The 68,858-nt window shown below is 47.1% G+C and overlaps 8 protein-coding genes, 1 long non-coding RNA gene and 1 pseudogene across 10 annotated transcripts in view; 3 read left to right on the forward strand and 7 right to left on the reverse strand.

The window, feature by feature from the left end:
- Positions 1 to 7,789: 7,789 nt before the first annotated feature.
- LOC123081618 (uncharacterized) lies at positions 7,790 to 10,691 on the forward strand. Of its 2 annotated transcripts, XM_044504166.1 has the most exons (10): positions 7,790 to 8,263; positions 8,403 to 8,714; positions 9,161 to 9,268; positions 9,364 to 9,405; positions 9,492 to 9,590; positions 9,672 to 9,764; positions 9,875 to 9,988; positions 10,087 to 10,119; positions 10,202 to 10,252; positions 10,335 to 10,691. In XM_044504166.1, the coding sequence occupies exons 2-10, from the start codon at positions 8,556 to 8,558 to the stop codon at positions 10,434 to 10,436; spliced, it is 801 nt and encodes a 266-aa protein (XP_044360101.1). In that variant the 5' UTR covers positions 7,790 to 8,263; positions 8,403 to 8,555; the 3' UTR covers positions 10,437 to 10,691. The 2 variants fall into 2 exon arrangements, with proteins under 2 accessions (XP_044360101.1, XP_044360102.1); XM_044504167.1 differs by lacking the exons at positions 9,492 to 9,590; positions 9,672 to 9,764.
- Positions 10,692 to 21,503: 10,812 nt separating this feature from the next.
- LOC123081619 (uncharacterized) lies at positions 21,504 to 24,828 on the forward strand. Its single transcript, XM_044504168.1, has 10 exons — positions 21,504 to 22,066; positions 22,236 to 22,430; positions 23,143 to 23,250; positions 23,348 to 23,389; positions 23,473 to 23,571; positions 23,742 to 23,834; positions 23,933 to 24,049; positions 24,147 to 24,179; positions 24,262 to 24,312; positions 24,416 to 24,828. The coding sequence occupies exons 1-10, from the start codon at positions 21,617 to 21,619 to the stop codon at positions 24,536 to 24,538; spliced, it is 1,311 nt and encodes a 436-aa protein (XP_044360103.1). The 5' UTR covers positions 21,504 to 21,616; the 3' UTR covers positions 24,539 to 24,828.
- Positions 24,829 to 25,767: 939 nt separating this feature from the next.
- On the reverse strand, positions 25,768 to 27,327 carry LOC123084884 (phosphoserine aminotransferase 1, chloroplastic). The gene has a single exon (XM_044506417.1). It carries the CDS (start codon positions 27,288 to 27,290, stop codon positions 26,040 to 26,042), a length of 1,251 nt encoding a protein of 416 aa, XP_044362352.1. The 5' UTR covers positions 27,291 to 27,327; the 3' UTR covers positions 25,768 to 26,039.
- Positions 27,328 to 29,084: 1,757 nt separating this feature from the next.
- On the reverse strand, positions 29,085 to 34,906 carry LOC123084885 (protein RRP6-like 2). The gene is made up of 14 exons (XM_044506418.1): positions 34,292 to 34,906; positions 33,426 to 33,581; positions 32,536 to 32,694; positions 32,375 to 32,458; positions 32,160 to 32,239; positions 32,008 to 32,058; positions 31,804 to 31,903; positions 31,462 to 31,544; positions 31,303 to 31,348; positions 30,935 to 31,022; positions 30,686 to 30,855; positions 30,271 to 30,570; positions 30,087 to 30,200; positions 29,085 to 29,653 (listed from the first exon to the last, which is right to left on the reverse strand). The coding sequence occupies exons 1-14, from the start codon at positions 34,589 to 34,591 to the stop codon at positions 29,399 to 29,401; spliced, it is 1,986 nt and encodes a 661-aa protein (XP_044362353.1). The 5' UTR covers positions 34,592 to 34,906; the 3' UTR covers positions 29,085 to 29,398.
- A 2,418-nt stretch (positions 34,907 to 37,324) lies between these two features.
- On the forward strand, positions 37,325 to 37,948 carry LOC123081620 (uncharacterized). The gene is made up of 3 exons (XR_006438757.1): positions 37,325 to 37,417; positions 37,515 to 37,628; positions 37,732 to 37,948. It is a non-coding gene; the product is annotated as an uncharacterized lncRNA (long non-coding RNA).
- Positions 37,949 to 52,472: 14,524 nt separating this feature from the next.
- Positions 52,473 to 53,921, reverse strand: LOC123081621 (malonyl-CoA:anthocyanidin 5-O-glucoside-6''-O-malonyltransferase-like; annotated as a pseudogene).
- Positions 53,922 to 56,670: 2,749 nt separating this feature from the next.
- On the reverse strand, positions 56,671 to 57,382 carry LOC123081622 (uncharacterized). Its single transcript, XM_044504169.1, has 2 exons — positions 57,179 to 57,382; positions 56,671 to 57,069 (listed from the first exon to the last, which is right to left on the reverse strand). Exons 1-2 carry the CDS (start codon positions 57,368 to 57,370, stop codon positions 56,842 to 56,844), a joined length of 420 nt encoding a protein of 139 aa, XP_044360104.1. The 5' UTR covers positions 57,371 to 57,382; the 3' UTR covers positions 56,671 to 56,841.
- Positions 57,383 to 60,643: 3,261 nt separating this feature from the next.
- LOC123081623 (uncharacterized) lies at positions 60,644 to 61,362 on the reverse strand. Its single transcript, XM_044504170.1, has 2 exons — positions 61,159 to 61,362; positions 60,644 to 61,049 (listed from the first exon to the last, which is right to left on the reverse strand). The coding sequence occupies exons 1-2, from the start codon at positions 61,348 to 61,350 to the stop codon at positions 60,822 to 60,824; spliced, it is 420 nt and encodes a 139-aa protein (XP_044360105.1). The 5' UTR covers positions 61,351 to 61,362; the 3' UTR covers positions 60,644 to 60,821.
- A 3,261-nt stretch (positions 61,363 to 64,623) lies between these two features.
- On the reverse strand, positions 64,624 to 65,342 carry LOC123081625 (uncharacterized). Its single transcript, XM_044504171.1, has 2 exons — positions 65,139 to 65,342; positions 64,624 to 65,029 (listed from the first exon to the last, which is right to left on the reverse strand). The coding sequence occupies exons 1-2, from the start codon at positions 65,328 to 65,330 to the stop codon at positions 64,802 to 64,804; spliced, it is 420 nt and encodes a 139-aa protein (XP_044360106.1). The 5' UTR covers positions 65,331 to 65,342; the 3' UTR covers positions 64,624 to 64,801.
- A 3,162-nt stretch (positions 65,343 to 68,504) lies between these two features.
- The window catches only part of LOC123081626 (uncharacterized), a 719-nt gene continuing 365 nt past the window's right edge, over positions 68,505 to 68,858 (reverse strand). The window contains exon 2 of the mRNA XM_044504172.1: positions 68,505 to 68,858. This exon is cut by the window's right edge and continues 52 nt beyond it. Within this exon, the coding sequence (XP_044360107.1) occupies positions 68,683 to 68,858 (176 nt within the window). The 3' untranslated portion in view covers positions 68,505 to 68,682.

Consider the following 68,858-nt stretch of genomic DNA (forward strand, 5'->3'; position numbering starts at 1 on the left):
AAGTGAAGTTTGAGAAGCTTATTACTCTTGGGTGTTTGGGCACCCTAGAGCTTGTTCCTCTTGGGTGCCTTGGCGCCTAGACGGTTGGTGTTGTTCGGAGCTCAATCATTGTGGTGTAAAGCTCCGGGCAAGCGTCGGGGTCTCCAATTAGATTGTGGAGATCGCCCCGAGCAATTTGACGGGTACCGGTGACCGCCCCCAAGGGTTGCCAAAGTGTACGGGTTCGGTGACCGCCCCAAGGGTTGCCATTTGTACGGGTTCGGTGACCGCCCTCAAGGGCCCCTTAGTGGAATCACGGCATCTTGCATTGTGCGAGGGCGTGAGGAGATTACGGTGGCCCTAGTGGCTTCTTGGGGAGCATTGTGCCTCCACACCGCTCCAAACGGAGATTAGCATCCGCAAGGGTGTGAACTTCGGGATACATCGTCGTCTCCGCGTGCCTCGGTTATCTCTTACCCGAGCTCTTTACTTATGCACTTTACTTTGTGATAGCCGTATTGTTTCTTGTCATATATCTTGCCATCGCATAGTTGCTTATCTTGCTTAGCATAAGTTGTTGGTGCACATAGGTGAGCCTAGTTGTTTTAGGTTTTGTGCTTGACAAATTAACCGCTAGGTTTATTCCGCATTTGTTCAAGCCTAAATCGTAATTATTTTAAAACGCCTATTCACCCCCCTCTAGGCGACATCCACGATCTTTCAAAGATCAAAGGCCCTATTAACTAACCTAGCTCGAATATTTGGTTCGACCATCTATGTTGAAACTGAACTCCATGGGTGAAAATTCTCAAAGAATTTTGTGATGATTCATTTTAGGAAGCCAGGAGAGATGTATGATCTCAAGACTAAGCCAACAGTAAATCTACAAAATCCAATAGAAATCCACGCTTCTACAAAGGCATGTGGTATCATGGTTCACAAATTTGAGGAATGTGGTACCGGGGAGTTTGAGGAAAAAGATCTCATGTGGGGTGTCTACCCTAAGGCTATGCGAGTCACATGGCATGGTCATATCATCTTCAGTGGAAGAGGAAGAGGAGCCGACCATCCATGTGGACAAAGAGGCAGTCGCACTGATGGTGGTCGTCGGAAAGGGACGTGGTGAGTATTTTGACAAAAGAACCCACCCTCAACATAATGAGAAGCCTCGGGAGAAGGAAGTCAGTGAGTTGGTAGATAACACACTGAGCCTAGTTAAATATCAACGAACATCATCGTGACAGATGGTAAGAGCAATGCTAGGTTGGCACTTGAGAAAAGCACACCATTGAGGCAAAAACACACACTAAAGAAGCCCACCTATACCCCACCAGTTGGGGATGTAGGTAACATGGTGATCAAGGATATTGTTGTAGAGAAGAAAATTGCCCCTGGAAATGAGAGTGACGAAGAGTTTAATAAAAGATCTAGAAAGTAAGGGGGGCTCACATTCAACAAAAATACCATCATTAGTAGCAATTTTCAAGGACTACTTGCTATGAAAATTTTGACTTGGAATTGTCGAGGACTTAGTAAAACCCCAACAATTCGTGCATGCTTCTAGATATCCGGCGGCGCAATGAAAATTTTCTTATGCTTTTGATGAATTAGATATTGTTTTATAGTTTGTTATTCGTAGGACGAAATGCAGCGATAAGAGCGGTACATGCACAATAAAAAGGTACATGCACAATAAAAAGGCACAAAGACAATAGATCTTACGCATCACTCTCTCTATGTGATTTTATTAGGCAACCTTGTATTTTTGGTCAAACTTTGACCGTATATTTGATTTAGACAATATAGGTGATATGTCATAAAAATATATTGTTGGGTTCATTCGAAAGAAGATATCAATGGTCATTTTTGCTACATATAAGGGCATCTTCAACGCTGACCCTCAAACCTCCCGCAACCGCCCGAACTGCGGAAGCCATCCAACGCGGTTCTGTATCGGTCCGCGGTATGGTATGAACATGATTTCTACCGCAAACCGGAGATCGACAAACGTGGGGGGCGTTGCGGGAGTTCGGACATGCTAAATGTCGCTCTCCGCCCTCCTGACCCACCCAAAACAAAGGCGGAGCCCGCACTTTTGTAGCATCCCGTACTGTTTCCGCGCGAAAATCTTCCACTCCCCGCCGCTCTCCATCTAATTCTCACTCTTTTCTCTCACCCCCTCTTCCTTCCGCCGCCGACGCATGAAACCATTGAAGATGGAACCTTATACCTCGTTTGTGCACTGTCCTAGAGAGGCTAATTCTGTTGTTCATGAATTAGCAAATTTGGCTAAGGGCCCGTTGTAACACCCCGGATGTAACTTTCCCAATTTATACTCCAACTCTTGCCGTTTCCGGCGTTAAGTTATATTTATTTCCTCAGGTCCGGGTCTTTGTCTTCATGTGTGTTGTCGTTGTCATGCGTCTCATATCATGTCATCATGTGCATTGCATTTGCATACGTGTTCGTCTCATGCATTCGAGCATTTTCCCCGTTGTCCGTTTTGCATTCCGGCGCTTCGTTCTCCTCCGGTGGTCATTTCTAGCTTTCTTTCGTGTGTGGGGATTAAACATTTTCGGATTGGACCGAGACTTGCCAAGCGGCCTTGGTTTACTACCGTAAACCGCCTGTCAAGTTTCGTATCATTTGGACTTTGTTTGATACTCCAACGGTTAACCGAGGGACCGAAAAGGCCTCGTGTGTTGCAGCCCAACACCCCTCCAATTTGGCCCAAAATCCATCTAACTCTGCTCCATCATCTAGAGCGTTCGATCATGATCGCGTGGTCGAAAACCGCACCTCATTTGGACTCCCCTAGCTTCCTCTATGCCTATATATACACCCCCTCCCGAAAATCCGGATCTCTCCCTCGTCCCTAACCCTAGATCTCAGCACCGCGTGCCGCCGGACAAAGAGCCCACCGACGGACACGTCCGGTCCTCCCCGCCGCCGCCACATGTCGCCGCCCTGTTGGCTGCGCCCGCCGTCCCCGCCGTCAGGCCCGGGAGCCCACGGCCGGCCCCCGCGGCCCGCTTCCAGCGCCGCCTCGCGCCGCCTCTCGCCGCCCTGCCGCGCCGTCCCGCTCCGCCTCTCGCCGCCCTGCCACGCCGCCCCACTCCGATGGCTGCCTCCGCCGCCTCCGCCGCTGCCGCGCCAAGCCTCCAGCCGCCCGAGCCGCCGCCGCCGCCTCCGGCCGCCTCCGCAGCGCCGCCCACCGCAGCCGCCGCCGCCGACTCCGCCCCGGCCGGATCCGCTGCCGCCGACCTCGGCCGCCGCCGTCCTCACCATCTCCGGCGAACCGCGCCACCGCCTCGGTTCGCGTGCGTGAACAGTAAATCCTAGATCTCGGGGTGATTTTTTTCCAAGTCCCAGATATTTTCAGTCCATGTGCACATGTTCACGGCTCCGTAACTTTGCATCCGTAGCTCCAGTTCATGCATATAGCATACCAAAATGTTCGTCTCAGAGAGTACATCATTTCATTCCATTGCATCATTTTCATTTGAGTTTATATTGATTCCCAAAATACTGTTAGAAGAGGGATACTTGAGTAAATTGTCAGATCTGCTACTCCATTTAGCTTTTTGTCATTTTTGCCATGATCAATGTGTGGATGCTATGCCCTGATGCTCTACATGTGTTTTGTTAAGGGTTTAATCATCTTTCCAGAGATGCAACCCATGTATTTTTGTGATGTGTGTGGTGACTTGTGCAAGCTTGCAAAGTGGTGCACTTGCTAAGTCTGTTTTCAGGGACTTGGCATTTCCACTAAGTCTTTGAGCTGTTTATCTCATGATGCCATATGTTCTTGTTGCTTCCTAGTGATCCGTGCCTCTTATGAGGATGATCAGTAAGGATGTTTTGTTGTTATTGTAGTGCTCTATCCATCCATGTATTTGTTTGCAATTATGGAGCACCCTAGCTTGAGTCAATCGAGCTCTATTTTTGCTACGTTATGAATCTGGGCAGATTGTCAACTTGTTTGCAATTTTGCCGATGATGTTGTAGTTGATCCGTGCATGCTATGCTATTGTTCTTGCCATGTCTAGATTGCATTTTGTGCCTTCTTGATGGATGTATGCTTTTCTTTCCATGACTTGCACAGTAGTGAGTGCATTGAGTTCGTGAACATGCCTACTTGAGTTATATCTCAGCTTGCTCCAGTTTTCACTAAGTCTGAAAACTGATTATGTTTTTGCTATGTTCACATGCTTGAAATTGTATTTTCTGATCCCTTTTGGCTCAAGGTCACTAAGGGACTTTTGTTAAGCTCTTTGAGTAGCTCCATGCCATGTTTTACTTTGCCATGTTCAGATCATGTAGCATGTAGTTTTGTTGTTTCGAAGAGTGCTATCTGATCTGAAATTCCAGACAAGTGTTAATTTCACTAAGTCTGAGATCTGTTTGCCATATGCATTTTTGCCATGCTTGTTTGAACCTGTTTCTGGATGATTTGGCCGTAGCTCAGTGCTAGACTTTTGTTAAGCATCTTGAATGCATCCCTGCCATATATTTTTTTGTCATGTTTGGGTGCTGTAGCATGTTCATCTCATCGCATTTAGATGCCTACTTGCTGTAAATCGCAGACCGGTGTCATTTTTGAATCGCTTGCCATTTCCAAACCGTAACTCCGATTCCGGCGTTCTTTATATCGTTTTCAAGCGATTTCGTCTCATCTTTCCAGTGGCACACTTGGATTTCCAAGTTGAGGCCAGGTTCATGCATTTCCTGTCATATCTTGCATTTTGCATCCCGCATCGCATCCCGCATAGCATATCATCATTGCATCATATTGCTTGATCCTTGCACGTGGTTGATTGTATCCTTGTTGCTTGTTTGTATTGTTTGGGTAGAGTCGGGAGACGAGTTCGCTAACGAGGAGCCTGTTGAGTTTGCTTTCAAGGATCCAGTCAACTTTGACAACTATGCAGGCAAGATGATCATACCCTCGAAATCACTATTATCTTTGCTATGCTAGTTTGCTCGCTCTTTTGCTATGCCAATGCTACGATGCCTACCACTTGCTTTCAAGACTCCCAAATTGCCATGTCAAACCTCTAACCCACCATTGTCCTGGCAAACCGTTGATTGGCTATGTTACCGCTTTGCTCAGCCCCTCTTATAGCGTTGCTAGTTGCAGGTGAAGATTGAAGGACGTTCCTTGTTGGAACCTTTATTTACTTGTTGGGATATCATTATATTATCTTGTTATCTTAATGCATCTATACACTTGGTAAAGGGTGGAAGGCTCGGCCTCTCGCCTAGTGTTTTGTTCCACTCTTGCCGCCCTAGTTTTCCGTCATATCGGTGTTATGTTCCCGGATTTTGCATTGCTTACGCGGTTGGGTTATAATAGGAACCCCTTAATATTTCGCCTTGATTAAAGCTTTTCCAGCAATGCCCAACATTGGTCTTACCATTTGCCACCTAGCCCTTTTTTCCCTTGGGTTTCCGGAGCCCGAGGGCCATCGTATTTAAACCCCCCCGGGCCAGTGCTCCTCGGAGTGTTGGTCCAAACTAGAGTCATGTGTAGCGCCCCCTCGGGGAAACTCGAGGTTTGGTTTTAGTTGTATGGAGCGCTCATCTGAGTGTGCCCTGAGAAAGAGATAGGTGCAGCTCCTATCGGGATTTGTCGGCACATTCGGGCGGTGTTGCTGGTCTTGTTTTAACCTGTCGAAGTGTCTTGAATTACCGAGATACCGAGTCTGATCGGAACATTTTGGGAGGAGGTTTATTCCTTCGTTGACCGTGAGAGCTTGTCATGGGCTAAGTTGGGACTCCCCTGCAGGGATTGAACTTTTGAAAGTTGTGCCCGCGGTTATGGGCAAATGGGAATTTGTTAATGTCCGGTTGTAGATAACTTGAACCTTGACTTATTTTAAAATGAATCAACCGAGTGTGTTACCGTGATGACCTCTTCTCGGCGGAGTCCGGGAAGTGGACACGGTGTTGGAGTAATGTTTGTGCAGGTTGCTCTCTAGTTTCTCGCTCGCGCTTTGCCTCCTCTTCTCGCTCTCTTTTACGAATAAGTTAGCCACCAAACTTGCTAGTCGCTTGCTGCAGCTCCTCTCATATTTTACCTTGCCTTACCTATAAGTTTAAATAGTTTTGATCGCGAGGATGCGAGATTGCTGAGTCCCTGTGGCTCACAGATTACTATTACACCAGATGCAGGGCCTGATGATTCCGCTTCAGGAGACGCGTATGAGCTCAAGTGGGAGTTCGACGAAGACTCTCAACGTTACTATGTTTCCTTTTCCGATGATCAGTAGTGGTGCCCGGTTGGGGGTGATTGGGACCGTGTCGCTTGTTGGGTTATCTTTTGTTTTGGCGCCGTAGTCGGGCCATGAGTGTTTGGATGATGTAATATTATTTATGTACTTGATTGACGTGGCGAGTGTAAGCCAACTATGTTATCTCCCCTTTCATTATTATATTACATGGGATGTTGTGAAGATTGCCTAACTTGCGACATATGCCTTCAATGCGATTATGTCTTTAAGTCGTGCCTCGACACGTGGTAGTTATAGTCGCATCAAGGGTGTTACACCCGTCCTGTAATAGTTTTTGTTGTTGAGCCTCCTAGCAAGCTCGTCCCTCTTTTATTAAGTGATGTAACAGTGGTTGAATCATAAATAAAGAGTGGGATATGATTTAAAAAAAAATACACGCTGTACCTACCCATATACTACTTATTTTTGGATTCTTTTACAAAAATATTAACGCCCACACATGTGGGCGTTAGCCACGTCCACACGCCTTCATCACCGTCCAGTAACTTCTGCACAAATCTTGACATGAATTAGCTGATTTTGTATGCCATGTAGGACAATTCGCATGTGTGGTATGTGAGAGAGGTCGCTCACACATTCATTTTACCACACGGAAGGGCCGGTGTGTGGGCATTTAGCAGTTCGCCCACACACCAGTTTTTCAGTCACGCACAAGGGCTAGTGTGTGGGCGTTTGCCATCTCGCCCACACACCCGCCTCCTCTCCCACACCCAAACTGTCAGTTACCATGCGGTTTGCAGTGTACATGACAACTGACCTAGTATGATTGCAAGCAGACAACAACTTTCTCTTTTTTTACCGAACATGTCAGTTGCCATATGTTTTGCATGGTACATGGCAAACTGCCCTAGCATGCACGTAAGCAGATGACAACTCTTTCTTTTTAAACGGCAATTGCCCTAGCGTGCTTGTGAGCACATGGCAACTCTCTCTTTTTACCCGAACATGTTATTTGCCATGCCTTTTTTTGTAGCGCTACATGGCAACTGCCTAGTGTTAGTAGGTGACAACTCCTAAAGTTTTGAAATCATGACAACTGCAGTAGACCGGACCACACATGGCAACAGCTGTAGTTGTCCAAAAAATGACAATCTGGAACTTTGACCTGAAATGGCAACTGCAGTTGAGCAAACATGACAACTGTAGTTGTCCGACATGGCAACTGCACTTAAACGAACATGAACGAGGGTCCGGCCCATGGCAACTACGGGGCGCGCGGTGAAGTGTCACGTGGGGCGTGCGGGACCATGAGGTATGAGGCCTGATGTATCGGGCGTGTGGGCGTTATCTATTTCGTCCACACGCACGCGTGTAAGAGGGACCGGGAGGGAAAAAAAAGGCGTGTGGGCGCTAATTGTTTTGCCCACACACAGACATGTGGGCTGGTCCTCTTAGACATCACACAGAACGTATGGGCAGATTTCTTAATGCCCACACGTGTAGCAGTTATCCACGTCCTTCTTTTATATCTGTTTTTAAGACACGTTTTCAGTTTGGAAGGTGCTCCATACTTTACAGTGGCTGGACCGCAGAGACGGGACTCTCCCGGCCATGGCCGATTAGGTTAGGGTTTCGACGGTTGCCGCCGCCGCATCGCGTAAAGGGGCCGGGGTGCTCGAGCACGAGGCGAGGGCGCCGTCGGTGTGCGTCCCGAAAAGGCGGCCGCGGGCACGGGCTCGAGCGGAGAGATGCCGCACGAGCATGAGCACCCTGCAGCAGAGGACATCCCCGAATCTGACCCCGACGAGTGTGTAGTTTGTCAAGAAAGCAGAGTTGCACATACAAGATATACATGAAGCGAAACTTTTGATCCAAGAGCTGAATCGATCGGGCGTGGGAGAGGACATCAGCGATGAGGAGTTCCTTGCTTACTTTGACCAGCTGGCTCCCGGGCCTCCGTGGGTTGATCTTAGAGCTGGGCTGACAGAAGAGGATCTCGTTCAGCAATACGTCGACCATGCACTGTGCCGCTTCAGATATTACAATACAAGGTTCAGTCCACAGTTCCATCTTCACATGCCATGCATTATATTGGCAGAATTTACTTGCCCAATGCCTGCATTTGCTGGATTATTTAACCTCGTGTTTGCATTTAATTTGATCTTCTATGTGTCATCTCATTGTCTGTAGTTGTCACAGCCCAAGGAAGAGCCGTATGGTGATAACCTTCCTGAGGAAGAAGAGGACGGTAAGGAAGAAAGGGAATATTTAGCTACATTGACAGAGAAGCAACTTCTATTCCTTGAGGAAGACGACGCTACATCGGAAGAGGATGATAACCTTATGGATAAAACTGAGGATGATTGTAGTATGGAGTTTCTTGAGGAGAAGGGATTTTTCATCAGCTTTGAAGAAGATGGAACACTCGATTGGTTTTTCTACCCTGCTTACTGCGAATGTGCTTCCCTGAGTGACTATCAACGCCTAGTCCTAAAAAATTATGTGAGTGATCTTCAATTTATAATTGTGGTCAATTGTACTGACACAACTGTCTGGCAATCACACACATTATGCAGTCTCCAAAACTACCATTCTTGTTTGGAAAGAAGCCGAAAAATGTAGCAGGACTAAATATAGTGCCAACAGATAAAATCTTTCACCTTGTTCCTTAGTGCTCATTACCTTCGTTTTTTTATCAAACGGCTCACTGATCGACTCTTTGACTGTGCCTAATGATTTCTTTTTTTGTTTTTCTAAGCAACTGAATTGTATTTTCTAATAAATACTAGCCACTTATTCATTCTTTTTTATCATATATGGTTAAACTTTGTTTTTTCTTTGCAGCTGCAAGCCTTTAGTTCAATCAAATCTTGCTTAGGTTATGTATTGCCTGTCGTTCTAAAAATTGCTAAGCAATCGATTTTCTCTCTCTGTCCTTTTCAATGTAGGGTGGTACCGAGTACAACATGTGGAGTGACTACCATAGCTACCTTCATAGCTATGATATTGAACGGGAGTATCTCAAGTACTGCAAGGAATTATCCAAGCGACTGAAGGTATGCATCAGAGATCATGTTAAGGAAATTGTCTAATTTTGTTCAATGCTTTCAAATTTCTTTGGACTTACAACTTCCTTTTTCTCCGGCAACAGTGGATGGAAGATTACGTCGATACTTGCCGCTCATCCGTCAAAGTAAGTATGGCCTTACAAAATTCTTGGAATGACACTGCTAATTATTTGTATATCTTTTAACACCCTCGTAACTTGTTGTTGTTCAGTGGGGTAAAATATCTTCCCGAGGAGCATTTCAAGCAATTAAGATTGCTGCTACTAGCTTTCCCAAGATCACTCCTACTTTAGCTTACAATGGCTTTGATGTAGGATCTCTCACACACATGAATTTAATGTAGCTTACAATGGCCTATATTGTATCTGAAAGTTGCATTCACTTGATTTAGGAGTATAAAGAGCGCATTTGCTATTATCATACTTGGTTTAAGGAGTATGATCGTTTATACTTTGAGATTTGGCGGCGGGTCACAAAGGGAACAGTTAGTGTGTTATGCGCAACTAAGCAACTACTCAATGATGGTTCATGGTTTTCGAATACACTGTATATGCTTAGCAATGCATGACTTTTCCCTTGAATAATGTTCAACAGAGTTTCAGAAAGGCTATGGAGGACGTTTGTAAGATGAACAAGTTTCCGGTACGACAAGGTTTAATGCAAACTGCGCTGGACCATGAGTACACCATGACGTTGATGGAAGAGGACGTACGTTAGCTGTTTTTATTAATAGATAATTTGCACTTGTAACTTAATATTCTTTTCTGTGCATATATGCTTATCTCTTTTCATCTTCCTGGCTTCAGTTCCATACCTGCACGGCAGCCATTCGCCCTGCAGTAAGTAGCGTCTTTTGTATGTGACATGCAGGTGTAATTCATTGAAATATTTCCTTCTGATGTATGGTCTGCTTGCCTTCAGGTTAAAGAGGATAAAGCTAAGGAGTTGATTGCAGACGGAGTTAAAAAGCTGGTACTGTAATTTGTGAATTCACCTCTGCGTTATTCATGCTTTTGAAAGATGATTTCCCTAGTGAAATTCTTCTCCTTTTCAGGTTAATATGCCCAAGTCCTATGAGGATTATATCAGAAAAAAGATAGAGATCGCACGCATTATTGGAATCCTTCCTTCCGAGAAGACTGTGGCAACAGTATAATGAAGATTCTGAAGAATGAGATAATTGGCAAACAAGCGTCGTTTATAAGATTATGAAACTGAACCATCCATTGTCATGTTGCACTGTGCTTCCCACATGTTGTTGTTGTGTGTAGAAATGGCAGTGACCTGTAAGATACTGTAATAGATCATTTATGCTGTCTGAGAGCAATTTTAGCAGTACTACTTGACATATACACCCTCCGCCAAAATGTGCATAGACATGCTGCATAATGTATCCTAATTATTTTTGCAACATTGTTTGTTTTCAATTCTTGCAATGTAAACTAAATGTTATTCAAAGAAACACAGTTTTTGGCAAAGCATGGGGCGTTGGCTAGGGTTGTAACTCTTAATTAGCATATAGTTTTTGCGGTTGCACAATTTTTTAGCGTATAGTACATTGTTTGCAATTTTTAAGCTATGTTAAAATGGTGGATAGAAGTGACTTCTGCTCCAACTACACCCATCTAACAGCTCTATCGGACGGTTGCTTGGATGTAACATACGAGCCCCTCATGTTAGTTTTGCTGTATGCTAAGAATAAATGCCATCGAAAATGTCACTGCAAATGGAAGATACTCGGCCTGCTCTGCTAGCTTATGAGATCCAGTTCGCTGCATGGATTGAGCAGCCCGGGATTGCACACGTGTCGAGAGCAAAGCTTGAGGGAAAGGTACGGTTCTACATCTGGCTATTGCTGCAGAATAGAAATTGGACTGCGGACAGGCTGCAGGCTAGAGGATGGCCACACAATGCCTGCTGTCGGCTGTGTGATCAGGAACCCGAAACCGCGGAACATATCACGCTGCGATGCAGCTATGCGAGAGAGGTCTGCTACCTATTCCAGGGTACAAGTGATAGGATTTACAACGTGGTGCACTCTGCAAACTCAGTTTCAGATTGGTGGAATAGGCTCTATATGCATCGCGGTGCGCAATCCAAGGCCACAGAGGAAACATCCCTGTCGGCATACATTGCTTGGCATCTTTGAAAGGAACGGAACAGAAGGGTCACTGAGAATGTTGAGATGGCGTCAAGAGCCTTGGTGAATCTTATTCAGGATGATATCAAAATGCGAGTTATTTACTCAAAACCACCACATTATGGGCTAGGGTAACAGATCGGTACCACATTTGAGGCAGTTCACAAAAAACCACCAACAATGGGGCTAATCTGTAACGCGGAGCACTGACGCAGCGTTTTAGCCCAGAAAACAGCGAATCCGACAGGTGGGTCCCGCCTGTCGGGCTGACGTGGCGCGTGTTGATGGACGCCGTTAGACGGCGAGAGACGGCCGTTTCGGTGCGCCCGTCTAAGTGGCCCGCACCGGTCGGTGTTCGAACCAGACCAGCCAGTTCATCACTCTCGCTCTCCTCTCTCTCGACTCCGGCCACTGTCGGCGCCGTCACTGTCGACTCGCCGCCTTTCGCCGCTCCGCCATGGTTTCTTGGAGCGACCAGTCCTCGAGCTCTTCTTCGGACGGCGAAGAAGTCACTAGCCAGGTATGCGTGTTCGCCTCTCGCCTCCCCCACGGATTAGGGTTCATCCTGCTAGGGTTAGGGTTCATCATTTGGGGATTTTTAACCAGGTCGCTGATTTGTGCAATTTGTGTGCTGGTTAGCTTCCTAGGACTATCTCTTGCTATGAATGGAGTGGCATTGCTCACGATCTGTCGTCTCGTTGTCTGCATCAAGAACCGTGCGTCAAGCTTGTTGCATTTGAATCTGTGGACACAGGCAGACGTTTTCTTGTGTGTGCTCAGGAGAAGGTATGTCGGTTAGTAGTGTAAGTAGATTAGCTTAGTTAGTTTATGCTCCATTCACTTGTCAGTACTCCAATTTTGTGTATCAAAGATTTGTTCCTGGATAGATGTTGCTTCAGTTGATGTAATAGTTGTTTCTGCCCATAATCTATATAATCTATGCATATACAATCTTATAGATGGATATAATGTAGCCCATGAAGATGTAATAGTTGTTGCCCATAATCTATGCATATAATCTATGCATATACAATCTTATAGATGGAAAAAAAATTGTATATGTTGTTATAATTGTTTCTGCCCAGAATTTGTGCATACAATTTTGAGAATATATCTATTAATTAATGATGTAATATTTGATTTAGGCACCAATTGATGCATATAATATAATTCAGTGGATAGAACTAAACTAAAATTCAGTGGATAGAATTAAACTAAATTTCAGTGGATAGAACAAAAACTACAGATTGTGCACATTTGGGTGGAAAGAACTAAACTACAATTTCATACAGTATTATATAATTTGTGCACATTTCATATAATTTCTTATTGAGAACATATTTATTTAATTGTAGGCAGAACTAAAGTGCAACTATCTCGAGTGGATAGACCCAGAGTGGTCAGTGGCTATGCAGTTCACCCTCACTGAATTGTGGAGCATGTATAACAAAGAAATCGATGACAGGCTGAAACAAAATGTTGAGCTTGGTGAAAGAAATTTCAAACTAGTTGGAGAAAAGAGGAAGATGGAGGAAGATCTGAGGTTTTTCAAACTGGACTTTGCTAAAATGGTTGCTGACAAGGAGGATGCTATCACAGAGTTGGGCAATGCTAGGTTGGCTCTAAGTGATCTCAAAGAGGAGATGGAGAAGAAGAAGCTGGCAGACCATGGTTGTACCAATCTTCATCAGGTACTTAGGGCAAAGGCAGAGAAAGAGAGGGACCAGCTAGTGGTAGAGAGAGACCAAGTTGTGACAGAGAGGGACCAACTGAAACAAGAGAAGAAAAAACTGGAGTACATGATTGCAGATCTGCTCAAACAGAAACATGGGTACAAGGACAAGATCAAGAAGTTGAAGGACATATGTGATGATTTTTAATTATGTATTGTGGTGTGGTTTAGGGTAGCACTGCAGTTGATATGAATGTGCTCTTATGCACTTCCAAAGTTGTAATGCTTTATGTATCTTTATGTCCAAGACTTGTGTTGTGTACTCCCAAGAACTAATTAATGTCCTACTTATTATCAATGTATCTTTGGATCAATGCATCTTTGGATCAATGTCCTACTTATTAATGTATTTTGTTTGTATGAAATGAAATGTTTGTAGTTGTTTTGCCATAATATTTGCACAAAACATATATTCTAAATGTTTGTGGTTGTTTTGCCATAATATTTGCACAGAATATATATTCTAAATGTTTGTGGTTGTTTTGCCATAATATTTGCACAGAACATATATTCTAAATGTTTGCACATAATTTGAACAACAGGAGATAAACATAGATAACTTCAAAGTGCCATACATAGGTTTAACAAACTTAGGTTCTGAGTGCCATACATAGGTTCATAATGTCATAAATAAAGTGATGTAATGCCTGATTTAGCACACATGCACTTGCACACAGACTTCAAATTTGAGCATTTAATAGTTCCCACTGGCATAAAAGTACCCCTCCATCCTCTTGCTCATGTACTTTGTCCTCTTTGGCCTACTGCCTGCAGGCTGGCTAGTAGAAGCTTCTGCAGAACTTCTTGGAGGCTTGAACCTTTTTGCACCCCTTCCAGCAGCAGTGGAAGATCTTGCACCTCTCCCAGCAGTAGGAGAAGAACTAGCACCCCTTCCAGGAGTAGTAGCATACTTTGCTCCTCTTCCAGCAGCAGCAGATGAACTAGCACCCCTTCCAGCAGCAGGAGATGAGGCTGCACCCCTTCCAGCAGCACTAGTAGTATTTGCACCTCTTGCAGCAGCAGGAGAGGAGTTTGTAGTAGATGATGATGGTGCACCCCTAGCACTTCCAGTAGCTGATGAAGCTGCACCATGGTGCCATTCAGGTACAGTCCTGTTTTCCTGTAATTAAAAAATTAAACAACTTTATAATGATCAGTCAATAGAAATGAACACTCAACTAATTTCAAAATGAAAATACCATGTGCTTGTTCCTCCTGATTTGCAGATCAGGCCTCAATGGCTTTGGACAACTTGTGTACTTGTGTCCTTGTAGCTTGCAGTTGCCACATGTTATAGTAGCCATCCTAGATGTCTGCTTTGCTTGAGGTGGCTCAAACTTTCCTTTTTTCCTTTTCTCTTCTGCTGGCCCCTTCTTGTCATCTTTGAATTGTGGTGGTTCAATGTTAGGTGTTGGAGTTTTCACCCAGCTATCTGGACCAGGAACAGGGTAAATTACTGGCTTATATGCCTCCAAGTACATAGATTTCTTGAAAAACACATTGATATGATCCTCTGGCAGCTGTTTAGACGTATAGATGGCAGAACAAGCATGGTTGCAAGGAACTCCAGTGATGTCCCATTTCTTGCACCCACATGTCTGTAGGTTTGTGTCAACACCATAGGTCTTGTCTCCACTAGTGACTTGGAAAAGTCCTTGGCCAGCTATCAGTGCTTTGCAATCCCTTGCATACTTCTTGTTCATCTCCAACCTCTCTGCATAGGTTGGTGCAATCTCCCATCTAGCACATTTTCCACCCTCTCTCTTCTGGTGGAACCTCACTAGAAACTTGTCCTTGATCCCATTGATCGTTGTGACAATTGGCTTGTTCCTTACATCTAGAATGTACTTATTAAAAACTTCACTTAAGTTATTCACCACCAAATCAGTTTTGCAATTAGTGTCCATTGCATGCCTAGACCAAGCTTTAGGAGGAATTCTTGACATCCACTCCCAAGCAGCAGTGCACTCAGCCTTCATGCTTTCCATAGCCAAATTAAAGTCATGTTCAGTGTAAGCATAGGCAGCTGCATCCATGCATCTCTTCAAATCCTCTCCTCCAAATCCTGCTCTCTGGAAGTTTGCATAGATGTGCCTCAAACAGTACCTGTGATGGCAGTTTGGGAATACTGTTGTCACTGCATTGAGTAGACCCTGCATGAAAGTGAATTGAAATGATTTTACATGATTTAATATGATTTAATATGATTTTAAATGATTTTTATTGATTTAATATGATTTTAAATGATTTTAAATGATTTAATATGATTTTAATTGATTTTAAATGATTTAATATGATTTTAATTGATTTAATATGATTTTAAATGATTTAATATGATTTTAATTGATTTAATATGATTTTAAATGATTTAATATGATTTTAAATGATATAAAATCATTTAAAATCACTAAACATGATGGTTTCACTTTGATGATCAACTAGTCTTGATTGGTCACCCTAGGCCATCATGGGTCACCCTAGGCCATCATGGGTCACCCTAGGCTATCTAGACCTAAGTGTCGACAAGAAGCGTTACGACTCGATACCTACCAACTAGTCTTGATGGCATCACTTTGATGATGCCTATGTTTCTTGATCCTATATGGGTCACCCTAGGCTATCTATACCTAAGTGTCGACAAGAAGCGTTACGACTCGACACCTACCAACTAGTCTTGATGGCATCACTATGATGATGCCTATGTTTCTTGATCCTACATGGGTCACCCTAGGCCATCTAGACCTAAGTGTCTACAAGAAGCGTTACGACTCGACACCTACCAACTAGTCTTGATGGCATCACTTTGATGATGCCTATGTTTCTTGATCCTACATGGGTCACCCTAGGCCATCTAGACCTAAGTGTCGACAAGAAGCGTTACGATTCGACACCTACCAACTAGTCTTGATGGCATCACTATGATAATGCCTATGTTTCTTGATCCTACATGGGTCACCCTAGGCCATCTAGACCTAAGTGTCGACAAGAAGCATTACGACTCGACACCTACCAACTAGTCTTGATGGCATCACTTTGATGATGCCTATGTTTCTTGATCCTACATGGGTCACCCTAGGCCATCTAGACCTATGTGTCGACAAGAAGCGTTATGACTCGACACCTACCAACTAGTCTTGATGGCATCACTTTGATGATGGCATCAACTAAATAAACAAGCTAATGAACTAAATGAACAAGTAAATGAACTAAATGAACAAGTAAATGAACAAGCAAATGAACTAAATGAACTAACCTTCTGTCTATCAGACATGAATGTGTACTTTCCAAATTTGCCCTCTTCACTTCCTCCTAGAGCATACTTGAGTTGTGTCAAGAACCAGGACCAGTTCATTGTATCTTTAACTCCAACCACTCCAAATGCAATGGGGTACATATTGTTGTTTGCATCCCTTCCAGTAGCTACTAGTATCTGTGCACCACTTGTCAATTTGATGAAGCAGCCATCTAGACCTACATCCATTCAAGAAGCCCTCACAACATGCATTCAAACTGAAAAATAGACCATGGAACCTTGGTCCAGCAGTAGGATTTTCTCTGGTTTTGCCACTAACAGTAGTGACAATGCACCTAGATCTAGGATTTGTAAGCTTCACAGTCTCCAAATAGTCTCTCAGCCTCTTATATTGCTTCTTGTGATCACCAAGCACAATCTCCTTTGCTTTCTTCTTAGCCCTCCATGCCATCATCCTAGGAATCTCAAGCCCAAATTGCCTCTTTGCCTTGTCAACAATAGCAGGTACAGTAGTGTTGGGATCTGATCTGACAGTTTCAAGCATTTTGTTGCCAAGCCACCTTGAACTAATCCTAGTTTTCTCAGACTGGGTGGGACATGTGTGCTCCAACCTCATCTTCTTAATGCAGAAAGTGGGCTCATTTCTTATCTGTGCTGCTACCATGTAGAACTGACATCCATCTCCATCACAGCAAACTATTATCCTATCACTGCAGTTTCTGTGATATTTGTATCTTCTAAGTTGTTTCACATGCAAGTTGACAAGGGCCTCTCTGAATTGGTAAACATCTTTGAAACAGAGCTTCAACTGAAATTGTTGTTCTGGATGCATCCTGTCCTCATCATACCAGACCCTAGGTGGTCTTTTCTTAGCTCTACTCCTTCTGCCAGAGCTGGTAGCAAAGGACATTGGTTCATTGCCATCATCATATGCTTCAAAACATGTATCTTCCTCTTCTTAAGATGGAAACCAATCAGGATTAATGGTTGGCCCAGCACTTGAGTGGGACCTACTTGTAGGACCTGGCCTCTTTGCCTTCTTCTTAACAGGCTCAGGAACTGGGATCTCTTGGGCCTCCTCATCATCTTCTTCCTGGTCCATGTCATATATATCTTCAGGATCTGTGTCCCCCTCACAGTGTGTACTAGCCATGTATTCAGCTCTCTTCCTCTTTATGTCAGCAATAGTTTCATCTAGCTCATGTTCCTCTTTCCTCCTCTTTGCACTCTGTTCTTCCACATACTGCACTGAATCTGAGTCACCTTCTTCTTCTCCTGCACCTAAGAGGTCCACATCAACTACAAATTCTTCATCACTGCTTGAATCTGAGTCATCTTCTTCTTCTCCTACAGGAATTTCTTCCTCACTAACTGCATTGTCCTCCTCATCTGAATCAAACTGAAAATCAGCATAATTGACACTTACTTCAGTGTTAAGCTGTGTACCAAGATGTAACTGACAGTTAGGAGGAACTGATTTGAGTGGCAAAAAATTTACACTTTTCTGTGTCCCAAGATGTAACTGACAATTAGGAGGAACTGATTTGTGCACAACACCTGATTCAGCAACAGGAAAGACAACATCTGGCTCTGCATCTATTTGCTGTGCATCTTGATCTTCTCCAATTGGTGGTTCAATAACTAACTTTTCCTTTACAACTGTCAGTGACAATGTCTGGGTGCTCTCAAATTCTCTCAGCATTCGAACTACTTCAATGTTGCCTTTAATGACACAAACACCTTGCAGCCCTATATCTTCCTCTTTCAAGTAGCAAAGACTGTCATCCTCACAGTATCCATTGGTGACCATTACATTGACCAAACTACCATAAGTGATTTCTCTTTCAGACATCTTAACAAGAGCATACTTCTTCCCAGGAAACTGGAAATAGATTGACCATAAATCTTCAGGCCTAAAATGGACATACAAATGAATATTAATAAGTCAATTGTATCAACATAACTGATCATTATGTCTGACCATTAGAATGCACTATTCAAAAAATTTAGAACCATCAAATTAGTACTAACATTACTAGCATAGACAAATGAATATCTTCAGGCCTAATATAGCTCACCATTACAATGTAGTGCAAGCAAAATTACCAAGTCAATTATAGTAACATGACAATAACATAAATGAACACTGCAGTGTGATTTTCTCCAAAAATTTAGAACCCTACAGTACTACTAACATAACTGAACCCTGACTGAAGATGTGATATTCGATATATATTCAGGAAGTCACTTCTAAATGACTAACAAATCAATATTCAGAACTAGAATCTTTGTTCAATGTATAAAACAGATCCAGTAGTAAGGAAAGATTGAAAGAACATATTTTGAAAGATTCAGATTACCTAGCTGAAGATGGGGCGAACGGGAGCACATCCTCGGGACCAATCTGCGAAGCTGCTTCCTCGGTACCAGGCTCCGGCGACAGGCCCACCACCGCGGCCGACTCTGGATCTAGGTCGCAGCTGTCATCGATGTGGGGGCCGATGACTTCGCATTGCGAGCGCAGCCGCTTCTGCCCTGAAGTAGTACCACCGCCCTCGCCGCTGAGTGCGTCGTCGCCGCTTCCGTCGACTCCGTGTGCGCCGTCGACGCCGGAGCTGGTCGCCATCGGAGCGGAGCGGGGAAGGACTGAATCGAGGGGTGACTGAATCGACGGGGGGAACGGCTTGACCTAGTAGACGGGCGCGCCGAAACGGCCGTCTCTCGCCGTCTAACGGTGTCCGTCAACACGCGCCATGTCAGCCCGACAGGCGGGACCCACCTGTCCGATTCGCTGTTTTCTGGGTTAAAACGCAGTGTCAGTGCTCCGCGTTACAGATTAGCCCCATTGTTGGTGGTTTTTTGTGAACTGCCTCAAATGTGGTACCGATCTGTTACCCGAGCCCATAATGTGATGGTTTTGAGTAAATAACTATCAAAATGCTCAACGAGGCCTTCCGTCCTTCCATCGAGGTGGTTGGGTAGAAACATGGTGTAGGATGGTGTCTAGTTTGCATCTTTAGCTCTCTGTACGAGAGCAAGTGTTTTCCTGTGTTTTTGGCTTTTTTGGGCAGTTTGCCAACTCTACTTGTATCATGTACCTTTTTCCCGTCTATAATGCAAAGGCAGAGTTCTTGTTGTTCTCGTCAAAAAAAGAGATGCTGCAAGCATGATAATTTTGAAAAAAGTCCGCTAAAGATCTGGTTATGTTAAAACTTAGGCATGTACTCCGTCCATGCTTGAAAAGAAGACGTATAAATGTGTGACGTCGGATAGTGCAAGAATTGAGTATTGGTATGGCTCATAGTTTTCCTAAATTTTAATTAAACTTTGCACTGTTCGACTTAGACATAATTTATACTCCTTTTTTTTACTTGACTTCTATACTCCTTATTTTTCAAGTACGAAGATACTCCATCCGTTCCTAAATATAAGTCTTTTTAGATATTTCAATTTCAATACAAACTACATATGGATGTATATAGACACTAGTGGTTGGGGCGCCACCTGTGGCGCCTCCTGAGAGGAAGTTTGTGCGGTGCCAGGTAGGATAACGCACATTCAATAGCGAGCACTGCTTCACACACGACGGTTACTACACGAAACACAAACGACATGTCATATCCAACCATTCAAGCCCAAGCCTAAACAGCCCCTGCCCGTTGGATTAACCATCGTCTTGGCATCGTCCACCAAAGTGTCGTCCATGAAGCAGTTTTGTTCAACAGCCCTTTTTGGTCAGCTTTACAATCTAAAATACATTTCATTCAAAAAAGATCGTTGCCTACCACATTGGCGCATTTCACATGATCAGTACTACAAGTTCTATCTCTTTACAAAATAATATAGCAACGCTGCAAGCTTGTTGCACTACGCTGGCGCAAAGGGCAACACGTCATGTCGAGGCCGTAGACGACTTGCGCGTTCTGTTGCTGGTACTCCCTCCGTTTCGATTTACTCGTCGTGGTTTTAGTTCAAATTTGAACTAAAACCACGACAAGTAAATCAGAATGAAGGGAGTAGTTGGTAATGACGGTCTGATCCCATGCCATCACGTCTAGCACCAGGCACATGACCTGCTCCTCGAACACGTAGTTCCCACGCGGTAGCTCCTAGTTGTTGGAATCCTTCCTCCACATGATTGAAGCAACAGTGTTAAGATTGTGAAGAATGAGAAAATCGTCAAACAAGTGTTGATTGTTGTCAGATTATGAAATTGGACCATGAATGGTGGCCCCTACCTCCAAGTTTTCAAGTGGTCGTCTACTCCAACAGCTTAGCATGAAATTTATAGATTTTTCGGTGAATCCAAGTTTCACACTGAGTGTAGGACAGCCGTATAATCAAGGGGTGTACAAGCAAAATGGTTTGAACTCTGACAAGATCATAAACCAAATTGTTCATAAGACAATTTCACCCAAAGAGAATTTAACTCAAGAGATTTATATTGGTTTGAACTTTCGGTCTACCTTCTGAGAATTTAATTCTCTGTTTTCATTGTCTTGGTAGCTCCGAGTTTCAGACCTGGCTATCCCGTGCACAACCGCATTGTCTTCCCGTGGACAAAATCGGAATCTTACTTCATCAAAAGCACTAGAACCATGGAAAATAGCAGAGCCGTAGAGGAGCAAGGCCCCATCACACAATGTCTCAATTACCTGTGTAGTCAGATTGTAATATGATGGTACGTCTGCTGAGCTAAGAATAGAGGATAAACTTTTTTTATTCATTAGTTTGAAAAAAAAAATATACACGAACATTCTTCAAATTTGCGATGAATTTTTCTGGAACATTTACATGTGTGTACGTGAGCGTTTTTTATTTTCTCTAGTTTCTTTTTGTTCTTTTAGAACAAACTTTTTAGTATGTTTTTTCAGCGAACATGCACTTTTTAACATGCTATTACAGTACAATCAATATATACAAATATTTGTCGAAACAGAAAAAAAAACGCGGACGTAAATGGGCCGCTTGGGCCGGACCATGCTGTGTGCGTTTGCCCGACGCAGCGAGAGCTCTCCGGTAAAGTGGGGCCGTATTTTTCTCAAAAAAAAAAAGGTAAAGGGGACCGTGGACCCGTGGTCGGTGGGTACGGGCTCGGGCGGCCGAGCGCTGCAGAAGAAGGTTGTCGCGGCCTCGGGCGGAGGGGCGCCGGCCGACGGCGGATCCCGTCCCGTAGAGGGGGCAGCGGTGTGGGGATTGAGTAGGGAGATCATGCATCAGAAGAAGGCTACGGTCCCGAGCGGAGGATCAGCCCAGGATTCTGAAGAATCCGCCGCCAAGCACCGTACAAAGAAGGCGCGCACAGTCTCGAGCGGGGAGACCTCAATGGTGGAGGCTGATACCAGCTTGGGTGGAGACATGGCGCACGGCCACCCTGCAGAGGAGGCTGATACTCCCAAGGACTTTCAGAAACCCGATTCAGACGAGACTGCACATGCCAAGGAAGAAAGCGAGGAGGTGAAAGAGGCGGAGCTTCTGATCCAAAACCTGAATGATCTGGGCACCGGAGAGCATGTCAGCGATGATGATTTCAATGCTTACTTTGATCAGCTACCTTCCATGCCTCGGATCTATCCTGATGCTGTTAAACTGACCAGTCAGGAGCTCGATAAGCAAGTCGTTCACCATGCACTGTGCCGCTTCAGATCTTACAGGCACAAGGTTCAATCCGCAGTTCCATCTATATAGATATCTATCATCACACATCATGCATCCTGTTTCATGCATTTGCTCGTTCAATGCTACATGTGCTGGATTATTTATTTTATTTAACCTCCTGGTTTCATTTAGTTTGATCTTAATTATGCGCCATGCGTCTCATCGTCTGCAGGTGAAAGAGGAGGGAAAGGACGATACGTTGGGCCTTAAGGACGTTTCTGAGGACGAGTGTGATCGGCAATTTCATAAGAAGTGGGGATACTTCAAGCAAATCGAGGAAAATTGGACACTTGATTGGTATTTCCACCCTGTTTACTGCAAAGATCCTTCTCTGAGTGACTACCAACGCCTAGTCCTTCGAAATTATGTGAGTTATCTTCTGATGCACGACGAGTCCTTCAATTTGTAATTGTGGTAGATTGTGTTAGAACAGCTGTCTGGCTGTCACAATCACACTAAAGTCTCCAAAACTATCATAGGAGAGTATCATGCAGTGCCAACTAGGCATTTAGCTGATGTGACACATCATTGAATGGAGAAAGAGTTAGATTGATCTCATGCGTTCATCTCCCATGGATCCTACAAAATAACAAAAGATGTCATATAAAATATGACCCCTATGATACTATGCATTGGGCAGGTAGTATTGTCGATTGGTATCATGTTCATGATACTGCCCACTGTGAGAGGTGCAATCTCTAGGCGATCTTGCTTACAATAATAGAAAAAGGTATATCAGGGTTCAGATTATAGGCCAATTACATGTAGGTGCGAGTTCATGCTACATCTAGTGAGCTTTAGTAATATTTGCCTGAGACAAGCAATATTGTATTCTGAAATGTTTAACTTGTTAATTTATCAACTTATAAACTGGCCAGACTGACTAACTCAAATATAGTGCCAACCGACTAAGTGTTCTTTCACCTTGTTGCTCAGTATTTTATCATTCTGCTCTAAAATAAAATTATTGTTTCCAGCTTGAAAGTCTTTATTTAAAATGTAGCTATTTAGGTCATGTATCGTCCACCGTTGTAAAATCCTCTAAGAAATGTGTTGTCTCTCTATCCTTCTCAATGTAGGGTGGTACTGAGTACGCCAGGTGGTGTGACTACCATGAGTTCCTTTGTAGCCATGTCATTGAAGAAGAGTATGCCAATTACTGCGAGGAACTATTCAAGCGACTACAGGTATGTATCACAGATCATGTTAAGGAGATGCCATTTCCTTTGTTCATTTCTTTGATATTCTTTTTGGACTAAGGACCTTTTTTTTCTCTGCCAACAGTGGATGGAAGGTTATCTAGATGCTCGCCGGCCATCTTATAAGGTAAGTATGGCTATGCGGAAATCTTGGACTGGAACTGTTGCCTATATATGTTGCAGTGCTCTCACAACTTTGTTGTTGCTCAGTGGGACTGCATATCCTCCCGGGGAGCTTTCCAAGCAATGAAGATCGCTGCTACGACCTTCCCCAAGATCAGCGCGTCTTTAGCTTACTATGGCTACCATGTAGGTTCCCTCACATGAATTATTTCTATGTATGTACTCCCTCTGTCCCATAATATAAGAACGTTTTTGACACTATGCTAGTGTTAAAAACGTTCTTATATTTTGGGACGGAGGGAGTAGCTTACAGCGTAGTACTTATCTCACAGCAGAATTGCTATCTGTCGATTCAGGAGTGTATAGCGAGCATGGGCTATGACAGTTTTTGGTTTAAGGAGTTGGATGGTGTCTATTTTGAGATTTGGCGGCGGGTCACGCAACGAATGGTTAGTACTGATCTGCACTGCACATTCAGTTCTCTCTCGTTTTTACAAGTACTGTATATCCTTGGCAGTGCATGACTTCTGCCTTGAGTGATGTTCAGATGAGCTTCAGAGAAGCTCTGGAGGAGGTTTATAATCTGGACAGGTTTCCATTACGCCAACATAGGATGAAAGTTGCACTGGAGGATGGCTACATCATGGGGAGAATGAAATCGGAGGTAGGCTCTTTAGGTTTATGGGTAATCTGCACTTGTGACTTGATATTCCCTTTGTGTATGCATGTATGCTAATCTCTTATCATCTTCCTTCCTTCAGTACTGTGCCTGCACGGCAGCCATTACCCCGGAAGTAGGTAGTAGTGTCTTTTTTGTATGTGTGGCATGCAAGTGGAATGTGTTCTTGTAGTGTGATGTTGTCTGTTTACCTTCAGGTTAAAGAGGATGGAGCTAAGGCGTTGATTGCAGAGGGAATTAGAAAGCAGGTACTGTAATATATGAAAGAGAACACCTCTTCAAGTCTTCATTATGCATGCTTTTGAAAGATGATGATTTAGCCTGTGAAATTTATTTTTCTTCTCTTTTCAGATTAACAAGCCGAAGTACTATGTGGAGTATATCAGAAAGAAGATTCACATCGCCCGTGTTATAGGAATCCTTCCCCCGCACGAAGGATTGAAGCAACAGTGTAATCAAGATTCCGGAGAATGAGATGATCGTCAAACAAGCGTTTGTTTATGAGATTATGAAATTGAACCATCCCTCGTCCTTTTGCACTGTGATGTGCTGCACAGAAATGCTAGTGACCTACTCCCTCCGTTCCCTAAATATTTGTCTTTCTAGAGGTTTCAACAAGTGACTACATACGGAGCAAAATGAGTGAATCTACTCTAAAATATGTCTATATACATCCGTATGTGGCAACCATTTGAAATCTTTAGAAAGACAAATATTTAGAAACGGAGGGAGTATAAGATACTGTAATAGATCATTTATGCGGCTTGGGGAGCAAATATAGCGGTTAATATATTATTATTAATGTTATGCAGAGATTTTCTTTGCATTCCATGGTTTTCCAGTGATAGTTACCGCGATGAATCTCGTACTTTCCAAATTAGTAAAAAAAACGACTTTAGTATTTTTGGTGCGGAGTAGTATGACATGATCGGATACACGTATGGTGTAGTAAGCGGAAGTAGATAAATCTTAGCCACTATTGTTGTTTTCTAACCAAGTGGCAGCAAAAGATGCAGTGATTCAGGCTCTGAAGATTATACTACGGAGTACCAGAAGTATCATGGGCTCGAGTGAAAAGAAAACCCACACGGAGTGATCAAACGACTCACAGCTTCACTGCAGGAACTCAAACCAAAAGCCGACACCATCAAACAGAGGACTAAAAAAGAAAAGTCAGAACAAACCCACAGGGCACCTTGCTGTTTACCACCGTGAGATTTGGGAGCTTGAGAGCTGGTAGTGATTCCGGTCCTTGGCCGGCACCAAACCGCCGTCACATCCCCGCATCTGTATTTTGGTAGCTCGTCGTATCGGCCCGGCGACTGAGGCAAGACAGACAGGGACACTGGAACCAGCAAATATACTAGTAGTAGATCACCAAACTCTCGGGAGCTTGCTGCTCACCAACCTCCAGATACCAAAAATATGTAATGATGCACTGGTCTGTGCTTGGTCCTCAACATAATTGACCTGCCTGTCTGTCTGTCTGTCTGTCTGATAAATCACATAAATGGCTGCTACACAAAAGAGTGCACCCAATCTTCCACAGAATTCCGCACCCAGAAAACTCTACCAAGATCACAAGAACAGCAAGCCAACAGGTGCCTCTAGGAGACAATGATCAACAAACTTGCTTGCTTACAGAGATCACAAAAGCAGCCAAACCTGAATTTAGCCCTCAATCATACAGCAGAATCAGAATCTGAAAACAATTGACCATCGACCAACCTTTATTCCCCAATACAACATGTTCCAATCTCAAAGGCGAGCAGATGGAGAAGAGTCCCGCAAACGCGGGGAAGATGCAGCAGCATTGCAAAATGGTTACCATACTAATACTACAGACGGATAGCAAATCTCATATGAGCGACGGTGCACAACATCTTGCAGCCTACTTATGTTATGATATATGATAAACAACAAGACATCCTACTAGAGCGAGCGATACCGGAGGACCATGGCGACGACGGGCCCATCAAGGGTTCCTCGCTTGGAAGTCCTTCATGAATGCGACGAGCTTCTCCACGCCGGAGAGCGGCATGGCGTTGTAGATGGAGGCGCGCACGCCGCCGACCGACCTGTGCCCCTTGAGCTGCAGCATGCCCTCCTTGGCCGCCTCGGCGATGAACTGCTTCTCGTAGTCGGCCCCCTTGGCCAGCGTGAAGGGCACGTTCATGAGCGACCGCACCGGCTTGTCCACGGGGCAGACGAAGTAGCCGCCGCTGGCGTCGATGGCGTCGTACAGGATGCCGGCCTTGTGCTGGTTCTTCTTCTCCACCTCGGCGAGGCCGCCCTGCGCGAGCAGGTCCTCGAACACCAGCCCGCAGATGTAGATGGCGAAGCAGGGCGGGGTGTTGTAGAGCGAGGCGTTGTCGGCGTGCGTCTTGTAGTCGAGCATCACCGGCGTGATGGGCTGCGCGCGGCCGACGAGGTCCTTGCGCACGATGGCGATGGTGACGCCCGACGGGCCGACGTTCTTCTGCGCGCCGGCGTAGATGAGGCCGAAGCGGGAGACGTCGACGGGCTTGGAGCAGAAGTTGGAGGACATGTCGGCGACGAGGAGGCCCGCCTCGTTCCTCGGCTCCGGGTAGTCCTTGAACTCGACGCCGTGGATGGTCTCGTTGGAGCAGATGTGGAGGAACCGGGCCCCGGGGTTCTGCGCGAGGGCGCCGAAGTCCGCCGGCAGGGAGGTGTACTTGGCGGCCTTGCCGGACCAGGCGACGGCGGCGGCGGAGTACTTCCCGGCCTCCTTGAAGGCCTTGTCGCTCCAGGAGCCGGAGACGACGAAGTCGGCGGGGTCGGAGGGGGAGGCGCAGAGGTTGAGCGGCGCGGCGGCGAACTGGGTGGTGGCGCCGCCCTGCAGGAAGAGCACCTCGTGGGTGTCGGGGACGGCGAGGAGCGCGCGCAGGTCGGCCTCGGCCTTCTTGATGGCGGCGTCGAACTCCTTGCCCCGGTGGCTCATCTCCATGATGCTCATGCCGGAGCCGCGGTAGTTGACCAGCTCCGCCTGCGCCCTCTGGAGGACGGAGAGCGGGAGCGTGGCCGGGCCCGCCGCGAAGTTGTAGACGCCGCGCTCGCCCGCGGCGGCGAGGGGGGAGGGGGCGGCGGGCGCCGCGACGGCCTGGCAGCGGATCCTGGCGGCGCGGGCCGGGACGCGGGCGGAGGGGGCCGCCTTGGGGCTGGCGCGGTGGAGGAGCATGGAGTTGGGGGTGGCGGCGGCGGCCATGGTGGGGAGGAAAGGGGGGAGAGGGTTTTGGGTGGGTTGGTGCGGGACGGGGAGGGGAGGAGAGGAGAGATCTATAGAGGGCGGGGGGAGGTGTCAGAGGCTGGGGCCGGGGGGTTGGTGGCCGCGTCGAGTGGGACTCCTCTGACGTACGGCGCACTCGCTGACGTGTGGACCCAGACCCACGCGTCAGTGGCCCAACGTCAGGTGGCCGTACGTCAGGGGATCCGGCTCCGCGTCAGTGTGTGTGCGCCGTGCTGGTGGCTGTGTGCTGTGTGTATATACTGCAGCGAAAGTGAAATCAAAGGGGATGCAAATTGCAGGCAGCCGAGGCCAAATTGACACTTGACAGTGGTGAGGACGAGGCGTATGTGTGTGGCGAATCCGGAGAAGCTCTCTGCTTCGTTCGTGCCAGGATTGTTTATGTTGCGAATCTATAGGGGTTGGTGAATTGTTTGTCCGATATTTTGTTAGGTACGGTCTTGCCGTAAACTCCCTCCGTCGTGTGAAAAGTGTACCTATAATTTTTTTAGCATAAATTATGAAGTGGGGTAAAAAACGCGTTGGAGAGATGCATAAATTATGGAGTGGGGTAAAAAATACATCAGAACTGTGACGAACCATCCACGACACTAGGCTCACCAACCAATCTAGACTTTGCGCTGGTCCGGAGCTATTTCGAGATCTCAAGCAGCGCCAAGCTCAATACGCGCCAGAAGCACCAGGTACGAAGATAGGGCGTCAACGGCAGAGCAGGAAAGAGAAAAGGCAAGGCCCTCATTTTAAGCGCGTCGCTGTATCGACTGAATAACAGAGATGATTTGGGAGGGTTCCGGTCACCCCTACCCGTTCAAATACCGGAACTCATACCTCCAGCGGGCAAGGTCAGTTGAAGAAATGAAAGTTGTGCGATGAGCGAACACGGAATCTCGTCTTGTTTCCCTTGGTTTCGAGTCAATTTCGCAATGACAATGGAAAGCAAGGCTGTAAGGCGAAGCAAATCCAAAAAAACTGTCTTGGTTTAGATTGTTCTCTGCAACTCGGAAACATAAAATTAAAATCGCTAGTAATCGCGGATCAGCATGCCGCGTACCACAGAAGTGTGACGAACCACAAGAGATGGTGAGGAAGTTGATCGCCACGACTCTGACGGAATTCAGACATGTGTGCACAACAGGCTGCTAAAAAGTGGCTGTCACACTCACAGATGGTAGCTTTACACGGCCGCCACAAAGTTTGGCTTATGTAGGAGGGCGTTTGTTTTTCCTGACAGTATCTGTTAATCTTCAACCAGATGTACTCCCTCCATTCCTAAATATTTATCTTTCTAGGCATTTTAACAAGTGACTACATACGGAACAAAATGAGTGAATCTACACTCTAAAATATGTCTACATACATCCGTATGTAGTAGTCATTTGAAATGTCTAGAAAGACAAATATTTAGGAACGGAGGAAGTAGTACGTAGTATTTTATAGCGCCTTGTTGGAACGGGCGTTGCTATAGGAAAGAATATACGCACCACCCCCTGGTGCTAGTAGCCAACACGATCTCTGCTTCCGGGAGAGATCACTAAGCTAGCTTTGACCCGGAGAGCCTTAAGATGCCACTAAGCTAGCTTTGGTCCACTCTCTGATAAGAATGCTACGCACATTTCTGTATTTGAGGCACGAGGAGCTCCTGCCAGAATGATAACAACTACTCCAATGTTCTACGCGCCAGAAAGACGACGTCGTTATTACTACTTCTCTTTTGCAAGGTATGATAAAAAAAAAGAAAAAGGAAAAAGGAACACAAAAGAAAAAAGCGTTTTTGTCTTCAAGTATTTGCTATCTATACCACCAGTTTTACAGTATACCACCTGTGCAATTCCAGCATCCACCATTGCACAACAACACGCCATGTTTTGTCACTTGTTACATACACACATCCAATTCACCACATGACAGCACACATGTCTTCCGTCTACTGTCAATGAAACAAATGCTATGTCCAGCGCCTAGCCACTCATGTGAGAGGGCACGGGTGAAAACAGGTCAGCTTCCTACTCTCTTTCTCTATAACTATTTTTCTGCACAACAGGATGGATGGATCACAGGGGCTTACCGCTTTAGTTACCCGAATGAGGGGGAGGTTGTTGCTGCTTCTTCAAACCCCCTCCATTATTTCTAGCGGCGGGCTGACCTGTTCCTGTACTGCTTTGGTTTATCGACTGGTAGCCATGCCCGTAATAGCAACCAGACATGAACCCAGAGGCCTGTGTGCGTTCGGGTTCATGATGGCTCCATCCAGCTAAACTGCTGTAGTCTGAGAACTGGGGGTAGTAATAAGCTGAAGACTGAATCTGATCAACGTCGCTTTTAGCCTGCGACGCCACAACTTAAACAGAGTTACTTGCAGGGGAAGATAAAATGCTTGCGGCGAAACAAAGATGAAAAATATAATATTGTGATACTAAGAAATCAATTAAACGAATGGTCAATCGAGCATATTAAGAACTTCGATGAGTTGAGCAAAAATGGAAGGACACATGAAATTGTTCCACAGGCATATGTTTTCTCTCTCCAGAATACTCGGTGAATACTACTTTGAAAAATACATGTAGTACCGTAGTACTAATCAACAAAAACTACAGGCAGAAAAATAAGCAAATATGGCAGACTGGCATAAGGCTAAGGATGTACTATATGTAATTCGTCACAGCAGTGCAAAAGAAAACAATACATCAACAAGCAGATATTAAGTATTTTAAATGAACATTTCAAAAGAAAATACTGTTGTGACTTCTGAGCATGTACCTGCTCATTTGAAAATCCTCCAAAGTAATCTGTCTGTCTTCCAGATGTTGAATTGCCTACCAGAGCTCCAAAAGGCGAAGGTCTCTTCAGTTCTTGAACAGGAGCCTGTGTCTCCTGCACAACGCACCTATATAAATACCCCCCAAAAAATACAATGACTGCAGATACTAGGAGTATGTCTCACCTGCTTATTATTGCTCATCACTTCCTTGTTTGATTGTCTAGTCAGGCCTGATAAGCCCCAAGACGTCCTATTTTCTGATGATGGTATGGTTGAGGTTTTGTCGTGTAGCCAGATGCTACCAGTCAAAGTTGCATCAGTCATAAAACTATCCCTACTGTTAGAAGTAACCCTGATATTTGCAGTTGATGAAGGAGCTAAAGAATATTGATCAGCTGGATCAAAACTGATCCCAACATTATCAGCATCCGAAGGAGCCATTTCGATAACTTCACCAGTGTCCAGTATACTTTTCAAGTCTAACTGCACAAGATTGCATATAGTTTCAAAGTAAGTCCTTAAACACCAATGCTAAACTCATCATCAGTCCTAACACATAAATGAAAAAAGAAAATCCACAAAGTTCAACCAAACTGACCTCACCAAGTCGTACTTTCTTTAGTTGCTCAGCTATTGCTTCAAAGGCACCAGAATTTTCAGTTGCATTCCATATGATGTCCAAGATTAGGTCAAAATTATCCTCAACACATGGATATTTTGTTTTCACGATTCTTCGCAAATCTGCAGTGGTTGTAGGCATCTTCTTTGCTTTTGAATTCAAAAGGAAAGTTAGCCAAGACAACACATCAAGTTTTGCAGCATAGCAATCCAACAAAATCAGTAATACCTATCTCAATCAAAGCCTTGTTTGGCAATACATAACCAGTGCTCTCATCTTGTTCACGAGCTATATAATCTCTCCACTGATGTAGAGCCTGAGAATGAAAAAAAAAAATGGTCATGCAATTGAATAACTCTCTCTTGGTAGAACACAAAAAACCTATTATACTCCATGGATATACTATACTATTGCTTTTCAGAGTCAAAATGATCGAAAGTAATGAAATAATGCCAAAGTCAATCGACAGCATGATTTGGGACCAGAAAGCTATATAACCATTTATAGGAAAAGTGCCACATCATATGTTACTATGCCAGGTTTATTGAAGACAGAATAATCATGAGCAATACAAAATGAAGAGAGTAATTTCTTACAGAAACAACAGCCAGCTGAGCTGCGGCCAATTCATGTTCCTGCAACCTGTAATAACACACTCGAGTTAATGGGATAAGCACACACATTATTTTCAGTGTTAAAAATAATTTCCATTAAAGATAAACCAAGTGTAGTAGTTGAAGTAACAGCACACAGACCCGTATATGTGGAGGTAAGATTTATCTGTCAGCAGCTCCTTTTCATACAACTGTAAGCAAATATCATTACTGCGCTTTTGAACCTGCAGCTAACAAAAAAGACAGATCAGAATGCCTGTTCCGAGACACTTGTCAGTCAAAAGTGACTATAAGTTGGTTGAGCAATCATCAGTAACACCCAGATTGCAGATTTATGTGAACAGGAAAGGTCACCACAGATGACAACAGGCCAATTTAAGATGTGTCATGTAGCTCTAAATCAACAGTGCTCATTCATATGAATTCATCATACCAGATCAAAACCAAATAGAAAACATCAAAACAGTAGAACATAAGCTTAACCTCTAAAAGAAGATCGTTTTCACATGTGGACTCCCTTTGTAGTCTAAGTCTCATCAAGTCATATATATACAACAGATAATGTGTATCTTCTCTCGCATACCTGCATAGGGGTAATCTCAAATGGATATATTGACAGAAATAGTAGCGGGGGTAAGAACAATGACTAAACTAAAGAATGGAATATATGGTTTATATGGACAATACTTGATCATTTCATCAGAGAGTGGCCTTGACCTCCAATCTGCATTTTGATATCTACAAGAAAATGTTCACTTTGGTAAGAAACAAATCTCATGGTAGATAATTAGGGAGGTCAGCATGGGTATATCTAAAAATTAGGGGTAAGTGAGATGTACATTTTATTCGCTGTGACTCCACAGAAATGATGTAATAGGTGTTCTAGGCTGTTTCGTTCCATCTGTAAAACCCTTGAAGCCTGGTTGGTGTTAGACAGGGAAGTCAAACTTAAGTTTAACATGGCAAAGAAAAAGGTAGGTTTCAAAGGAGATTGCAGAAAAACACAAACAGAGTCACAATCAAGAATTATGGTATAGCCTATTTTCAACAGTACCTGTCCTGTGTCAAAAAGATTGCACACATATACTCGGAAGTCCCGCTGGAGCCACATTATATCACGATCTGCCCCATGCATTACCTATCTCCCCAAGAACAAGTGAGGAAAAGGATATTAAAGTGCACAAAGACCGACACAATTTGATGGTTAAGAAAAACCTTTCTCTTGGTTGGATCTTTGAAAAGTTCTTTCAAGTAAGAACCGATGTATATGCGTAGCTTAAGGGTGTCGATAATGAAGTCCTCTGTTCTTGTTGAAATCTGCATCAAGCAGGTCAAACCCTGAAATGACCTATATTGATTGTGCTCCAAATCGACCTGAAAACAGCACAGAAATAAAGCAAAGATTACATTGCTAGCAGTCACCGAGCTATTCCATGTCAGATGACCCAAACAGAGAAAGGCACAAATGGGTTCTTCTATGACAAGACAAAATAAGCAAAACATGGAACATGATCTTGTTTATGTCTATGGTCTGTAATTCATAGCAGGAAGACAGACAAGGCAGGGGAAAGGAAAACATAGAAGCAACTACCGATCATACAGAAAAAAAATATAATGCATCAATTACAACGAATTCAAAAGTAAAGGACAGCGGATATAAGCTCACATTGTGTAATATGAATTATAACAAACATAATTCACTGGATTTGTGGCTGGAGTTTGATGGCAGCAAGTAAGACGGAAACACCTATGGAGCTATGATAAGTGATGTTGTCAAAAAGTTCTAAAGTAGCACACTCTTAAGACTTCTACCAATAGTTTAAGAATATATGCCTGTCAAACTCATTCAGGGCCCATAACAGCTACCATATGACAATAACTTAGCCATGTTTCACTTGGATTATTTTGTTGACAAAATTACTGCACGACTTATGTGCATAATTTATAATTGATAGCAGGAACAATGTCAACTGAAGCATTTAAAAAGAATCCAAGAAAAATGCACAAGGTACTTGTAAAGTTGGAATATAATACAACATAGGCAGCAAACAAGCCTGATACAGATTAATTTGAAATTTAAAGAAAACTTGATTACAAGTGCTTACAGCAAATTCATTTACATCCTTCAACTTGTTAACTAACTCTGTCAATCCTTTCAGGTCTTCTACTAGCGTAAACGGGGTATCGTCTACATCAGCTGGCCTTACTGGTTCACTTTCAGGAACATTTCTGTCAATAAACTGTTCCACGGGTAGTTTTTCCTGCAATAAGATAAAGTACATTTACATCAACTTTAGTACATGCACACACAAGACGATTGCTGTACAATTTAGAACAACAGAAATGATTTAGAAAAGCAGAACACCATGCTACTTTTATGTGGTACAGGTCGCTCTGCAGTGAGGAGATTATGCCTTTCCTTTTCTAATATCAACATCCAAACTAGATCATCTCTTGTAACAAACTTATCTAGTCCTATAGTCAACACGCTAGATGGTTACCTTTTTACCCTTTTCGAGCTAAGCAAATCAACTGTCCAGCAAAAAGAATCGGCAAACGTATGCATTTGGACTCTTCTGACTGCAAGTGTCATCATAAACTTTTATCCAGAATAAAGAGACATGCTAATACCATGACCCCATCTTCTGGATTCCATGTAAACATGTCATGGATCCCCCGAAATAGAAAGAAACGAGATCAAACTATTTTTTGCTCACGGATAGCTTCGAAAGTGCAGACAACAAGTGATCACAGAAAGGGCCATTAACATTTCATTAGATACAGATTTTCTTACACATGTATGACGTTCTAGTAATTACTGATGACGCAGTGAACTAACTACTACTAGTAAACAAATCTGAGCAGGTAGAGCTCTTTTAGCACATTCGCATGTCGCGTTTCGATCCAAAAGTTCCTAGTACCAACGACAGAAAAGGGACGAAAGAGGTAGTCGTAGGAAAGAGGCGCTGACCAAGGGGTGGATAGGGCGGGTGCCGTCCTCGCTGCGCTCCAGCCAGACGTGATCGAAGGGCGAGTTGCAGTTGTTGACCCTGATGAGGTACACGTCCTGCGGCCGCGGGATGCTGGGATCGTGGTAGACCACCTTGGGCTTGGCCCCCGGCGCCGCCCAGGGCGCCCTGCCGTCGCTGGCGGCGGTCCTGAACGGCCCGGCGGCGAGAACGGCGTCGGAGGCGCCGGGCGTCCTGTCCTTGTTCCCGTCCCCCGCCTCCTCCGCCGCGTCCCCGTCGCTCGGGCCCTTGGACCCGTCCATGGAGGAGCGCGTCGCCGCGGTGGGTGGGTGGGTGGGTGGGTGGGGGGATTGGTTGCGGAGGCGGGCGGGAGTGGCGCGGTGGCGGGGTGTCGGCGGGCGGGGCTAGGGTTTTGGGCGCGCGGCTGGGCGGCTCGCCGCGGCAGGGGAGAGGGAGATGAGAATTGAGGGAGGGAGAGGTGGGAATGGCGGGCGGGCGGTTTCTACTGCCGCTACTCCGGGGCGGGGCGGGCAGGTCGGGCTCGCGACGCCAGCCAGCTCGCTTTTTATTTATTGCTTGACCCGAGCCGACGCGACGGGGCGCCGGGCTGCCCGCTGCCGCCGCTCAGCTGGCACGCCACGCGTGACGGGCGCCTTTGCTTTGCTTTGCTCTCTTCATCGGACCAACATCTTCTCCCCACTCAACGCATCATCTTACCGTCACGGCATAAGCATCGTCATCCATATCTACTTATCTATCTATCTATCATCAATCTCATTATCTCTTTCTATCTTTGCTCAGCGGATATCTTTCAGGTTGAGTAGTATACATTTTTGCACGCGCTAGCACGCGATATGTACAGCACGTACTGGTAGTAGAATGTGCCCAACTCAAAAAAAAAAGGAAGATACTGGAGTACTGTAGTAGGATGTGGTGGTACTGAGCCATGACTGTTGGCTGAATAAAGATTCTTCGGATCCTTCCCTGACAAGGCTATCGGGTCCTATGGTTGGGGATGAATTTGGAAATCAGTCTATTCAAGCGTGGATGGCGTGGCGGCGGCGGCAGCATCCTCGTGGTGGACCTATGTCCTCGGGCTCCGTCATTGCGACGGCGTTTGCTCCATCGTCGACGTGGAGCTTGAAAGGTAGTCCAGGAGTGGATGCAGATTGTGGTCTGCGTAGACGACATTTGGAAGACATAAACGTGTGCTGGGTTTGTGGTTTATGGATGGCAGGTATTGTTTCCTCTTTCGCCGTCTTAGTCGTGGTGGGGTCTCAGATTTGAAGTTAGATGGCGTGTTCGGGGTGTTGCATCCGTCTAATTCGTTCAACAATAAGGGCTTCACTTTTGGTGAGCCACCTTGGAGGTCCGCTAAACTGCATATCAATGATGGAGCCGCGTCGAGCTCGGGTGAGGAGGTGATCCGACATTTTTTTTCTTCGGTGGCTGATATGGTGGTGCCGGAGGCAGGTGACGGACGTTAGTGTCAAGCTCAGAGATGTTCTGTTATCTTTTCAGTCTTGTCATGTCGGTGTTTACGTGATTTGTATTTTGATCTTTACAATATGAATGATACACGTATTACCATAAAAAAAAGTCATGACTGTTGTAGTGGGTGCCGAAAAAATACTAGTAGTACCATGGTGAACCAACCAAGCAACAGTCGTCATCTGGGATTAATTCCTCCCCTCTCCATGTCTGGATCCATCACGATTGCCTGAATTAATTGCTACCGCGTCATTACAGCCAGCGACGCCAATCATGAACCAGCGACACGAGATCGCGTCCTGGAGATCTCGACGCGGCCACGCCCACGTATGTCTGAAATTGTTCGCTCTCCGATTCACCACCTCCATGGAGCTGCGGCGCGCGGCGCGCGGCTCGGGGACGCCTTTTTTTTTGAGACAAGCTCGGGGGACGCCTGAGGCGAGAGGGCAGTGGTCGTGGCTGCGGCCCTGTTGCCACGAGGCCCCTGAGGAACAGTACACAACCCACCTAGCCCAGCCCACGGAGGAAGACGACGTGCCGTCTGTCATCGCTGCCCGACCCTCCTGATCTTTTTTTTCCTTAAAACACGGAACATACATATACACTCGCACCTATAAACACACATACCTTTTTTTTAGGGTCCGAATAACTGCCACACGTGTGGCGTCGATAGAAACCCGCCCGCACGCCTCGTGCGGCATAAACGGGGATCGGCCCGCACGACCACGTCCGAGTGCACAAAAGCACGGCCCGCACGTCCGGTGTGTGGCAACCCCGCCCGCACTGCCTCGTCCGGGCCAGAAGACCGGCTGCCCGCACGACCCAGCCGATCCACGCCTCCGATCCATCCCCTCTCTCGTACGCCGCCATCGTCCCCCACCTCTCGAACCCCGACATCCGTCACCGGCCATCCCTGGTTGCCATGGCAACCAGGGCAGATCCGTAGGGCGCTCCGACCCCAAACCACACCCTAACCCTTCCCATCCCCAGCCGCCCACTCCAATCCAGCCCTCCAGACACGATCAACTAAAACCAGGTGAAAAATCTCGATCTCGTCCTTCCCTCTCATCCTTAAGGCTGAAAATCTTCCGATCTTGTACTGGATTCATACTATAGGGGTAGAACACTGCATGGTTCGGTGTATATTCGCAATTGCCAGGCAGAATACACCAGATCTGCCATGTACTACGTTTGAGGTTAACTTAGGTGCCTAATTTAGGCACTTAAGTAGTTGGGTATGAAATGGATGAGTAGGAATCCCTAAAAAAGGGCAGGAAGGACGATTTTTTGAATGAAGAAGGTGGGAAAAAATAATTGCCACTTGTGTGTAACGACAGTTGCCGCTTGTGTATGATGACAATTGCCACCTATTTTGACCTGTTGCTTGCCATCCCTATCTTCCATGTGCAAGCAGCAGAAGAATACAATTCTTGTAGATTATTGATGCCTTTTTGATCATCTAGTGATTGAGAACATGTCGGAAAAGAATCGAGACGCGGAAAGGATGAATCGCGAAGGTGGCGCTGATGCTTGGGGTTCTAAAAGGCCAGAAACACCGCCTTGGGATGCAGCAGAGTATAGTCAACTCATCTCTGCAGGGCCGTTGCTGCCACTACTAGAATAGTATGCAGGCGTAGGTATGATGCGTGGTAACAAAAAGAAGAGAGCAGTTGCCAACTTCGCAACGATGAAGATGACATTCTACTTATGTCCTACACTCCCATTTTTTTGCAGGTTCTTATGACCAAAACACTCTCAGGGGGGCCCCATGGCAAGTTCAGTCACAAGGCGCTAACACTGACATATTTACGGGCAACCAACCTCAACTAGCTAGTATGGCTAATCAAGGTAATGCAAAACCAAAAAAAACACATACTGCTGTGGACGTGAAAAATGGACATGCAAAAAAACTGGCAAAAGGACTCACGAGTTATCACGGGTGAAAATGCAGGGCCTTCATGCAGCACGTGGCATCAGCCAGCACCCATGTACCTGCCATCGACGTCATACACAGGTCAGTCCATAAAAAAAGTGAAGTTGCGGATGTTCAATTAGCAGAAGGGGCATAGTTGGCAGCTCCAAATTGCCATGACTGGACTTCTACAATTGCCATGAATTTAAAACTACATTTGCCATCCCTGGACAACTGTTGTTGCCATCAGTGGACACTTGTAGTTGCCATGGAGAAACAACTGCAGTTGCCATGCCAGAGCAACTACAGTTGCCATGTCATCGCAACTGCAGTTGCCATGGAGGAACAACTGCGGTTGCCATGCCGATGCAACTATAGTTGAAATGCCAGTAAAACTGCAGTTGCCACATCAGGGGCGACTGCAGTTGCCGTGCTAGCACAAACTGCAAATTGCCATGAATTGACCAACCACTACTATGCTTACAGCGTATTACGCTGGTGGTGACACGGCAATCGTCCCGTGGCAAGCTTCACAAATTGCAGGTGGAGCACGATATTTTGGTGTCACAGACCACACAAGATGGCCAAATGCAGCACAACAAGGTAAGGAAAAAAAATGAACCACAAAAAACATCACTACATTTGTTGTTTGTAGTTTTTTGTAGGCAAAACAATAGTTGCCATGTTTGTTGAACAGTACCTGCCATGACTGGACAGCTACAGCTGCCACACATGTCCACACGCAGTCTCACGGCTTGCTGTTTGAAAATATGTCGTGCCAAATCAATCGAAGATGGTGTGATCCGTTGTGATACACATCTTATTCAACCAAAAAATCTTACTCTCGTGCTTGTTTTTTCTATTACAGAACCTACAACTACAGTGAACAGCGGTGCGGGGACATCTACTGCGGGGAGCTCTGAGCGCACGGAAGACGCGTTCCACTAGCCAGCAGACTGTCATGCCGCAAACAATTTCGAGTTAGAGTCGGGAATGGCAATCATTCCAGCAATGCCGACGAGCACCCCTTTGAACACAAGCACTAGCAACACTCGAGTAGATGGAACTGCCGCCGATACTGAAGCGAATGATGAAACTGACGACGACGCACAAGAGGATGAAGATGGTGGGTAATCCGAGATCGTGGTACCTCAGCCACCATACATTGGGCAGAGATTTGGATCGTTCGCAGAAGCAAAGGAATACTATCAGGCATACGCAAAGTTCCATGGATTTGCGGTCAACACCGAGTACCATAGGAAAATTAAGAAAACTAATGAATATAGCAGAGGTGAGATGAGGTGCCACAAGGCACGAAGGAACAAGAAGGGGAAAGGTGTTGCGCTTGTCGTTCCGGAACGAAAGAGAGGCATCATTCTCAATACGGGGTGCCCTGTCCGGTGTAAGCTAAACGTAGATGGAGCAACATGGGTGGTCAATGAGTATTTTGACGAGCACAACCACAAACTCATAAAGAAGTTCGACCTGGTGAAATTTCTGACCGCCCACAGAGGGTTCACCCCCGTCGAAAGGAAATTCGTAAAGCTGCTACATGATTGTAACGTCGGTCCATCAAGAATGGTACAGATACTATCTCTCATCCACAGCAAAAAGGGGACTCTGAGTAGCATGCCGTACATACCAGCTGACGTCACAAACCTACAGGCCAAGTACCGTAGAGAGAGCAAGTTGGCAGACATAGAGGCCACAATAGCCTACTTCGATGCGAAAGCAAAGGAAGATCCAGATTTCTTCTACAGGATAAGGTTGGACGATGAGGACCGTGTCAGAAACATGTATTGGGTGGATGGTACTGCAAGGAGAGCCTACAAACATTTCCGAGATTGCATTTCATTCGACGCGACGTACCTCACCAATATGTACAAGATGCCATGCGCTCCGTTCATAGGAATAAATAACCACAATCAGTCGTTGCAGTTCGGATGCGGCCTCGTCCGGAACGAAGACACAGATGGGTACGTTTGGCTGTTCAAGACCTTCTTGGAGTGCATGGATGGACTTGCTCCGATGAACATAATAACGGACCAAGATTTCAGCATGCGTGCAGGCATAGAGGAGGTCTTTCCGTTGGCAGTGCACAGGCACTGCAGGTGGCACATTATAAAGAAGGCTGAGGAGACGCTAGGACCGTTCTTTGCCGACCGTCCAGAGCTGCACAAGGCATTCGAGCTGTGCGTGGACCACAGCTTGACGGTGGAGGAGTTTGAAAGGAGCTGGATGGCCATGACTGAAACACATCAAGTCCAGGACAACGAGACTCTTGTTAGCCTGTGGGAGAAGCGAATGTACTGGGTGTCGGCCTACTTCATGCAGTGCTTCTTCCCCTTTCTGCAGACTACGCAGCGCAGCGAGGGGTTCAATGCTGTTTTAAAGCGGTACGTCAGCCCTGAAAACTCATTGCTACAGTTTGCCAAGCAATACATAGCTTTGCAACAAAAAATTCTGGGATCTGAGCTACAACAAGAAACGACCACAGCCCTAAAGCAGCCAAAAATGCTAACGTATTTACCGATGGAGAGGCAAATGAGCAAGATATACACCAACAAGATCTTTAACAAGTAAGTCAGTTGCATTTACAGTCTTATTTGCATAAAAAGCACCAAGTCAGTAGGGGCCTTATAGAGTGCAAAATGCAGTTGCCATGACATGCAGCTGCCATGTTTAATGAAATACTGTTTGCCATGCTTACTCAGATGCAGTTGCCATGTTAAAATGAAAATTTTGTTTTGGCATACTTGCTCGGGTGCATTTCCCTTGTTGAATGAAGTGCAGTTGCCATGTTTTATGCGCTGTGCTTCCATTGGAGCATGTTGGCATGCAAATGCCAATGTCAAAAAATGCTAAAAAAATGTTATATTGGCGACACATATGCTGAAATGCAGTTGCCATGTTTAATGAAATGCATCTGCCCTTTTTTTTGAAATGCAATTGACATGTTTACTCAGCTGTAGATGCCATGTTTAATAAAAATGCAGTTGCCATGTTTTATGCAATGTGCTTCCATTGAGGAATGTTGGTGTGGAAATGACGATATCCAGTTGAAAATGTACTGCAATTGCCATGTCTGTTGTACTGCAATTGCCATGTATGTTGTAATGCATTTGCCATGTGTAGTGTACTGCATTTGCCATGTTCAACGCAATATATTTGCCATGTTCAATGAACTATGTTTGCCATGTTCAAATAAAATGTATTTCTATTTCCATGACAACATAAGGGTGTACAAGAAAAAGATCGCACGAAAGTTTAACAGAAAACACACAAAACTTGCAGATTCCAGGAAGAAATAAAGCGTGCCAGCATGTTCACGGCTTTCCGGGTGGACGAACATACGTTCAAGGTGTGTTCTATTTTGGGCATGTCAGATTCAGAACCTGAAGACGCGGACAAAGGAAGGAACTACTTCGTCAGAGCCTCGATAGGGGAAGGCGAGTACTACTGCCAATGCTGCAAATTCGAACGGGACGACATTGTGTGCTGTCACATACTAAAAGTCATGGACATGAACGCTGTGACATGCATGCCCCGCCATTTCATAAGGAGGCGATGGACTTGGGACGCTGACGACGCGTTGGCGCCGCAGACAACACACGCAGTTCTGGCTGTGCATGACGAGAGACCTGAGTCAACCATGGAAGCCGTGAGGCACATTGTGCTGACAAAGAACTATGCTGAGCTAATTGATGAAGCGTGCAAGAGTGATGACACAGCGAGAGTCGCAGAAAAACACAGGAAGGCACTGAAAAGAGAGCTTGATGAGATCAAAAAAAGGAAAGCCGAGGAAGCCTTACACCGGTTCCCCCGCACATCAAGTGTGCCTTCATCCACGGGGCCATCGTCTGAAAACTCAGAGATAGGATCTGGAACAGCAAGCACACAAACCCAGGTCAGGAACCCACCCCGTTCCATCACAAAGGGTCGTCCGAGAGAGATAAGGTACAAGTCGGGACTGGAGATTCAAGCAAAACACAAGAAAACGAAGAAAGGGGCGGGCAATCCATGAGCAAAAATTGGGGCGCTGTGACATGGTCCATGTGGACATTTTGTTTTGTACCCCTATACGATGGGATTTTTTTAATTGGGAGAATGACTCTTGAGGGGGGACAGAAGTAGAAGGAACATTCATTGAATGGATAAATGCATTTGCCATGTTATGGGTACTTAATCTGCCATGTTATGTGTAGTTAATCTGCCATGCTATTTTATACCAAATATGCCATGCTATTTTATACTAGATAAGCCATGCTATTTTATACTAAATATGCCATGCTACTTTATATTAAATATGCCATGTTAGTTGTACTGGATCTGCCATGTTAGTTGTACTGGATTTGCCATGTAAGTTGTACTGGATCTGCCATGTTATTTATGATGTATCTGCCATGTTAGCTGTACTGAAAATTTCCGGATGCTTTTTGTAATGACTCTGCATGGCATATATCCCCATGACAAATACGATGCGGTTTAGAAGCACGTAGTGTGTTGTGTGCAATGTATGGGAAAACAAGTTGGAAAAAAAAGCGTAAACGTGCATAAACCGCAGCAAAGGTTATGGCTACATGATAAACCTACCCAATGCTAGCCGGTGCAATTAGCGATGAAAAAGAACAAGCAAAACAGCCAAAAATGAAAAAATGACGATGACTTTCACTAACCATGTCTGTTGAACTACATTTGCCATCTTTTTTTTGGAAACATCGCAGACGCATTCGAAACAGCAAAAAACAATGCTAGAAACGACGAAACCACTGTCGTAATGATAAACATAAAAACAGATCTGATGTAATGCCTAAAATAGGTTCACGTCCACACATGTATTACAGAAAACACTAAAAATGTCGCTAACACGCCACCATTACATAGTAGGCTACACGAGGTTGCAGTCATAACGTACCACACAAAACATAGTTTTCGACAAAGAACAGAGAGATAGTACCTTACATTCCTCAACAACAGAATGTAAGGTGTGCGTCTGGTGTGTAACGCCACGTGATCACTTGTACTTCTTGATGACTTGCTTGACAGCTTCCTCCACGAACTCGCGTGCTCCGGACCGCTTGTTGAAATCTTCATTCGTCAGCCAGTTCCATGTGCAGATTTTTCGGAGCTCAACGACCGTTGCATCTGTGATAGCGGGGACAATTCTGCCTTCCCACTTTGCAAAGTATTCCAGCGCGTGAAAGCCACAGTCCGTCCTGCACGAGGAAAAAGAGTTCAGGTGAACACACAAAATGGACAGCTGCAGCAAAGATGGACTTCAGTTCAGATGTGTCAACAAAAAGAGGGGGTGGATTGATGTAAAAATGGCACATGAAGGAGCGGGTTAAAAGAAATTACGTGTTCCCTTGCTTCACAGTCGCCACATACTCAGTCGGGAAATGCCTGATCTGGACCTTTGAATGTTCGTAGTGACGGTTCCAAGTCTCTTTGAGGTTCTTGATGAAGAGTTCGGCATGCGTAGTAAGGTCTGCATCAGCTTCCGAACGGATTGAATCAAGCACCTCGATACGTTGGTTCTTCAGGTCAAGACAGACCGCATAGTGGTGACCACACTTGTCGTGTCGGTCGTGTGGTGCAAGCTCCTGAAACATGGGGAACATGACCTGCATTTAAAAAAGTGAAGAAATGAGATACAAAGTTCACATGAAAGAACAACAGAGGGACAAAAAAATTAGAATCACGTGGAAATGTTTGATTATGGGTGGGAGTAGTTGAAAGAAAGTTGTCGTCCATTGTATGAACAAAATGAGCCATGTATTTTACTATCAAGTTGCCACATAGTTTGCATGGGGATACAAAAAATCAAAAAGTCAGTGTGCACGGCAACTGTTGCCACATGAAAACTTCTGCCACACAAAACACAAGTACATGTTCTGGCAAAAAACCACGCCATGTGAAAAAACGGTGCAGACAGGAAAGGAGTACTCACATATTTCTTCAGTGTGAGCTTGAAGTCACCGTGTTGTGCAAAATTGTTCCTCGGGATTTTGTGGTGGAAGTCACCATCCTATATTTTGCAGGTCACACTGTAATGCATGATTATCTTGTCGGCGCATACATCGTTGTGATTGTTGATGTAGTCGATCCCGCATGCAACTACATTCATCGACATTTTTCTATTTGGCCTCACGGACTCGGCAAGATCACCCAGGTCGACGTACGTCGCTCCGCACTGAATGACTTTCGTTCTGTCCAAACATGAGCTGTATGAAAACGATATAGCATGGAAGAATCATGCCTACTAAGTAAAAAAAATATGAAAGAACTAAAACGTAAGCGGACCATTTATAAAAAGTACGAAGTGGATAAATGGTAAAAAAGAGCAAGCAAGATGAGAGATTATGGGGTATGGTAATTTACGCTTTCAGCTCCTTCATGTGCTTGCTGTTGGTCCTCGCATTTCCAAAACGCTTGACGATATCGTACAGCTGGGTCTGTTCCTTAGTGGCCCTGAATTCGGGCTCGTGGTCTTCCGCGGGGGGTGGATGAACTACCCTCTGCTGCCTCACAGGACCAGGGGTGACACTCCTAATGGTATCCTCAGATACCGTATCTGCAGGCACATTGGAACTTGATTTCCCTTGCCCTCGTGAGGAACTCCTCTGCAATGCTGTCTCCTCGATCATGCGGTAAACTTCATCAAGTGACGGTGAAATCTCCTCAGGGGTGGCTGCAATGAATATAAAAAAAAGTGGGTTAGGATACATATAAAATCCAAAAACAGATGGATTGTGAGGAGGTAAAGGTCCATGATGTGATATGTAGGTAGAAAAAGTGGGGCAGTTGCCATGGGTGGTCCAACTACAGTCGCTATGACATAGCCAATACAATTGCCATGTAGTTGCACTGTAGTTGCCACCTAGTTGTACTGTAGGTACCATGTCACAGCAACTGCAGTTGCCATGTTGTGTCGGCTCCACTTGCCATGTGAATGCCGTATGAAAAAATGCAGCATGGTAGAAAAAATGCAGGTGGCATGATGTGGCAAATCCAGTTGCCATGTGTACTGAACTGTATTTGCCATGTGACAGTAACTACAGTTGCCATGTTGAAATAACTTCAATTGCCACGTGCTTGCCCAAATGTCAAACGCAGCATGGCAGCAAGAAAAAAACGTAGGTGACATGGTGCATCAAATCCAGTTGCCATGTCGTCACATGGCAGTTGCTGTCACAAGTGAGGACCCCCAAAGAATGTGATTGGGACAAAAGTCAAACTACAAACATGTATACAAGAAAATCGTAAGTGCGTGATGAGTGTACCTTGCACAATTGGCTCTGCGAACTTGACAGTCCTCCTGCCCTCGACCATTGGCTGCGCCATCATTGCGGGCATGCCTCCTGGGAAAGCAAAGGCAACTGGTATAGGATCGTGCACCACCGGTTGATCTTGACTGACGCCGAGGCTGAAGCTCGGTGGGATAAAGGCCATTGGGTGCCTCTCATTCCTACTGGCCGGACCACGAACGACTTTCGGGGCAGAATCCAAGGGTGAAAGATCGACAAGCATATCTGAATCGGCCGCTACAAAATGATCGGCCTTATTTGCAGGGCGGGGCGTGTTGTCAGCGGTCTCAGCCACAGCTTTCATGACAATCTTCTTGTTTGGACTGTAGGGGACACCGACATTGACTGGGAGCCTGGAAGTGCGCAGATTTATGCTGGGGATTTCCGCTGCGGGTGAAGGCGCAGTCTGCTCCGGGCGTTCCTCTGCGTCACTCGTGCCCGGCTTGACACCTGCATCAGTTGTGCTCCGGTCTTGCGGTTTCTCCATCACATTGATTTTTGCAGGTGGCGGGAACAGTGTGGACGCAGGAACATAACCAGATTCGTCTCTCCTGCTCCTAGCTACAGCCGGAGCGTTGGGTGTGTCTGTTGATTGCTTGCGGGGGCTACGACGCCTAGGTGGAAGACCAGCACGCGGAACGGTCGCCTTAGCAGTATCTCCACCGATAGGAGCTGGAGCTGTTGCGCCAGGATTCTCATCTGCAGATGGCATATCCTTGTGAAGTGCCGCCTCAGCCGCTTCTGTCATGGACACAGGTGAGACACCAGGCACGCGCTTGGAATCAGTGTCAGATGAGCGCGAATCTTCCTTGCCTAGGTTGGTCTCGGGAGCATCCACTTCGACGCTTGCTGATGGAGTGGCATGGCTCACAGCAGCATCCTTCATTGCCAGAAGAGTTGGCAATATTTCAGCTGTCCTGGCGGATACCGACTCGTCACTCCCCGATGTACGGATGCCTGTTATTCTAGCCTGCACATCTGCAGCCGGCGGAGATGATCGACCACTTGCATCAGAGTTAGTGGGAGCAGTTGACGGTGCAGCAGCAGTATTGTCGCCTGGCGCCTCATGTACATCTGAGTTGCCACCTGTTGACAACTTTGAATGCAGGCGTTCGAGTGGGTCTCTACTGATATGCTTGGCCCCGCGCGTAGTAGTCTTCTTCACCCTGCAAAGGAAAAAAAGCACGTGAAAAATGGTATGAAAAAATGGACAAAAAAATATGTTTGCAATGATAGAAGCATTAAAAACTAAAAAACAAGTGGAAAAAGCTGGTAGTTGCCATGTAAGGGGGTCATGAGTTTGCCATGTGCCATAGTTAGCAGTTGCCATACAGCAGCAGTTATCAAAGTTAGGCAAATTGAAAGGAATGATAGAAAATGTCTGATCTGTGAGGAATGCAATTTCAAAATTAGGTGGGGGATGAACTCTCAGAAGAAAATGGTAAAAAAAAAAGATGACAATTGCCATTAGGTACAGAAATAGTTGCCATTTGGCCTAGATGCCAGTTGCCATGTAAAGATAATAGGAGTTGCCATACATTTAAAAAATGAAGGAAGAAATCATTTGGAAAAATAGCAGTTGCCTCGTGGGGGATGAAACAGAAGAACATGTGACAAAGCAGACCAGTTGCATTGAAAAATCAAGAAAAAAACCGCTATCTCAAATGAAAAGCACATGGAGAAACCTACTTCTTGACTGCCTTCCTCAGGTCAGGCAACACGACAGGATCCCCGATGTTGGTCGTCGTCGTACGAGCAGAAGACCTGGTGGAAGGGATGTCACCAGCAATGGGGGCACCTTTGTTCAAGCGAGCAGAAACACGGGTTGGCGTTGGCGCCTGTTTTTTCATAGCTGCTCGTCCACCAGCGGTCGGCTCACTGCACGCAACAGATGGAAGGAAAAAAGAAGGTGGCAATTGTCAGACAACAAACTAATTGCCGCGCTTGACAAAAAACAAGTGCAAAAGAAATGGATGAGATTGTTCCAAAGAAAAGATACACAACAGAAAACTAAATTTGAGAGTCGAACCTCTTCCTGGCAGCTACGGGGTCGATTCTAGACCTCTTGCCAGCAGAACCCTGCCCAACATCCTCTGGAGCCCTCCCCCTCCTTGATGGCAAAACCCCCTCGCCTCTCGCAGCCGTATGTTCTTTCACTTTCTCCGGTGGGTGGGCACCTGTTGCATCCTTGCCCTTGTTGCCGCATGTGCGAACTTCAGCGTGTTCATCGTCATCGGTGTCATCGTCGTCGTCCTTGCTGAGGCCAGCGTCTCCATCCACATCATCTTGTGTGTCACCGGGCTCTTGGGAGCTGTTGTAGTCATACCGGCCACGGCAACCGGTTGGCCGATGTGTACGTTCTGGGACAAATGAAGTGAACTGCCTCGCAACCGCATCGCTGTCAGAGTCACTGAGGGACGTCCACCCCTCAACCAACTTCCCGAGCAGGCCGGTCATTCCGGATGCAAACTGCCCAATTAGATGCTCCACTGGTGCCCTCACCTGTGCACGAAAACAAGAAGCATCAACAAAAACAACACCCGTACTGCATTCGCTTCCGCGACATCAACATGTAATCCACGGCAAACCGTAGATGTGGACATTTTGATTACCTCAGAAGGGCAAGACGGAGCTGAGTGCACGTCCATCCACTTTTCAAATTTTTGAGGCCCCCCAAACACGCTGTAGTCTATAGCATGCTTGGCCATCAGCTATGAAAAAAACAAAAAAAGAAATTGTAAGCATGCCTTATAAACCACGGACGGTTGCGTCATGTCAAATTTGTAAGCATGCCGTGTGAAAAAGACATAAACAAAAACTAAACCTGTAGTTTTCCATATGTGCCATCAGTTGCCCTGTCTGCGGCAAGCACAGCCTTGACAGCGCTAATGGTCCACGCAGAAACAGCAAACTTGTGAGTAGGCGGCGGGCCTCCTATCCCGGTGAAATCCACGATGGACAGATCAAGAGAGTCGACATACATGAGCTGATTTAAAACAATTTTGCAAAGAAAAGAAAATATCAGTTGCCATCGTGGTTAATTTGTAGTTCAGAAAAAAAGAGAGCAGGATAATGTATGATCCAACGATAATATGTATGTGTTAGTTGCCATCAAAGTGTGATGGCAGTTGTCATCCTACTGTGATAGCAGTTGCCATGCTAATATGAAGGTAGTTGCCACATTGTCAGTATGACAGTTGCCACGTTGTCATTATGGCAGTTGCCACATTGTCACTATGGCAGTTGCTATCTTGTTATGACCAAATTGTCATGCATGAAATAAAAGTACGTTATAAACAAAGAGTTCACACAGAGATCTGGTGAAAATAAATACCATTAAGTGCAGACGACAACCCTTCTGGTACATCTTGTTTTTGAAAGCATCATGGAGAAAGTCGGCAATAAACTTACACCAGTTCATACTCTTCACGTTTTTCAGATTCGCCTGCGCCACACAAAATTTCAGGGCAAAAGAGTTTGCCGCATCAGAAATCAAAACGGAAGAAACGCAACAAAAACACTGGCAGTAGCAAGCATGGATCATTCACCAGGATGGGGAAACATTTGTTGCTTGGGCGAAGAGAAGTGGTCGGTGCGAAAACAGCTGAGATGAGGTACATGAGTAGCTTCATCTTGAAAACTTCTCCGTGCGTCGTCATGTCCTGCAGAGAATCTGCCAGTACAGACGTGTTCGGCATTGCCTCCAACCCAGGAAACAAACGGGCGAACAGCTCTTCCTCGATCTCATTATTAACCTCGTACGGGACTTTGATATGTCCCCGAGGCACACCCAAAGTGCAGAACACGGATTCCTCATTCAATGGAAGTCTTCCCCGTCCCGGGATCACGAATTCCCTGGAGGCGGGATCGTATATCTCACCAAGCCAGTCGCATACCGGGTTGACAAGGTTCGTACACCGGACATCCATCAGAACCTGCATACCCATCTCAGCAGCAGCTCCCTTTTGATCGTCAGTGAATTTGTCAATCAACACGGTCAGACGTTCCTGGGAGGCTCTGTTGCGAATACGTTTCTTCTTCTGCAAAAAACAAACACAAAAGTGTTGAGCTGTTGCCATGTTTTTGCAATGTTATGAAAATTTAGTTCATGATGGATGACTATAAAAAAGATCTAGCTGCCAACAAATAACATAAATCAGGAGGAGGGGGGCGGGTGTGCAGACAGTTACCTCATCGCCCTCTTTTCTCCGTCCAGTTGCCTGATTATGTTGAGGTGGATCCATGAAATCGTCATCATCACTTTGATGATCGCCACGAGTCATTCTGCTGATGTAGGAACAGACCAAATTGTTAATGGCGAAAATGTAAAATGCAATGGGTAAGCAGTTGCCACCTAACAGAAAAATATTAACTATTTGAATGCAAATGTGGTTGCCATACTATGCAGCCAGTTTGCCACACTGTCATATCTGTATTGTGGCAACAGACATTGTGTTCACATACTGTATTGCAACATGATTATACAAAATCCAAAGTGGCAAACACGCCAACTCGATGTGCACATTAGTTCCGTCCAGTGCTACCGATTGTGGCAACTATCAAAGTTTGGAAACTGTCGCAAATAATTCAGAAAAAAAACAAGTCTCACAAATGAAAAAGAATGTTTGAGGTTACTATTATGTAAATTCAGTAAAAAATCAGTTTGCCTCGTTCAAGAGCGTGTATGTGGCAACTATCTCATTCATTCAGTAAAATTTAGTTGCCCCCCTTGTGTGTGAGCTTGAACACATTTGTGGCAACTATGACAGTCAGTTTCAGAAAATATGTTGCCGCAGAAGAGAACACATTTGTGGCAACTGCCACATTTGTTCATGTAGTTTAGTTGCCACACACCTGTTCACGTTCGGTCATACTGCCATAGTTGCCACATTCAGAAAGCATATTTTTTCTGGTTACTTATCGTACAAGTTCAGCAGAATTAAAATTTGCCACATGGGAAGAGCATGCATGTGGCAACTGCCACAGGAGTTCAAATGAATTAGTTGCCACCTCGTTTTGGGGTGGCAACTATGACAGTCATTTTCGGAAATCTGTTGCCACATGGGAGAACACGTTTGTGGCAACTACCACGTTTCTTCAGGTAGTTTAGTTGCCGCACATTTGTTCACGTTCAATCATACTGCCAATTTCGCCACAGTCTGCAGTTTCAACCCCAAAACTAGACTAGGTCTAGGTTTCAATGGCAACTACTTCAACCTCAAAATCACCCTTACAATTCTCGCGCGAAATGACTGCAACCCCAAATTTCGAACCAATCCGCACCAAAACAACCCGGCGGACAACTCTCAAAATCCAAATGCAAGACTAATGCGTTGCCTACGAGCAGGCATAGCCTCACCGACGATGCCGCCGCAGCGGCGGCGACGAAACTGCCCACTCCCACGAAGCAACGGCAGGCACACAACTATGGCGCACCGCCGCAGCGGCGGGAACGCCGGCGCACCGCCGCAGCGGGGGGAATGCCGGCGCACCGCCGAATCGCCGGAATTTCTAGGAATGGATCTAGAAATCGAACAGGAAGGAAAGAGGGGAACAAAATCAGGGAGGGTATGCGATAGATGAAGCGAGCATTACCTTCGACCCGCACGCGTTCCGGCGACGCCGCTCCGCTCCGACGAGCACCACCAACGCCCGCGAACACCGTCGACTGTCCCGCCTCCGCCGTCGCCTTCTCCCCTCGCCTTCTCCTCCAGTGGACTGTAATGCGAGTGGGTTGTGCCAGTAAATGCGACGCGGGGGAGAGTGAATGGAACCGTGAGGGAGAGGGTGGAGGGGTGTGCGACGTGTTTGACGTCAACTGCGGTCGGACCGTGGCGTGCGGGCGCATGGCAGTTCCACCGCACGCCTCTCAGTGGCAACCGCTGACCGCTGGATGACAACTACCGTGCGGGCGAACCCACTCGCACACCGCACACTAGAATCGTCCAACGTGGCGCCGAAAACCAGCCCTTTTGCTCCAAGATTCGTGCAAAACGAAACCAACGGCGATGCTTGCGTGTGGACGGAGTGGTGAACGCCCACACGTGTGGGCGTTAACATTTTCGTTTTTTTAATTGTATTTGTTCAGGCTAGTACGTTCGAGAGGCTGAGCCACCCCACACGCTTGAAACTGCAGAATGTTCCATCCTGACATGATTGTTCACTTTGGTTTTGGGGCCTGAATGATTACACAATGATTTCATCCCTGCACAAAACAACATTCGACTATGTGTTCACGGAATCATGGCGTGGGCTTAAACTGCAAATCATTGTGCTAGTGTGAAGCGCAAATAAAGCTACACACGTGTATATATGCATATGAAGCGGTTGCACGAGACCCGGGGACCTACGGTCAGTGTTCTCTTCAACTTGTTCGTTGCTCGCCCTTGTCGGCTGTATGAACACGGACGAGAGAGAGGATTTTCAACCGTGCACGAGACCTCCCGTATATGCATGCGCATTATTTTGTTTTGTTATGTGGGCTCACTGATATCACAAGGCTGCACGTTAGAGACCGTCCTCAAGTACATCGAGGGCAGTAACACGTTCAGGCTGGAGTACCCCGCTCCCCCGTCCTTCTCCCGCCGATGTGGGAGCTCGTGGACGCGGAGGCGCATGGACTCGGGGGCGTCCTCCTCCTCGTCCGGCCGCTCGACCGGCTTTCCATGCCTCCGCCCCGTCAAGCCGGAGCCCTAGGACACGTCGGTCAGCCACCGCACCCGCAGCTCCGGCGTCCGCATCGCCGACTCCTCCCCCACCTCTGGCCGCCTCGTCCTCGTGAGCCCGCCCGCCCCGCGGAGTACGAGGCCATAGTCCGGCGCGGCTTCTCCGACGAGGAGGCCCTAAAGTGGGCGCGGGGCGACTACCTCCGCAACGAGATGGTCCGGTAGCGCCAAGCCTTGAAGGAGATAGCCGCCCGCAAGCGTGGGCACGAGGACAAGCACGGCGTGGTGATCCTCGACGGCGACAAGGATGAGGATGCCCACGGACCGTCCAACCCGCTGCGCCAACCTGGGGAGGGGTGCAGCAGGGACGGCGGCCGCGGAGGAGGCGACGACGGCGGCGGCGGCGGCGACTACACACAGTTCTACATGCTCTTCGGCATGTAGAGCTTCAAGGGCGTCAGGCTGCGAGGAGTAGCGAGGACGACAGCGGACCTAGTAGCGTTTTTTTTTGTAAAATGTTTTAAATATGTATGAACTTATTAAAGTTTGGATGAATTTGCGCCTAGTTTGTGATTTTTAAATAAATCATGGTCCCGTGACTGAAAAGCATTATGCCCCCAACACGTGATTTTCGCCGATACGTCTCCATGGTGCGATTTTTAGCGCCTCCTAACGGCTGGAGATGCTCTTACAAAACAGTGTGTAGATACGGTATGGGCGTGTTGATGCTGCTGCATGTGCGCTCCAGTGACCAGTCCACTCCATCACGTGCACCCATAGGCATCGAAGTATGCATTAATCGACCACTCTACTTGTTTAATGGTGTGGTGCACTGCAGCCACGCGATGGCATCGTGGAAGCAGCATTGGAACCTCCGCGTGGCATCCGATGGCAGGGAGATGCCCACCTCAATGCCGCCGCTGCTCCGGCGGCTCTCCGCCACCGCCATGGCGCCAGTCCTCGCCACGGATACGATCTCCACTTTGGCCGGCTGCCCAAACCCAAAGTCGACGCCGTAGACCCGGAACCTGGGCGACCCTGCCACGGCCAGCACGCCGTCGCCGGATAATATGGCCTCCCTTACCCGCTCCCACCACAGCTCCGGTGACCGAATGCTGCCGACGCGCACCGCCTGCTCGATCGCCGCAGCCACCGCCGTGCACGCGGTGAAGAGGCCAACCGCGCCGGCCGTGGCGAGCCGGTCCTTGGGCGCGGCGTTCAGGGCGGCGCCGACGCAGTTGCCGAGGTACTCGTCTGGAATGGGATCAGGCTCCATCCGCGAGCGGTGGTCGACGGGGAAGATGAAGTAGGTCGAGCCGCCGCCGCCGCCGTTACTTGCTGCGTCGTCGTGTTTAGCGCGCTGGTGGCATGACCAGATGAAGCCGAAGGTGGCAACCAGTGAGGAGCATCGCGGCGGCGCGCCCCCCCTTCCCAGCCGCGGCGAGCCGCACGACGTCCTTGATGCGCTGTATGTTTTCCATGGACAGAGTGAAGGTGGTGAAGGAGCTTATCGCCGGCCATCTTGACGTCATTCTTCTTCTCGGTGCTCGCCATGGCTCTAATGAAGGCGTCGCAAAGACCGCTTGGGTCCTTGACGAGAGTTCTGTCGATGACTGGGGGCGCCGGCGCGACGGCGCCGGAGCTGGCCGCCGCCCCGGTGTGGAGGAAACGCGTGGAGCACGCCCCGTCGCAGGCGGCGTGATGCAGGGCCATGCCGACGGAGAGGCCGCGGCCGCCGCGCAGCACGGTGGCTTGCAGGGCGAGCACCGCGCCGCCGTCCGGGAGAGGCGGCACGAGCTGTGCGATCTTGGCGACCTCCCTCGGCCCGTCCAGGGCCAGCTCGTCGACGTCGAGGTCGTACATGGCGACGGTGAAGGTGACGCCGTCGCCGGGCTGGTAGTGGAGCTCGTGGCGGTCGGTGGTGCCGGGCCTGAGGCGCAGGCGGCCGGCGAGCGGGTAGAAGGCGCGGAGGGCTTGGGAGAGTGAGGTCTTGAGGTTGGAGAGGATGGTGGCGGCGCCGGGGCCGGGGACGAGGTGGTAGAAAAAGACGCGCTCCACCGGCGGGAAGTTGAGCCAAAAGACATCGAAGAAGGTGAGCGGGAGGGAGGTCTCCGGCACCGGAGGGATCGGCCAGGGCGCTACGACGGCGCTCTCCAGTACCCTGAGCTTCGGAGAAGCTTCTTGCTGTGGTGCTGGCGCCATTGCTGGATCCGTGGGTGCTTAAGCTTGCGCGTTGCGCCTGGATTTCAAGTTTTCCAGCGGCCGGGCCCACGCGATCCGTGGGTGCTTAAGCTTACTGGTACGGGTTGTATTGGAGTACTATATAGTACTCCTTCCGTAAACTAATATAAGAGTGTTTAGAATACTAAAATAGTAATCTAAACGCTCTTATATTAATTTACAGAGGGAGTATAAGCCATGTCACTAGGGTTGTATGGGCAACGGGAGGGGTGGTGACCGGGAGCTCAGACGTGCCCGCTCTTCGGTGGGGCGGGGTAGTGGCGTTCACGGTGACACCCGAGGATGGGGCGCTCTTTTTGAAGACGTTGTTGTGGTTCTTTTTTCTGTGCCTGGTCTTCCGAGTGAAGACCTTTGTTCGGTATGGACTCGGCTATGGCCACGCTCTGCGCCGTTCTCCTTCTTAGAGGAGTTGTCGTGAAGCTTAGGTGTGCTAGGTCATAGTGTGGGGGTGCTTAGTGCTTCCGGTCCCCGTAGCTAGTAGCACAGTCGTGTGTGTTATGCATGTGTCGGCTATCTCAGGTTCGACTTGTAAGGGGGATACCTCACCACCTTGTATCATTCGCCCGTGTACTTTTTCGGTAGTTCGGTTGTTGCTTTATATATAAAACGGGGGCGAAAACCTGTTTCAAGAAAAAAGCAAAACAAAAACTGATGTGCAACATATAAGCCTGACTTGTTTCCCGGGGGGAGGGGGGGTGCGTTGGACCACCACCGCGTCCCCCGTCGATCATCACCACACATTCCCGGCAATCGCGTCACACAGCCCCACGACAACAATGAAATGTGCGACCACCACCACCATGACCACCACCACCATGGCCCTGGCCACCATAGCCACACCGTCCCGAGCCCAGCTTGCCTCTGTCCAAACAGCATGTGTGAAAAAAAGGCAGGAATCACCGGGATCCACTACCGCCGCAGCACTGAGAGCCGAGCCATGACGGGAGGATTTCTGGAACGTGGGGAATGGGAGAGTGAGGAAGAGATATCAGCAAAGGGGGAAACTAGATGAGATCGTTCGCCGGGAGATGTGAAAATGCGAACGAATAAGTAAAGCTGGCGCAGCTTCAAGATTGTGCAAAAATCCGTGCGACCAAATCCAACGATACGGGAGGTGTTTGCTTGGAGCTGCGAAAATACGAACAGACGCTAATAACATTACGATTTTTCTTTTGAACCCCTCTTTAGTCACTTCATTTATTTAGTGGACAAATACACGATTACACAACATCGATCAAATTTGCTATTCCTTGGCAACTAAAGTCTTTTTACGATTCAGTCGTCAATTTGGCCAACATCTATGATTGAGACGAAGTGATGCGGCTAGCCGTCACGTCCTCGGAGAGGCCTTACCAAGGAGATATAGTATGTTCGAAGGTTCGGATGATGGTTGGGGCAGGAAGGGGGAAGCTACGGGGTCATCGATACCAAAATTAATTCTCAGGGTTTAGAGGGAAGCCCATTACGACGATGGCACAAGGAAGGTGGTAGCATGGGTGGGGCGAGATGCCACGCGGCAGTGTCCATCGATTGCAGTGGCAGTTAGGACGATGTTAGGTGGCGGCGACACAATTATGCCACCTCGGACTAGGTGGGTCGGGGCTTCGGGAGGAGAAAGAATAAGGTCACTATCGGGAGGAGGAAGAAGAGAGTGGCCGTTAGATTCCAATCCAGTGGTCACGTGAAATGGACCCAAAGTTACAATTTTTTTTAGAGAAACATTTCAATCCAGTGATCACGTGAAATGGACCCAAGGTTAATTTTTTTTTCCAGAGAAACAACTCTTGCCACGGTAATCCACGGATGTCTACTCCCGTAAATTCAACAATAACTATATTCAAAAAATCTGAAATTTGTTTTGCATCCAAGATGTTTGAGTGCCCTAGGAGCAAGCATGTAAATTTGTTTGCATCCAACATGTTTGAGCCATTTTTTTAGAAGTTCTTCGAGTGCCATTTGTTCATTAGATTTCGCACAATTCAGCATCCTGGATGCCATTTTTAATTAATTTATTTTGAATCATTTGACTTTTTCTATCCAATTTTAATTTATTTATTTTGAATCGTTTGACTTTTTTTAAAATACTGTGTGTCTTAGATGAGCCCGGGCTCCAAAACGCCCCCCCGCCTATCCCTGCACGTGTCTTAGGGCCAGTTTTTTTTGTCGATTCTCAGTCTGGTCATGGTGGGAGTAACATAGGTAGTAACATAGATGCCATATAAGCAAAAATGATGATGTGGCAAGTAGTTAATGAGGAGAGAGGCAAATAGAGTAACATAATATGTTACCATCACATAGCGGTTTCCAATGCATAATGAGTCTATAAAGTAATAAATGAACGCAATTATGTTACCACATCTATGTTACCACACCTATGATACTACCCACTATAAAGGTAGTAACATAGACTAGTAACATATGTATGTTACTGGTCTAAGTTACTCCCCACTATGACCAGCCTCATAGAATCTCGAGAATGGGGTCTTTCCTAAGCTTCTCCTAGAATCTTGAACTCATCAATTTTTTACAATCCGAGCTAGTTAGGCTATAAATAACTAGGATTGTGAAAAAAATATGGGTTCAAGATTCTAAAGGAAGCTGGGTGAAGGGTCAATTCTCATACAATCCGAGCTAGTTAGGCTATAAATAACTAGGATTGTGAAAAAAATATGGGTTCAAGATTCTAAAGGAAGCTGGGTGAAGGGTCAATTCTCAAGATTCTAGAAGAATCAGCGAAAAAAACTGGGCCTTAATAAAGTATGTAATTTTGTTTCAGAACCTGATTACGTATTTCTTTTTTATTCATACACAAGAACATCCCACGAAACGTGTTCATGGCACAACGTTTCAGTGTGAAGCACAAAGCAAGCCACCAGCGTGTACATACATAGCAAGATTACCTACACGAGACCATGGATTTTCAGCCTGCGTTCTCTTCAACCTGTCCGCAGCTCGCCCTTGTCCACCGTATGGACCGGGACGGCGGGTATGGACTCCCACCACTCCCTCCAGCGCCGGCCGCCCCGGGGGTCCGACACCGCCTTCGCCACCCTCGTGTTCGCCGCGAAGCAGCACACCGTCAGCCCCATCAGGACGTACTTGAAAGGGACCACGGCCAGCGCCACCGCGAGGCCCGTCAGCATCCAGATCACCGTCTCCGTGTGCTGCAGACAGAAGAACAGGATTGTCCAAAAACCACATATGTGACAGACGGCACCCCAATAGTGCACAAAGGATGATCAGTGATCACAAATAGTGTGCGATCATATATACCTTCGGTGAGCGGGCTAGAACAATGGACCATAGCCTGAGGATCACGACGTTCGCCGTCTTCACGTACTCGTGCACCTTCTTCATGCTGTGCTGCGCCTCCACTATGCTCTCCATCGTCGTCTTGTCCGAGGACTTGTCGATGATCACCTCCGAGCATATCTCGCCTAACTTCCTCTCCTTGGCCCAGACCATCGCGCCCACCACCAGTATTGAGCGCAGCACGGTGGCTTGCAGGGCGAGCACCGCGCCGCCGTCCGGGAGAGGCGGCACGAGCTGTGCGATCTTGGCGACCTCCCTCGGCCCGTCCAGGGCCAGCTCGTCGACGTCGAGGTCGTACATGGCGACGGTGAAGGTGACGCCGTCGCCGGGCTGGTAGTGGAGCTCGTGGCGGTCGGTGGTGCCGGGCCTGAGGCGCAGGCGGCCGGCGAGCGGGTAGAAGGCGCGGAGGGCTTGGGAGAGTGAGGTCTTGAGGTTGGAGAGGATGGTGGCGGCGCCGGGGCCGGGGACGAGGTGGTAGAAAAAGACGCGCTCCACCGGCGGGAAGTTGAGCCAAAAGACATCGAAGAAGGTGAGCGGGAGGGAGGTCTCCGGCACCGGAGGATCGGCCAGGGCGCTACGACGGCGCTCTCCAGTACCCTGAGCTTCGGAGAAGCTTCTTGCTGTGGTGCTGGCGCCATTGCTGGATCCGTGGGTGCTTAAGCTTGCGCGTTGCGCCTGGATTTCAAGTTTTCCAGCGGCCGGGCCCACGCGATCCGTGGGTGCTTAAGCTTACTGGTACGGGTTGTATTGGAGTACTATATAGTACTCCTTCCGTAAACTAATATAAGAGTGTTTAGAATACTAAAATAGTAATCTAAACGCTCTTATATTAATTTACAGAGGGAGTATAAGCCATGTCACTAGGGTTGTATGGGCAACGGGAGGGGTGGTGACCGGGAGCTCAGACGTGCCCGCTCTTCGGTGGGGCGGGGTAGTGGCGTTCACGGTGACACCCGAGGATGGGGCGCTCTTTTTGAAGACGTTGTTGTGGTTCTTTTTTCTGTGCCTGGTCTTCCGAGTGAAGACCTTTGTTCGGTATGGACTCGGCTATGGCCACGCTCTGCGCCGTTCTCCTTCTTAGAGGAGTTGTCGTGAAGCTTAGGTGTGCTAGGTCATAGTGTGGGGGTGCTTAGTGCTTCCGGTCCCCGTAGCTAGTAGCACAGTCGTGTGTGTTATGCATGTGTCGGCTATCTCAGGTTCGACTTGTAAGGGGGATACCTCACCACCTTGTATCATTCGCCCGTGTACTTTTTCGGTAGTTCGGTTGTTGCTTTATATATAAAACGGGGGCGAAAACCTGTTTCAAGAAAAAAGCAAAACAAAAACTGATGTGCAACATATAAGCCTGACTTGTTTCCCGGGGGGAGGGGGGGGGGGGGTGCGTTGGACCACCACCGCGTCCCCCGTCGATCATCACCACACATTCCCGGCAATCGCGTCACACAGCCCCACGACAACAATGAAATGTGCGACCACCACCACCATGGCCCTGGCCACCATAGCCACACCGTCCCGAGCCCAGCTTGCCTCTGTCCAAACAGCATGTGTGAAAAAAAGGCAGGAATCACCGGGATCCACTACCGCCGCAGCACTGAGAGCCGAGCCATGACGGGAGGATTTCTGGAACGTGGGGAATGGGAGAGTGAGGAAGAGATATCAGCAAAGGGGGAAACTAGATGAGATCGTTCGCCGGGAGATGTGAAAATGCGAACGAATAAGTAAAGCTGGCGCAGCTTCAAGATTGTGCAAAAATCCGTGCGACCAAATCCAACGATACGGGAGGTGTTTGCTTGGAGCTGCGAAAATACGAACAGACGCTAATAACATTACGATTTTTCTTTTGAACCCCCCTTTAGTCACTTCATTTATTTAGTGGACAAATACACGATTACACAACATCGATCAAATTTGCTATTCCTTGGCAACTAAAGTCTTTTTAACGATTCAGTCGTCAATTTGGCCAACATCTATGATTGAGACGAAGTGATGCGGCTAGCCGTCACGTCCTCGGAGAGGCCTTACCAAGGAGATATAGTATGTTCGAAGGTTCGGATGATGGTTGGGGCAGGAAGGGGGAAGCTACGGGGTCATCGATACCAAAATTAATTCTCAGGGTTTAGAGGGAAGCCCATTACGACGATGGCACAAGGAAGGTGGTAGCATGGGTGGGGCGAGATGCCACGCGGCAGTGTCCATCGATTGCAGTGGCAGTTAGGACGATGTTAGGTGGCGGCGACACAATTATGCCACCTCGGACTAGGTGGGTCGGGGCTTCGGGAGGAGAAAGAATAAGGTCACTATCGGGAGGAGGAAGAAGAGAGTGGCCGTTAGATTCCAATCCAGTGGTCACGTGAAATGGACCCAAAGTTACAATTTTTTTTAGAGAAACATTTCAATCCAGTGATCACGTGAAATGGACCCAAGGTTAATTTTTTTTCCAGAGAAACAACTCTTGCCACGGTAATCCACGGATGTCTACTCCTGTAAATTCAACAATAACTATATTCAAAAAATCTGAAATTTGTTTTGCATCCAAGATGTTTGAGTGCCCTAGGAGCAAGCATGTAAATTTGTTTGCATCCAACATGTTTGAGCCATTTTTTTAGAAGTTCTTCGAGTGCCATTTGTTCATTAGATTTCGCACAATTCAGCATCCTGGATGCCATTTTTAATTAATTTATTTTGAATCATTTGACTTTTTCTATCCAATTTTAATTTATTTATTTTGAATCGTTTGACTTTTTTTAAAATACTGTGTGTCTTAGATGAGGCCCGGGCTCCAAAACGCCCCCCGCCTATCCCTGCACGTGTCTTAGGGCCAGTTTTTTTTGTCGATTCTCAGGCTGGTTATAGTGGGAGTAACATAGGTAGTAACATAGATGCCACATAAGCAAAAATGATGATGTGGCAAGTAGTTAATGAGGAGAGAGGCAAATAGAGTAACATAATATGTTACCATCACATACCGGTTTCCAATGCATAATGAGTCTACAAAGTAATAAATGAAGGCAATTATGTTACCACATCTATGTTACCATACCTATGACACTACCCACTATAAAGGTAGTAACATAGACTAGTAACATATGTATGTTACTGGTCTAAGTTACTCCCCACTATGACCAGCCTCATAGAATCTCGAGAATGGGGTCTTTCCTAAGCTTCTCCTAGAATCTTGAACTCATCAATTTTTTACAATCCGAGCTAGTTAGGCTATAAATAACAAGGATTGTGAAAAAAATATGGGTTCAAGATTCTAAAGGAAGCTGGGTGAAGGGTCAATTCTCATACAATCCGAGCTAGTTAGGCTATAAATAACTAGGATTGTGAAAAAAATATGGGTTCAAGATTCTAAAGGAAGCTGGGTGAAGGGTCAATTCTCAAGATTCTAGAAGAATCAGCGAAAAAAACTGGGCCTTAATAAAGTATGTAATTTTGTTTCAGAACCTGATTACGTATTTCTTTTTTATTCATACACAAGAACATCCCACGAAACGTGTTCATGGCACAACGTTTCAGTGTGAAGCACAAAGCAAGCCACCAGCGTGTACATACATAGCAAGATTACCTACACGAGACCATGGATTTTCAGCCGGCGTTCTCTTCAACCTGTCCGCAGCTCGCCCTTGTCCACCGTATGGACCGGGACGGCGGGTATGGACTCCCACCACTCCCTCCAGCGCCGGCCGCCCCGGGGGTCCGACACCGCCTTCGCCACCCTCGTGTTCGCCGCGAAGCAGCACACCGTCAGCCCCATCAGGACGTACTTGAAAGGGACCACGGCCAGCGCCACCGCGAGGCCCGTCAGCATCCAGATCACCGTCTCCGTGTGCTGCAGACAGAAGAACAGGATTGTCCAAAAACCACATATGTGACAGACGGCACCCCAATAGTGCACAAAGGATGATCAGTGATCACAAATAGTGTGCGATCATATATACCTTCGGTGAGCGGGCTAGAACAATGGACCATAGCCTGAGGATCACGACGTTCGCCGTCTTCACGTACTCGTGCACCTTCTTCATGCTGTGCTGCGCCTCCACTATGCTCTCCATCGTCGTCTTGTCCGAGGACTTGTCGATGATCACCTCCGAGCATATCTCGCCTAACTTCCTCTCCTTGGCCCAGACCATCGCGCCCACCACCAGTATTTGAGCGCAGCACGGTGGCTTGCAGGGCGAGCACCGCGCCGCCGTCCGGGAGAGGCGGCACGAGCTGTGCGATCTTGGCGACCTCCCTCGGCCCGTCCAGGGCCAGCTCGTCGACGTCGAGGTCGTACATGGCGACGGTGAAGGTGACGCCGTCGCCGGGCTGGTAGTGGAGCTCGTGGCGGTCGGTGGTGCCGGGCCTGAGGCGCAGGCGGCCGGCGAGCGGGTAGAAGGCGCGGAGGGCTTGGGAGAGTGAGGTCTTGAGGTTGGAGAGGATGGTGGCGGCGCCGGGGCCGGGGACGAGGTGGTAGAAAAAGACGCGCTCCACCGGCGGGAAGTTGAGCCAAAAGACATCGAAGAAGGTGAGCGGGAGGGAGGTCTCCGGCACCGGAGGGATCGGCCAGGGCGCTACGACGGCGCTCTCCAGTACCCTGAGCTTCGGAGAAGCTTCTTGCTGTGGTGCTGGCGCCATTGCTGGATCCGTGGGTGCTTAAGCTTGCGCGTTGCGCCTGGATTTCAAGTTTTCCAGCGGCCGGGCCCACGCGATCCGTGGGTGCTTAAGCTTACTGGTACGGGTTGTATTGGAGTACTATATAGTACTCCTTCCGTAAACTAATATAAGAGTGTTTAGAATACTAAAATAGTAATCTAAACGCTCTTATATTAATTTACAGAGGGAGTATAAGCCATGTCACTAGGGTTGTATGGGCAACGGGAGGGGTGGTGACCGGGAGCTCAGACGTGCCCGCTCTTCGGTGGGGCGGGGTAGTGGCGTTCACGGTGACACCCGAGGATGGGGCGCTCTTTTTGAAGACGTTGTTGTGGTTCTTTTTTTCTGTGCCTGGTCTTCCGAGTGAAGACCTTTGTTCGGTATGGACTCGGCTATGGCCACGCTCTGCGCCGTTCTCCTTCTTAGAGGAGTTGTCGTGAAGCTTAGGTGTGCTAGGTCATAGTGTGGGGGTGCTTAGTGCTTCCGGTCCCCGTAGCTAGTAGCACAGTCGTGTGTGTTATGCATGTGTCGGCTATCTCAGGTTCGACTTGTAAGGGGGATACCTCACCACCTTGTATCATTCGCCCGTGTACTTTTTCGGTAGTTCGGTTGTTGCTTTATATATAAAACGGGGGCGAAAACCTGTTTCAAGAAAAAAGCAAAACAAAAACTGATGTGCAACATATAAGCCTGACTTGTTTCCCGGGGGGAGGGGGGGGGGGTGCGTTGGACCACCACCGCGTCCCCCGTCGATCATCACCACACATTCCCGGCAATCGCGTCACACAGCCCCACGACAACAATGAAATGTGCGACCACCACCACCATGGCCCTGGCCACCATAGCCACACCGTCCCGAGCCCAGCTTGCCTCTGTCCAAACAGCATGTGTGAAAAAAAGGCAGGAATCACCGGGATCCACTACCGCCGCAGCACTGAGAGCCGAGCCATGACGGGAGGATTTCTGGAACGTGGGGAATGGGAGAGTGAGGAAGAGATATCAGCAAAGGGGGAAACTAGATGAGATCGTTCGCCGGGAGATGTGAAAATGCGAACGAATAAGTAAAGCTGGCGCAGCTTCAAGATTGTGCAAAAATCCGTGCGACCAAATCCAACGATACGGGAGGTGTTTGCTTGGAGCTGCGAAAATACGAACAGACGCTAATAACATTACGATTTTTCTTTTGAACCCCCCTTTAGTCACTTCATTTATTTAGTGGACAAATACACGATTACACAACATCGATCAAATTTGCTATTCCTTGGCAACTAAAGTCTTTTTACGATTCAGTCGTCAATTTGGCCAACATCTATGATTGAGACGAAGTGATGCGGCTAGCCGTCACGTCCTCGGAGAGGCCTTACCAAGGAGATATAGTATGTTCGAAGGTTCGGATGATGGTTGGGGCAGGAAGGGGGAAGCTACGGGGTCATCGATACCAAAATTAATTCTCAGGGTTTAGAGGGAAGCCCATTACGACGATGGCACAAGGAAGGTGGTAGCATGGGTGGGGCGAGATGCCACGCGGCAGTGTCCATCGATTGCAGTGGCAGTTAGGACGATGTTAGGTGGCGGCGACACAATTATGCCACCTCGGACTAGGTGGGTCGGGGCTTCGGGAGGAGAAAGAATAAGGTCACTATCGGGAGGAGGAAGAAGAGAGTGGCCGTTAGATTCCAATCCAGTGGTCACGTGAAATGGACCCAAAGTTACAATTTTTTTTAGAGAAACATTTCAATCCAGTGATCACGTGAAATGGACCCAAGGTTAATTTTTTTTTCCAGAGAAACAACTCTTGCCACGGTAATCCACGGATGTCTACTCCTGTAAATTCAACAATAACTATATTCAAAAAATCTGAAATTTGTTTTGCATCCAAGATGTTTGAGTGCCCTAGGAGCAAGCATGTAAATTTGTTTGCATCCAACATGTTTGAGCCATTTTTTTAGAAGTTCTTCGAGTGCCATTTGTTCATTAGATTTCGCACAATTCAGCATCCTGGATGCCATTTTTAATTAATTTATTTTGAATCATTTGACTTTTTCTATCCAATTTTAATTTATTTATTTTGAATCGTTTGACTTTTTTTAAAATACTGTGTGTCTTAGATGAGCCCGGGCTCCAAAACGCCCCCCGCCTATCCCTGCACGTGTCTTAGGGCCAGTTTTTTTTGTCGATTCTCAGGCTGGTTATAGTGGGAGTAACATAGGTAGTAACATAGATGCCACATAAGCAAAAATGATGATGTGGCAAGTAGTTAATGAGGAGAGAGGCAAATAGAGTAACATAATATGTTACCATCACATACCGGTTTCCAATGCATAATGAGTCTACAAAGTAATAAATGAAGGCAATTATGTTACCACATCTATGTTACCATACCTATGACACTACCCACTATAAAGGTAGTAACATAGACTAGTAACATATGTATGTTACTGGTCTAAGTTACTCCCCACTATGACCAGCCTCATAGAATCTCGAGAATGGGGTCTTTCCTAAGCTTCTCCTAGAATCTTGAACTCATCAATTTTTTACAATCCGAGCTAGTTAGGCTATAAATAACAAGGATTGTGAAAAAAATATGGGTTCAAGATTCTAAAGGAAGCTGGGTGAAGGGTCAATTCTCATACAATCCGAGCTAGTTAGGCTATAAATAACTAGGATTGTGAAAAAAATATGGGTTCAAGATTCTAAAGGAAGCTGGGTGAAGGGTCAATTCTCAAGATTCTAGAAGAATCAGCGAAAAAAACTGGGCCTTAATAAAGTATGTAATTTTGTTTCAGAACCTGATTACGTATTTCTTTTTTATTCATACACAAGAACATCCCACGAAACGTGTTCATGGCACAACGTTTCAGTGTGAAGCACAAAGCAAGCCACCAGCGTGTACATACATAGCAAGATTACCTACACGAGACCATGGATTTTCAGCCGGCGTTCTCTTCAACCTGTCCGCAGCTCGCCCTTGTCCACCGTATGGACCGGGACGGCGGGTATGGACTCCCACCACTCCCTCCAGCGCCGGCCGCCCCGGGGGTCCGACACCGCCTTCGCCACCCTCGTGTTCGTCGCGAAGCAGCACACCGTCAGCCCCATCAGGACGTACTTGAAAGGGACCACGGCCAGCGCCACCGCGAGGCCCGTCAGCATCCAGATCACCGTCTCCGTGTGCTGCAGACAGAAGAACAGGATTGTCCAAAAACCACATATGTGACAGACGGCACCCCAATAGTGCACAAAGGATGATCAGTGATCACAAATAGTGTGCGATCATATATACCTTCGGTGAGCGGGCTAGAACAATGGACCATAGCCTGAGGATCACGACGTTCGCCGTCTTCACGTACTCGTGCACCTTCTTCATGCTGTGCTGCGCCTCCACTATGCTCTCCATCGTCGTCTTGTCCGAGGACTTGTCGATGATCACCTCCGAGCATATCTCGCCTAACTTCCTCTCCTTGGCCCAGACCATCGCGCCCACCACCAGTATTTGAGCGCAGCACGGTGGCTTGCAGGGCGAGCACCGCGCCGCCGTCCGGGAGAGGCGGCACGAGCTGTGCGATCTTGGCGACCTCCCTCGGCCCGTCCAGGGCCAGCTCGTCGACGTCGAGGTCGTACATGGCGACGGTGAAGGTGACGCCGTCGCCGGGCTGGTAGTGGAGCTCGTGGCGGTCGGTGGTGCCGGGCCTGAGGCGCAGGCGGCCGGCGAGCGGGTAGAAGGCGCGGAGGGCTTGGGAGAGTGAGGTCTTGAGGTTGGAGAGGATGGTGGCGGCGCCGGGGCCGGGGACGAGGTGGTAGAAAAAGACGCGCTCCACCGGCGGGAAGTTGAGCCAAAAGACATCGAAGAAGGTGAGCGGGAGGGAGGTCTCCGGCACCGGAGGGATCGGCCAGGGCGCTACGACGGCGCTCTCCAGTACCCTGAGCTTCGGAGAAGCTTCTTGCTGTGGTGCTGGCGCCATTGCTGGATCCGTGGGTGCTTAAGCTTGCGCATTGCGCCTGGATTTCAAGTTTTCCAGCGGCCGGGCCCACGCGATCCGTGGGTGCTTAAGCTTACTGGTACGGGTTGTATTGGAGTACTATATAGTACTCCTTCCGTAAACTAATATAAGAGTGTTTAGAATACTAAAATAGTAATCTAAACGCTCTTATATTAATTTACAGAGGGAGTATAAGCCATGTCACTAGGGTTGTATGGGCAACGGGAGGGGTGGTGACCGGGAGCTCAGACGTGCCCGCTCTTCGGTGGGGCGGGGTAGTGGCGTTCACGGTGACACCCGAGGATGGGGCGCTCTTTTTGAAGACGTTGTTGTGGTTCTTTTTTCTGTGCCTGGTCTTCCGAGTGAAGACCTTTGTTCGGTATGGACTCGGCTATGGCCACGCTCTGCGCCGTTCTCCTTCTTAGAGGAGTTGTCGTGAAGCTTAGGTGTGCTAGGTCATAGTGTGGGGGTGCTTAGTGCTTCCGGTCCCCGTAGCTAGTAGCACAGTCGTGTGTGTTATGCATGTGTCGGCTATCTCAGGTTCGACTTGTAAGGGGGATACCTCACCACCTTGTATCATTCGGCCGTGTACTTTTTCGGTAGTTCGGTTGTTGCTTTATATATAAAACGGGGGCGAAAACCTGTTTCAAGAAAAAAGCAAAACAAAAACTGATGTGCAACATATAAGCCTGACTTGTTTCCCGGGGGGAGGGGGGGGTGCGTTGGACCACCACCGCGTCCCCCGTCGATCATCACCACACATTCCCGGCAATCGCGTCACACAGCCCCACGACAACAATGAAATGTGCGACCACCACCACCATGGCCCTGGCCACCATAGCCACACCGTCCCGAGCCCAGCTTGCCTCTGTCCAAACAGCATGTGTGAAAAAAAGGCAGGAATCACCGGGATCCACTACCGCCGCAGCACTGAGAGCCGAGCCATGACGGGAGGATTTCTGGAACGTGGGGAATGGGAGAGTGAGGAAGAGATATCAGCAAAGGGGGAAACTAGATGAGATCGTTCGCCGGGAGATGTGAAAATGCGAACGAATAAGTAAAGCTGGCGCAGCTTCAAGATTGTGCAAAAATCCGTGCGACCAAATCCAACGATACGGGAGGTGTTTGCTTGGAGCTGCGAAAATACGAACAGACGCTAATAACATTACGATTTTTCTTTTGAACCCCTCTTTAGTCACTTCATTTATTTAGTGGACAAATACACGATTACACAACATCGATCAAATTTGCTATTCCTTGGCAACTAAAGTCTTTTTACGATTCAGTCGTCAATTTGGCCAACATCTATGATTGAGACGAAGTGATGCGGCTAGCCGTCACGTCCTCGGAGAGGCCTTACCAAGGAGATATAGTATGTTCGAAGGTTCGGATGATGGTTGGGGCAGGAAGGGGGAAGCTACGGGGTCATCGATACCAAAATTAATTCTCAGGGTTTAGAGGGAAGCCCATTACGACGATGGCACAAGGAAGGTGGTAGCATGGGTGGGGCGAGATGCCACGCGGCAGTGTCCATCGATTGCAGTGGCAGTTAGGACGATGTTAGGTGGCGGCGACACAATTATGCCACCTCGGACTAGGTGGGTCGGGGCTTCGGGAGGAGAAAGAATAAGGTCACTATCGGGAGGAGGAAGAAGAGAGTGGCCGTTAGATTCCAATCCAGTGGTCACGTGAAATGGACCCAAAGTTACAATTTTTTTTAGAGAAACATTTCAATCCAGTGATCACGTGAAATGGACCCAAGGTTAATTTTTTTTTCCAGAGAAACAACTCTTGCCACGGTAATCCACGGATGTCTACTCCCGTAAATTCAACAATAACTATATTCAAAAAATCTGAAATTTGTTTTGCATCCAAGATGTTTGAGTGCCCTAGGAGCAAGCATGTAAATTTGTTTGCATCCAACATGTTTGAGCCATTTTTTTAGAAGTTCTTCGAGTGCCATTTGTTCATTAGATTTCGCACAATTCAGCATCCTGGATGCCATTTTTAATTAATTTATTTTGAATCATTTGACTTTTTCTATCCAATTTTAATTTATTTATTTTGAATCGTTTGACTTTTTTTAAAATACTGTGTGTCTTAGATGAGCCCGGGCTCCAAAACGCCCCCCGCCTATCCCTGCACGTGTCTTAGGGCCAGTTTTTTTTGTCGATTCTCAGGCTGGTCATAGTGGGAGTAACATAGGTAGTAACATAGATGCCACATAAGCAAAAATGATGATGTGGCAAGTAGTTAATGAGGAGAGAGGCAAATAGAGTAACATAATATGTTACCATCACATAGCGGTTTCTAATGCATAATGAGTCTACAAAGTAATAAATGAAGGCAATTATGTTACCACATCTATGTTACCACACCTATGACACTATCCACTATAAAGGTAGTAATATAGACTAGTAACATATGTATGTTACTGGTCTAAGTTACTCCCCACTATGACCAGCCTCATAGAATCTCGAGAATGGGGTCTTTCCTAAGCTTCTCCTAGAATCTTGAACTCATCAATTTTTTACAATCCGAGCTAGTTAGGCTATAAATAACTAGGATTGTGAAAAAAATATGGGTTCAAGATTCTAAAGGAAGCTGGGTGAAGGGTCAATTCTCAAGATTCTAGAAGAATCAGCGAAAAAAACTGGGCCTTAATAAAGTATGTAATTTTGTTTCAGAACCTGATTACGTATTTCTTTTTTATTCATACACAAGAACATCCCACGAAACGTGTTCATGGCACAACGTTTCAGTGTGAAGCACAAAGCAAGCCACCAGCGTGTACATACATAGCAAGATTACCTACACGAGACCATGGATTTTCAGCCGGCGTTCTCTTCAACCTGTCCGCAGCTCGCCCTTGTCCACCGTATGGACCGGGACGGCGGGTATGGACTCCCACCACTCCCTCCAGCGCCGGCCGCCCCGGGGGTCCGACACCGCCTTCGCCACCCTCGTGTTCGTCGCGAAGCAGCACACCGTCAGCCCCATCAGGACGTACTTGAAAGGGACCA

Source organism: Triticum aestivum, chromosome 4A (genome assembly GCF_018294505.1).
Source record: "Triticum aestivum cultivar Chinese Spring chromosome 4A, IWGSC CS RefSeq v2.1, whole genome shotgun sequence".
In the NCBI taxonomy this organism is placed as follows: Eukaryota; Viridiplantae; Streptophyta; class Magnoliopsida; order Poales; family Poaceae; genus Triticum; species Triticum aestivum.

Bases quoted from the DNA above. Each gene is read 5' to 3' on its own strand.
- LOC123081618 (XM_044504166.1), top strand. From the start codon at position 8,556: ATGGATAAAACTGAGGATGATTGTAGTATGGAGTTTCTTGAGGAGAAG. The intron at 8,715-9,160 runs GTGAGTGATCTT...TTTTCAATGTAG, and splicing joins GCCTAGTCCTAAAAAATTAT to GGTGGTACCGAGTACAACAT. The intron at 9,591-9,671 runs GTAGGATCTCTC...CACTTGATTTAG, and splicing joins TAGCTTACAATGGCTTTGAT to GAGTATAAAGAGCGCATTTG.
- LOC123081619 (XM_044504168.1), top strand. From the start codon at position 21,617: ATGCATCAGAAGAAGGCTACGGTCCCGAGCGGAGGATCAGCCCAGGAT. The intron at 23,251-23,347 runs GTATGTATCACA...CTCTGCCAACAG, and splicing joins AACTATTCAAGCGACTACAG to TGGATGGAAGGTTATCTAGA. The intron at 23,572-23,741 runs GTAGGTTCCCTC...CTGTCGATTCAG, and splicing joins TAGCTTACTATGGCTACCAT to GAGTGTATAGCGAGCATGGG.
- LOC123084884 (XM_044506417.1), bottom strand. From the start codon at position 27,290: ATGGCCGCCGCCGCCACCCCCAACTCCATGCTCCTCCACCGCGCCAGC.
- LOC123084885 (XM_044506418.1), bottom strand. From the start codon at position 34,591: ATGGACGGGTCCAAGGGCCCGAGCGACGGGGACGCGGCGGAGGAGGCG. The intron at 31,904-32,007 runs GTATTGTCCATA...ACCCCTATGCAG, and splicing joins CTCTCTGATGAAATGATCAA to GTATGCGAGAGAAGATACAC. The intron at 31,349-31,461 runs GTCTGTGTGCTG...GTGTTATTACAG, and splicing joins TCTTACCTCCACATATACGG to GTTGCAGGAACATGAATTGG.
- LOC123081622 (XM_044504169.1), bottom strand. From the start codon at position 57,370: ATGGTCTGGGCCAAGGAGAGGAAGTTAGGCGAGATATGCTCGGAGGTG. The intron at 57,070-57,178 runs GTATATATGATC...TTCTGTCTGCAG, and splicing joins TTCTAGCCCGCTCACCGAAG to CACACGGAGACGGTGATCTG.
- LOC123081623 (XM_044504170.1), bottom strand. From the start codon at position 61,350: ATGGTCTGGGCCAAGGAGAGGAAGTTAGGCGAGATATGCTCGGAGGTG. The intron at 61,050-61,158 runs GTATATATGATC...TTCTGTCTGCAG, and splicing joins TTCTAGCCCGCTCACCGAAG to CACACGGAGACGGTGATCTG.
- LOC123081625 (XM_044504171.1), bottom strand. From the start codon at position 65,330: ATGGTCTGGGCCAAGGAGAGGAAGTTAGGCGAGATATGCTCGGAGGTG. The intron at 65,030-65,138 runs GTATATATGATC...TTCTGTCTGCAG, and splicing joins TTCTAGCCCGCTCACCGAAG to CACACGGAGACGGTGATCTG.